Source organism: Bufo bufo, chromosome 1 (assembly GCF_905171765.1).
Source record: "Bufo bufo chromosome 1, aBufBuf1.1, whole genome shotgun sequence".
NCBI lineage: Eukaryota > Metazoa > Chordata > Amphibia > Anura > Bufonidae > Bufo > Bufo bufo.
Window position 1 is genome coordinate 54,505,116 of NC_053389.1, and position 72,089 is coordinate 54,577,204.

The 72,089-nt window shown below is 43.7% G+C and overlaps 3 protein-coding genes across 10 annotated transcripts in view; all 3 read right to left on the bottom strand.

Annotated features, from left to right (window-relative positions):
- Positions 1-12,287: 12,287 nt before the first annotated feature.
- Positions 12,288-18,359, bottom strand: LOC120995156 (zinc finger protein 778-like). The gene is made up of 2 exons (XM_040424180.1): positions 17,904-18,359; positions 12,288-14,524 (listed from the first exon to the last, which is right to left on the bottom strand). The coding sequence occupies exon 2, from the start codon at positions 14,486-14,488 to the stop codon at positions 13,178-13,180; it is 1,311 nt and encodes a 436-aa protein (XP_040280114.1). The 5' UTR covers positions 14,489-14,524; positions 17,904-18,359; the 3' UTR covers positions 12,288-13,177.
- Positions 18,360-28,345: 9,986 nt separating this feature from the next.
- On the bottom strand, positions 28,346-30,194 carry LOC120987449 (zinc finger BED domain-containing protein 4-like). Its single transcript, XM_040415900.1, is given in 3 exon segments — positions 28,346-28,633; positions 28,635-28,763; positions 28,854-30,194. Coding segments are annotated over 3 exon segments (1,758 nt in total).
- Positions 30,195-54,715: 24,521 nt separating this feature from the next.
- The window catches only part of SBK2 (SH3 domain binding kinase family member 2), a 108,369-nt gene continuing 90,995 nt past the window's right edge, over positions 54,716-72,089 (bottom strand). For all 8 annotated transcript variants that reach the window (XM_040424204.1, XM_040424196.1, XM_040424219.1 and 5 more), the window contains 3 exons: positions 66,259-66,434; positions 65,269-65,471; positions 54,716-55,383 (listed from right to left, as the gene is read on the bottom strand). In XM_040424204.1, the coding sequence (XP_040280138.1) occupies positions 54,838-55,383; positions 65,269-65,471; positions 66,259-66,424 (915 nt within the window). In that variant the 5' untranslated portion in view covers positions 66,425-66,434 and the 3' untranslated portion in view covers positions 54,716-54,837. The remainder of the gene's footprint in view (positions 55,384-65,268; positions 65,472-66,258; positions 66,435-72,089) is intronic.

Below are 72,089 nucleotides of genomic sequence, written 5' to 3' on the forward strand. Positions count from 1 at the left end.
ATATATCAGGGGTCAGTACAGAGATCTCTCCCATCATCTATTTATCCCCAGGACTGTGACGAGGGGACATCCTCTGCGTCTGTGTCTGTACACAAACATAGAAGAGGGTTCTTTACGGTAAGAGCAGTGAGACTATGGAACTCTCTGCCTGAGGAGGTGGTGATGATGAGTTCAATAAAGGAATTCAAGAGGGGTCTGGATGTATTTCTGGAGTGTAATAATATTACAGGCTATAGCTACTAGAGAGGGGTCGTTGATCCAGGGAGTTATTCTGATTGCCTGATTGGAGTCGGGAAGGAATGTTCTTTAACCTCATGAGTGTTTTTGTCTTCCTCTGTATCAACTTTGCAGGATAACAGGCTGATCTGCATGGAGACATGTCTTTTTTTCAAAGTACTAGCTTTGCTTCTTTGAAATAACATTTGGAGTGCTGCCTTCTTGCTTTTTTGTGGCTATGACATCTATTTTTAATGTATCAATCTTACTTCTTACCATTATGCCACTGTGAAGTTTGTATAAATCCTGTACATAGCTTGCTGCCCTGCTGCTTCTGACAGAAATCCTACAGAGCACTATTCCTATTTGCTGTCTCCCTCCAATGGGTGGGTGGGGGTTGTACATGGCAGGGAAACACACACTCCTTGCATGAGTGTCAGCACAACAGAGAGGAGATTCTTTATGAGCTGTAGAAGAGAAAATCAATCCACAAAGGAGAGCTAGTGAAGAAATCAGCATCCTGAAAACACAAAGACCCCACATCCAGGCTGTGTTACTGGGAGGCACACATCCACGCGAGAAAAATCTGAAACTACCAGCAGGCTGCAAATTAAATATCAGAAATTTAGAAAATTAATTCAGGGAATGGGGACTACAGTCTGAAATGTAGCATGACTTTTTTGTAACACCATATGTAAAAACATATTATTTCTCGTCAATCAATTCCATAGACTGTAAAGGGCTTGTCCAGGCTTTTAATATTGATGACCTATTCTCAGGTCATGTCTATGACAAAGCAGCAGCGAGCAGAGAAGGGAGACGGCACGTGTGCACTGTGCGCACAGTCTACTCATACAGCAGATCGGCAGTGATGAGCGGCAGGGGCAATATTCAAATTCGCAATATTTCGGCAAATATTCGCGATCTCCAGTCATTATTTTCTTGATTGCGAAAATCAGCAATCGGAAAATTCACGATACGAAAATTCGCGATCAACACTACTCCTGGTCCTATAGGCAACTTTCCTATTGGTTGCTAGGGATGTTGCTGTGCCGATATTTGCGATAAATTCTCAATAAATTCACGATTAGAATATTCGTGAATATGAATATATAGCACTATTTTCTAAATATTATCAAATTCTCGAAGTGGCGATATTCGCGATTCGAATATTCGCGCTCAACACTACTGATCGGCAGGGTACCAGGTGTCGGACCTCCGTTGGTCTGATACGTCAATAGTAAAAGCCTGGAGAACCCCTTAAAATTTTGTATTTGTTATAGATACACACCAAACACCTAAAGGGGCTTTGTCTTTAAGAGGTTTTCAGGAAGTTCAATATTGATGACCTGAAAGATGGTATGTATATAGCTGAAACGTCGCACCTTTTTGTACATTTTAGGATCAATTTAATAAAAGAAGCCATTGAGGAAGATGCGGACATTGAATTTTTTTTTAGGTCTCTTTCACACTTGCGTTGTCCGGATCCGGCGTGTACTCCACTTGCCGGAATTACACGCCGGATCCGGAAAAACGCAAGTGTACTGAAAGCATTTGAAGACGGATCCGTCTTCAAAATGCTTTCAGTGTTACTATGGCAGCCAGGACGCTATTAAAGTCCTGGCTGCCATAGTAGGAGCGGGGGAGCGGTATACTTACAGTCCGTGCGGCTCCCGGGGCGCTCCAGAATGACGTCAGAGCGCCCCATGCGCATGGATGACTTGATCCATGCGATCACGTGATCCATGCGCTTGGGGCGCCCTGACGTCACTCTGGAGCGCCCCGGGAGCCGCACGGACGGTAAGTATGCTGCTCCCCGCTACACTTTACCATGGCTGCCAGGACTTTAGCGTCCTGGCAGCCATGGTAACCATTCAGAAAAAGCTAAAAGTCGGGTCCGGCAATGCGCCGAAACGACGTTTAGCTTAAGGCCGGATCCGGATCAATGCCTTTCAATGGGCATTAATTCCGGATCCGGTCTTGTGTTAAGTCTTCAGGATTTTTGGCCGGAGCAAAAAGCGCAGCATGCTGCAGTATTTTCTCCGGCCAAAAAACGTTCCGTTCCGGAACTGAAGACATCCTGATGCATCCTGAACGGATTTCACTCCATTCAGAATGCATTAGGATAAAACTGATCAGGATTCTTCCGGCATAGAGCCACGACGATGGAACTCTATGCCGGAAGAAAAGAACGCAGGTGTGAAAGAGCCCTTCGTTTGCTGAGCGCTGGATGTGGATCCATTGGCAGGACGGGCTGCTGCATTCCTGATGGGTGAATGTGAGGAACATTGGTGCTGCTGTTGAATAATCTGACACTATCCTCAGGATAGGTCATCAATATCTGATCGTTGGGGGTCCAACACCCAGCTCTCCTCTCGATCAGCTGCTTTTCTCAGTCATCATGTCCATTGGTCGCATAGCATCTGTGCAGCTGTCCCATTAACTGTTTTAGCCCCAGAGGATTTTCAGCTTTTGCATTTTTGTTTTTCACTCCCTGCCTTCTGGAAGCTATTTTTCAGTTCACATATGAGGGCTTGTTTTTTGCGGGACAAGTTGTACTTTCTAATGTCACCATTTAATATTGTATATGATGTAGTGGGAAGAAAAAAAAATCCAAAACGAGTGGAATTGGAAAAAAGCAATAAAAAATTCCACCAGTTTTTGGGGTTTTGTTTTTACAGTGTTCCCTATATGGTAAAACTGACCTGTTACCTTCATTCTATGGGTCAGTATGATTACAATGATACCACATTTGTAAGGTTTTTCTTGTGGTATTTATACTGAAAAAAAACAAAAAGAAAAACATTTCATTGCCATATTCTGACCCGTATAACTTTTTTTTACAGAGCTATTTGAGGGCTCATTTTTTTGTGAGGCAATCTGTAGTTTTTATTGCGACCGGTTCATGTGTACGAATTTCGACCACAAGTAGTATTGCAGATAAGGAGTCCAGATTTTTATTTTCTTGCCGTCTCCTGTTCCCTCGCGGTCAGTGCTCAGATCTGCACTGAAATACATTGTCAGGACTGCTGTACATTCGCACACGAGTCCTCCCCATTATGTTAGAACAGCATAGCAGTCCGGACTGTGCCGCTTTGAGTGTTGACAGCGGGGGAACCATGGGCAGTAGGAAAATAAAAAAAATAGTGATCTGGATTCCCTTTAACTTCCAAAAGAAAGCATATCTAAAAGATTATTGGGTCCCAAAATGTATGGCTGTTATATTTGTACATTTTTAGTCAAAATTATTTCAACACGTAATATACTTCCTCATTTATTATTTTTTACAAATTTTTTATTATTACGACGTGAATGTTTGTCTGGTTTCTAACATTGTAATGATTCTGTTTATGCAATAGCTAATAATAAAACAAAGGAAAAGAAGTCCTGTCACCAAAATGCAAATTGGGTAGGTCTCTAGAGCAGGGGTAGGCTACCTCCGGCACTCCAGCTGTGGTGAAACTACAACTCCCAGCATGCATGCTTGCTCTTCTCAGAACACTCACAGAAATGAATCGAGCATGTTGGGAATTGTAGTTTCACAACAGCTGGAGTGCCAAACGTTGCGGACCCCTGCTCTAGAGCAATCTTACATTCTACTGCAGAAGTCTTCAATCCCATCTATATATGGTATCTTCACACTACCATAGTTGATTAATATTCCTTAGCGGCTCCACTGTTGTCCAACCCTCTTAGAATATAGGATACTGTAACTGACATACATAGGGTATACATACATAGGGTAAAGCGATCCAGCAGAGTAACAGTCACTGGATTCAGCCTCGCCGGATATAGCCGTGCTCTGCCGGAGGCCATTGACTATAATGGGAACCGACTGGATTCCGCCATGAGCGCCAGGTTTCGGACACCTGGCACTCATGCCGGAAAGTAGACGGATCCCATTAGCAACAATGGCAGCGCAATACGGTGAACTCCGGCAGGCTGTTCCGTCAGATAGTTTTACACTTGCGGTAAAGCTAACTTAAGGCCTCTTTCAGATATCAGTTAATCATGGACATGTGAGGTCCACCACGGACCGCAAACGAATCCATTGACATTAAAGGGGTATTCTGGTTATAACAAGTTATCCCAATATCCACAGCATGACAGCCCCCCGGTAGTGGATTTTAAGTGGGACCGTCTGCAAGTTTGATGTGAACCGGCACCAGCCTCTTCCCCTAATTAAATTTTCCCGTTTGTTCTCCTCTCTCCACATTAAAAGCACATACAGGCTCGGGTGAGCTGAACATATATGTGTATAGGGAAGTCGGCTGACACCTTTTGGCCATTTTCACTCTGCAGTGTTTTGATCAGTAATTGTAGGGCAAAAACAGAAGTGGATCATCTACAGCGATAGTGGTCCCTCAAGTTACAATATCAATTGGTTCTGGGATGACCGTTGTATGTTGAAACCATTGTAAGTTGCGTAATCGGTCCCAAAGCCCCAAAAAATGTCACCCGAGATAAGAGAAAAGGAAGATTTAAGAAAAATAAGCAGATAACTAAGACATATAAAACAAGTCCTTACATATAACAGTCTAACGAGCAACTAAACCGCTATATTACCAGAGAAGTGGCCTTTGTTGGTAGGATCTGAGTCTGAGACATTGTATGTTGAGTCTAGTTTCAACTTACGAAGGCCCACAAAAGATCATTGTATGTTTAAAATATTATCCTGAGGGACCACTGTACAGAGAAAACATATCAAGTTAAGATTTGCTCGCCTTTTTTGAAGCCGGTTTTGCCTTACAAATACTGACGTATAAAAGTAACTTTAAGCTAAGATCATGCGGCAAAATCAGCGGCAGAAAAATCAATAGCAGATAGCGGATCATTTTTGGTGGCAGATTTGTAATTTGTTGAAGGTTTTAGAAGAGTTTTTGGTTTTCCATTGACTTCGATGAAATCCTCAATCAAATCTGCTTGTAACATTTTACTTCAAGCATTTTTTCAAACCAGCTACTGAAAACACCGTGCGCACAACGTGAAATTTTTAACATTAAAGTCAATGGGAAAACTGTTGGCGAGTTTTCCGCTGCTGAATCAGTGGCAGATTTTAGCTGTGTGAACATAGCTTTGGGTTATACCCTCTTTGGGAGCGGCCACACATCTTTTGCTTACACATTAAATGAAGAAATGGCAAAAACAAAAGTATTAAAAAGGGTATTCTGGTTACAAGAAATTATCCCTGTCTATTGGATAAGGGATAAATGCTAGATCAATGGAAGTCTGACCACTGGGACCTCCACAGAACAAGAGTAAGGAGGTTCCATGCCCCCCCGTATAACTGGAACAATGTTGAGCATGCACACCACTGCTCCATTTAAACCCTATATGACTAGCATTACAGATACATTGCTCAGATATCTTCAGCAGTCTCCAGCATTGAGTGGAGCAGTGGTGCACATGTTTGACCATTGTTCCAATTAAGTGGAGAACATGGCACCTTTGTTCTCATGAATGGGGGGGGGGGGGGGGGATCCCAGTGGCTGGAGTCCCACCAATCAAAGCTATCCCTTATAAAGCGGACTACCTCATTGATTTTTCACACACATGAACCAACTGTTAAGACTTAAAAGGGGTTCTCCAGGCTATAGAGATTCATGACTTATTAGGATAAGTCAACAGTATCAGATAGATGGGGGTCCAACACCCCGACCGATCAACTCTTTTGGGCTGCTGCAGCATCGGAAGCTAACAGTGTATGGAGCAGGAGGCTCTGTACACCATGTAATTTCCAGTGCCAGTATACTCACTTGATTGGGTGCTGAGCTGCAGTACCCTGGCAAGACCACTATACCACCTAGAGCTGTCTGCCTCCAGCTCTGACCACTGTCTAGTTTCCGGCTGTCTGCCTCCAGCTCTGACCACTGTCTAGTTTCCGGCTGTCTGCCTCCAGCTCTGACCACTGTCTAGTTTCCGGCTGTCTGCCTCCAGCTCTGACCACTGTCTAGTTTCCGGCTGTCTGCCTCCAGCTCTGACCACTGTCTAGTTTCCGGCTGTCTGCCTCCAGCTCTGACCACTGTCTAGTTTCCGGCTGTCTGCCTCCAGCTCTGACCACTGTCTAGTTTCCGGCGTTGCAGCTGACAAACAGCTGATCGGTAGGGGTGCTGCGTGTCAGACCATCACCCATCTGACATTGATAACCTATCCTCAGAAGTCATCAATTTCTGTAGCCTGGAGAACCCCTTTAAGGGTATTTTTTTGGGTGCTGGAAATTCTGTTTCAAATGACAAATAAAAAAAAATGACCCTAACACCTGGGATGCAACCACTTGCTATATTGAGGCTATAGTCATATACAATGCTTAAAACAGGAAAGTGCACCTGGAAAAAAACAAAAAACAAACATAGCATAAGGCATACAAATCATGGAATGAAATGAGCATTAAATACAAAATGACTTTTTAAAATATAGGATTATAGAGAATAATGATCCGACAACACAAAACTTGTCAAAACCAGGTCAGCTAACAAAGGGTTGTCTGGGATTCATGGTGTTTAACACTATCCCTGCCACAGACATCTCTCTTGTATTGAAGCAGAAGGTACATTCTGGCTGATGGACGTGCATAGTCTGGGCAGGGGGCAGGATAATGTTCGGTTTCGCCTCCGGTTTGTTATATACAATCTGTCATTTAATTTACACCTAAAACAAGATTTTTGGTCACATCAGTTCTGACAATTATAAAATACAGTAAGTGCCACATGTTCTGTACATATTGGAAGTTTTTGTATTGGTTCATCTGTATTGAGGCTGAATGTGGGTTCAACGGGCATCTGTCAGCAGATTTGTACCTGTGACACTGACCTGTTACATGTGCGCTTGGCAGCTGAAGACATCTGTGTTGGTCCCATGTTCATATGTGCCCGCATTGCTGATAAAGATTGTTTTATTATGTGCAAATGAGCCTCTAGGAGCAACGGGGGCGTGACCATTACACGTAGAGGCTCCGCTCTCTACTGCTGTGCCCTCTGCACTTTGACAGGGTCAGGTGTGATGATGTTTTCACTGCCTGGTCCTGTCAAAGTGCAGGGGATTCAGAAGTTGCAGAGAGAGCAGAGCCTCTAGGTGTAATGGTAACGCCCCCGTTGCTCCTAGAGGTTCATTTGCATATATTAAAACATCATTTTTCTCAGCAATGCGGGCAGATATGGACATAGGACAAGCGCACATGTAACAGGTCAGCCAGTGTCATAGAGACAAATCTGCTGACAGATGCCCTTTAATGACCTGAACTGACATCATAGATATACTGTCATTATTGAGTGGAGCCCCTGGGAGCTGTACTCGGAATGGAAGTTTAGCCCCTCAAATATTTTTACATTTGTAAAATTATATAAAAGGTGCTACTAAGCGTAAAGTGCCGGGTGTCTACCTTCTTTTTTTTTTTTTAAACCAGAAGTGCAAAATGTCCAGAAACCCCACTGCCCTGCTAGTGCCACCACAACACAGTGCCCTTTGATTTCAATGGAAACCTATGGAATTTAGGGATGCGGGGTCTTTGAGAGAGACCCCTTTGTAGCCGCTCTCAGCTCCAGCTAATTGATGGAATCTGTGCAATTAAATGTACAAATTTCAGAATTAAAAATGGTCATAAAAGCGTTATACAGGCTCGTTCCAGAACCAAGTGCTTAAAGGGGTTATTCCATCTTAAACAATGGGGGCATATCGCTAGGATATGCCCCCATTGTCTGATAGGTGCAGGTCCCACCTCTGGGACCCGCACCTACATGGAGAGCGGAGCCGGGGAGAGTTGTGGCTGGAGGACCCCGGGTTTCTATGGGGCCGTCGGGAAATAGCCGAGCCAGCGCTCCATAGAAATGAATGGATGGCGGCTGCGCATGCGCAGGGAGCCCTCCTCCACTTTCTCCGCTCCGTTCTCCTTGTAGGACCTGCACCTATCAGACAATGGGGGCATATCCTAGCGATATGCCCCCATTGTCTAAGATGGGAATACCCCTTTAAGTCCTATTTACATGGGGACGATAATCAGAATGATGGCTTGTACGAACGTTCGCTCCCAGTCACTGCCCCATGTAAACATGTCAGGCATTGATCACATCATGGAAGAAAAAAAAAAAGAAAAAAAAAAAAAAAACGCATGGCGGCAGCACATTTCCTCGCTGCTGCCAACAATGATGCACAATGTAATCAAACATACAGGAGACATATTTAAATGGAGGCAAATGATCAGCAGTCAACGCTCTATATTGTAGATCGGTGCCAATTATGGGCAGAATTGTTCGGTTTCTCCTCGTTACGGAAGGTCCAAACAAAAACAGATACACTCGATTTTCCAGAGCAAAATGGCATGCGGAAAATCTGCGGTCACCTCAAAATCGCATATAAATCTGCCAGCATTACCTTATAGTGGCCCCCAGTCTGTTATTAATGAGGTGTTTGATCCGATAATCTGATGCTCCATACATTTAATCGCCATCAGAGCTATCTCGCCGGTCAGTCTGAAGTCAAGGGGCAGCGGCCTCCTTGCTTCAAGTCTAGATAAGCACGCTCCCTAACCGCCAGTTTTACTTTACGCCAGTTTGATAAATGACCCCAAAAATTTTCATCTAAATTCCACACATTTTCAAAAAAAATTTTTTTTGAAATGTGGTTATCCATTTGAAGCAGTTTTGGTGCACATTTTGACGTGACTTTTAGGCCTCCAATTGATTTCCACATGGAAGCCGTACCAAAAACGAACGTTGCTTTTTTTTGTGATGTAGATGTACAATCCAGGCACAAAAAATAAAAATAAAACATAAACTCAACACTCCATACAAACTACAGTAGATTTAGTGTGGAAGCAAAAATCATGAAAAACAAGGAAAATCCACTGTGAGAAAATAGCCTAAGGGCTCATGCAGACAGCAAAACTCTGTGTGCTGAGCCATATAGGCTTCTCTCCATGTATACAGAGAATACACTATATAGGTAAACGTATTCGGCCATACGTCTTAATCACTGAACTTGGGTATTTAATTTGGTCCCAAAGCCACAGGTGTATAAAATCCACTCGCTAGCCATGAAATGAAGACCACGTAAAGTTACAGAGCTGGGTCACCAAGTGCAGAAAAGTCTGGAGCAGTGGAAACGGCTTCTGTGGAGTAATGAATCACACTTCTCTATCTAGTCTGATGGACAAGTTTGGGTTTGATGAACGTCAGGAGAACATTACCTGCCTGACTGCATTGTGCCAACTGTACAGTCTGGTGGAGGAGGGATAATGCTATGGGGGTGTTTTTCAAGGGTTGGCATAGACCTCAAGTTTCAGTGAAGGGAAATCTTAAAGAGGACCTTTCACCTGGAAGAACATTGTGAACTAAGTATCCTAACATTTACAGCGGCGCCCAGGGATCTCACTGCACTTACTATTATCCCTGGGCGCCGCTCCGTTCTCCCGTTATGTCCTCCGGTATGTTCGGGGACTTGGTTATAGTAGGCGGAGTCTGCCATTGTTCTGCTGGGCGTCTCCTCCTCCTAGGCTGTAGCGCTGGCCGATTGGCCAGCGCTACAGTCTAGGAGGAGACGCCCAGCAGAACAATGGCAGACTCTGCCTACTATAACTTACTGAGCGAAGATACCGGAGGACATAACGGGAGAACGGAGCGGCGCCCAGGGATAATAGTAAGTGCAGTGAGATCCCTGGGCGCCGCTGTAAATGTTAGGATACTTAGTTCACAATGTTCTTTCAGGTGAAAGGTCCTCTTTAATACTTTAGCAGACCAAGACATAGCGGACAATGGTATGCTTCCAACTTCATGGGAACAGTTTGGGAGAGGCCCTTTTCTGTTCCAGCATGACTGTGCCCCAGTGCCCAAAGCAAGGTCCATAAAGGCATGGTTGGGGGGGAGTTTTGTGTAGAAGAACTTTACTGGCCATACAGAGCCCTGACCTCAACCACATCCATAAACATTGGGTGGAACTAAAATGGAGATGGTGAGCTAGGCCCTTTTGCCCAACATGTCTAACCTCACAATTGTTCTTAGGGATGAATGGGCAAAAATTTCCCAAATATTGTAGAAAGTCCATATTAATGCCTATAGATTTAGAATGGGATGCAGATGTAATGTGTAGGAGTCCCAATATGTCTGTCCATATAGTGCATCTTCTTATATACAGCATCTGGTGGAGCATGGTTTTCACTGTCACATTCAGACGGGATCTTGCATCTCTACGGCAGTCTTACTATGGCTCAGTTCAAATGGAACCATTAGGGTTAACGCAAACGAGGCCGAGTACAGCGCCCGGACCTCCCAATGAAATGAATGGAGCAGCTGCATACATGTGCGACCAGCCACTCCGGTCATTTTAGGGGACCTGCAAGCCGTATGGGGCCCCCGTTCTCGTGATTGGTGTGGGTCCCACAGGAGGACCCCAACCAATCTAACAGTCTTAACTTTTACCAACCAGAATACCCTTTTAAGTGTAGTGGTTTTCCCCACAGACTTCAATGGGGCCGTTAAAGCAAAAAGATCTGCACCAAAATCTGCAATAGTGCAAATTCATGTGCGTTTTTTAAAATCACTTTTTATGTGGATTTTCTACATACAAATCCCCCCTATGTGCAGGTACCCCAATGCAGCCTTGTGCATGACTCCTAAGGGTAGGTTCAGCCCTCTGCCCTAAATTCCTACAGTGACCAAATATGTGGGATCGTGGCAAAACCCTGTCAAGAACCACCATTGCCGTTTATCTTTCTACACACCACGGTATTTTGGATCCATTTCATATTTTGACTTTTCTTGGCAAATCCTCCTAAATGGGAGTTGATGCCACTATAAAAAATGTACAGAAATGGCAAACAAAAATTTTGGTTATATGAATTCCTCCAGTATGGATATATGATACAGAGTATTACAAGAACTACATACGTTATTCATTTTCTAAGCAAAAGTATCTATCACCTAGGGTAAATGATTAATATAAATCCTCCATGGGTTAAAAGGAACGTGTCAGTAGCATCTACCTAAAGCACCACGGCCACCTTATAGTCTGGATTAATAGCTTTCTAAATGTGTCCCTTTATGTATAATCAGTACGTGCATTATGTAAAAGATGAACTTTGCCTCCAGTGACTACACAAAGCCAATACAGAGCGTGTGGTTGGCGCACTCATGACTGCGCATGCGCTGCTCTGAGGCCAATGAAAATACACCTAGCCCCACTGTGCATGCCCATGAACTAGAAGACAACGGTGGCTTTTGATCACGCATCCTTGCCTCAGGCATGTCACAAGCCAGAATGGGCGGTTTTAGAGAACGGCCACCGTGACTATTCAGCCAACCGGCTCCAGCTCCATGACTACAAGAAGTTAATTTGCATACATCAACTGCGGCAATCAAAGTTCACCTTGTACACAATGCAGTTACTTATTGTACACATGGGGACTAAAGAGGAGCAAATTTCTTGAAATTGGTTAGAATCGGACCTGAAACCAATCAGTTGACAGTTCTGATTAAGCTCAGCCTGATTCTGCCAGTAGCATATGCTGGTCTCAAAAATTAAGCCACGCACGTGTCAGTACGTACGGCCGGTACAGTAAAACTGCGAATGGCTCGTCAAATCAGTTATGGCTCCTTTGATCGCCCGCACTGCACGATACGGATGTTGAAATAAACTAAATAAAAGAAGCGATAATTCAAAAAAAAAAGTCATTGGTGTGCTGTCTTCAACTATATTAGATACCAGAATACAGATCCTTGGGTGGAGAGGGATCAACTTGGTGATGTTTCCCCCCCCCCCCCCCCCCCCCCCCAAAAAAAAAGAAGCCATTAGGACTAGTGCTGTGGCCACTATTTAATTATACAGATAAGGACAAGAGATGAGCAAATTTTTTGAAATTCGTTTCAGGTACGATTTTAACAAATCGGTTAATAGATTTGATTCAGTTCAGCTACAAATAAACTCAATTTGCATCGAAAGGACCCTGAAAAGAGTGACAAACGCACTACACTGGAGTAGCGTGGCGGTGCACGTGTCCTAGGATTGGCGTCCCATGTAAATAATAGTAAGTAAAGGACGGGCACTCACTTTCGTAGTCTTGCAAATATTTTCTTTATTGCCACCGTTTAACAAAGGCACAGTCTGTGCCGAAACGCGTCACAAATATAAACATGTGGCAATAAAGAAAATATTTGCAAGACTACAAAAGTGAGTGCCGGTCCTTTACTACTATTATAAAAACTCACTACACTGTCAGATTTTATTTTTAAAATTAAAACATGGTCCACAAATGATGCCTTCTTCTTCTGACCTGTGAAATGGTAGATGCCATTTCGAGAGATTAGTCTGGATCAAATCGCAAAAGATTCGCATTCGTCTGGAATCCGAATTTTTGCTAAATTCGAAACCAATTCAACTGTTTCACACGTGGATACATGGCTCTCTAAATAGGGTAGTGGTGGAACTTTAGATGGGTCAATGGCAGGTTCCCTTTAGGTTAGGTTCACGCGAGGGATTTTGTACATGGGTTGCCGTGGGTTTTCTTTTTGAATGACGCGGATCCGCTCTCACTTTAGCTCCACTGAATGGAGCCAAACCACAAGCAGGCTCCAACTGTAGCTTTGCGAGGAACCCGTGCCAATAATGGACCTGTACATTGTTGGCATGGTCTGGAAAACCACATGTGAAAAATCCTCGTCCGCATGAAAACAAAATGGGAGGCAATTTTGTGAAATCCAACGCCCAAAAAACTCCATCTGAACATACCCTTCATGACCGGTTGACAACGCTCAAACATTAATACGATCTTTGGAAAAACATGATCTCTGTACACGATCAGTAATCTTCGTCACTATACTTTCCCTTTGTATACACCTTATTTGACAAAATTATTGCGGTCCAACTTCTGTGAAACACGTGAAAGTCCGTTTCCCGCATCTCCATTATCCTTTAACGTGTTTTGCAAGGATACGACGCTGAAAAATGCTTGGTTCAGGAAAGTGCATTGCGAACTTTAGATTAGTGATTTTTTTTCTCCTGTATGACTCTGCAGGTGACGCGTGAGCTCACCGATGTCTCGAAATCTGCGTTGACATATTTGGCAGTGACAAGGTTTCCCGCCAAAATGAGTGTACTTGTGTCGGGTGAGATGTGAAGTTCTTTTAAAGGCTTTACCACAGACCTTGCAGACGTGAGGCTTCTGTTGGGAGTGAGCAATGCTGTGCCGCTGCAGATAGGAAAGATACTCAAATATTCTAAAGCACACTGGACATTTATAGACCTTCCGCGGGGCTAAAGACTTGGAGACCTCAGTGGGTGTACCATCTGTAGGTTCTTCTACAACCACCGTGTACGGCACTCCTTGACTGTCAATAAGCAGAAATCGTTTGCGCGTAGAGCTTCCTTCGCTTTTGTTCTTTTCTTTGTTTGTGATCCCTCCTTTTATTTCATCAGGTGGTGGACTTTTACATTTATCCTTCAGAATACCATTTGTTGCAGTCTTACACGAAACATCACTATAGGTCTGTGCACCACTTATGGTAGGCATTTGCCTACGTGGCAGTTCATCCACCACCTTCTGGCATATTCTCCCTACATTACACACCGAGGTTACATTACTTATCTTTATCCTTTTACACGGGTCACTGGTGTCACTACGGTATGGAATGTTTTTTACTAGGAACGTCTTATTGGAATCATTAAAAGGAACTCCTTTTTGAAGATCGCCCTCACGACATTGAGCATCTCCAATACTTTGGAACATTGGTTCTTCTTTGAGAACATTTGTCTTGATACTTTTAGTCTTGGCGCAATGGTTTGAAACTAGATTTTTTACTTCACTGCATTTGATCCTTCCATCTTGTCTCAAAAGTGCTGAGCTCCTTTCTTGTCTTTGTGGAATAAAAGTGTGACCACTGTCGCGCACCAGAATAGGGAGTCTTTTATGATGTACCTCATAGGGCAACTTCCTCACATTCTGAGACTCCACTCCAGAGGTTTTAAGTGCTAAGCTCTTAGACATTAAGTCAGTCCTAACTACAGATGGTTTATAGACCATTTCCCTTTGCCGAACACAAGTTTTTATTTCACCATGCTCAACGGATTTGAACACTTTTGCACAACTGGTTTTACCATGGGCATGTATAGCTTTATCTTCTACTGTAATATATTCTTCACTAAACACAAGATTGGTTGGCTTCTTAAGTCTTTCGGTAGATATGAACTGGTCACGATTTACTTGGAGCCTTTTTGGTGCAAATATGCCTTTTTGAGGATTCATCATTTTGAAGCTGGTTGCCGCCATTTTCCACACTTCAGGATCCATTCAGTGTTGTAAGTTAGATAACAGATTATAGGAAACCTACAGTAGAACATAATACGGTTAGTATACAAAACCTTCTCAAACTTTCAGCCACACCTTTTTTGTAAGTACAACCCCAGACGTACCGTGGATATGCAGTCTAAGGCTACTTTCACACTTGCGGCAGAGGATTCCGGAACTGCCTGCCGGATCCGGCAATACGGATGCAAACTGATAGCATTTGTCAGACGAATCCGGATCCGTCTGACAAATGCATTGAAACACCGTATCAGTCTCTCTGGTGTCATCCGGGAAAACCAATCCGGTATTAATTTTTTTTTGTTGCATTTTTAAAGGTCTGCGCATGTGCAGACGGGAAAGCCGGATCCGTTTTGCTGGAACACAATGCCGGATCTGGCACTAATACACTTCAATGTAAATTAATGCCTGGATCCGGCAAGTGATCAGTATTTTTGGCCCGAGATAAAACTGCAGCATGCTGCGGTATTTTCTCCGTCCAAAAAAAGTAAGACTGAACTGATGCATCCTGAATGGAATGCTCTCCTTTCAGAATGCATTAGAATAAAAATGATCAGTTTTTTTTCCCGGTATAGAGCTCCTGTGACAGAACTCAATACCGGAAAACAAAAACGCTAGTGTGAAAGTACCCTAAGACCCGCTTATACGGTATATTGAGATTCCTATCTCTCATTGCCACAGTCCTGATTAATACCTATGGAGGTTGGCAATTCCAGGATGGACAGAGTTGCAGTAACGAGGATCACAAGGTAGACCATGAGCCTCCTAGGACGCCCCCTGTGGAATAACAGGAGTTATGTAAGTATTGCTTCCACAGCCAGGGGGAAATAAGGCTACATCCAATGCTACATCACTTTGAGGGTGCGTCATTTTAACGTTTCCACAGTAATATCATCCAATATATCCACTGATTTTCTCCCTATGGACCTCGTAATTGGATTATTCAATCCCCTCACACAGCCTTATGGTCTCCTATCCCATCACAGACCTCTAAAGCCTAATTACATAACTCCTGGTATTCCACAGGGGGGCGTCCTAGGAGGCTTCTGGTCTACCTTGTGATCCTCGTTTCTGCAACCGTGTCCATCCTGGAGTTTCCAATAGATATTAATCAGGACTGAGGCAATGAGGGATAGGAATCTCAGTATACCGTATATAAACGCATCTTAGACTGCATATCCACGGTACGTCTGAGGCTTCCGCAAAGTACACCACCTCCTTTTTCAACATAAAAAGGACCCTGAACCACCAATACAGGCGTCCACTATTTAGCTATACGTACTTATCTGATATATAGGTTTTTAGTATGTAAGGCATCTCACATTGTCCCCTGATGAGCCATCGCCTAATGGGGAAACGCGTTGGCACTTTGGAGTAGGATACTCAGAAATTCTGCAGATCTACCACATATTGTGGTTTATATAATATCTATATATAGTCAATGCGTTTGGTTTGACGACTGACTGGTGGCGCCTCTTTATGTTGTGGGGGGCCCCCCTACTCTAGGGCCCCCTATCCCTGTTTTATTATTTCTTGTTGACATCAAGAACTATACGCAGTTTACTCCCTTCGGAGATCAGCGATTTGTCACATCTGAATCCTGAAATCTATCAGTAACAAAAACCACGACAACGCCGGATCCATCACACGACGGACACCAATGACGCGAGACCATTCCGCGGCGACCATGTTCACATCACCACTTGTGATGTCCGTATAGTATCTAGGCCGGGAAAGCTCCCAACGTACACACTACACATGTCCATAGGTTTACATGAGCCGGACTGAGGCCAAAAAAGCGTCCGCCTGTCCGGTATATGCACTGGCACCGTCCATGTGGCTGGCGCAGAACTGATCAGTTTTATCCCCATGCATTCTGAATGGAGAGCGATCCGTTCAGGATGCATCAGGATGTCTTCAGTTCAGTCTTTTTGACTGTTCAGGACGGAGATAATACCGCAGCATGCTACGGTTTTATGATCTCCATACAAAATTACGGAACATTTGCCGGCATTTTTTCTTATTGACATGCATTAATGCCGGATCCGGCCACGAGTGTTCCGTATAAACGGATCAGGCATGTCAATGCATTTGTCAGACGGATCAGGATCCAGCGACGGAACTGCCTGCCGGAATCCTCTGCCGCAAATGTGAAAGTAGCCTAAATATAGTATATATCCCAGTACTGTCCTTTTTACGGACAATAAGCATTTCTAACAGCAGGCAGGACGCACCGATCTGCAAAATGCAGAATGCACTCGGACGGTATCTGTGTTTTGCACACCACAAAAAACGGATACGAACGTGCTCATGAGGTCTTACACGCATAATTTCTATCTTCCACTGGAACCCTAAGGGTCCTTTCACACGTCCGCAATTTCGTTCCGCATTTTGCAGAACGGAATTGCTGTCCCATTCATTTCTATGGGGCTGCCCGGACACAGAATTGCGAACCCACACTTCCGGGTCCGCAATTCCGTTCCTGAAAAAAAAAATAGAACATGTCCTATGCTTGTCCGCAGTTGCAGACAAGAACGGGCATATTCTATTAGAGGCGGCAATGTGCGGTCCGTAAAATGCGGAACGCACATTGCCGCTGTCAGTGTTTTGCGGATCCGCAAAACACGTTGCGGACGTGTGAGTGGACCCTAAAGGTGACGAATACCACTACATAGCATTCGGTTAAAGGGTTATACCCATCTCAGACTTTGGGACCCGCACCCACCCTCCATTCACCGCTATGGCCGTTCTAAAAATAGCCAAGTGACCGCCAAGAATACCCTTTTAAATTCTACACCATGACATAGACTTTAGGCCTCACGCACACGGCGGCATTTTTTTTCATCCGTCTGCTTATCCATCGTTTTTGCGGATCCGTACTATTCTGGTCCATCCGGCGGCCGAGAATAATCACCGCTTCTGACAGGAGGGAGAAAAACGTGGAGTGCACGCGGAAGGCATCCGTATATATGCCGACCACCGAAATAGGGGGCACGGTCGCGAAGGAATTAAATGTCGCGCTGGAACCGCGAGGGCGGCTCCTGTGCAGACGTGAACTCAGTCGCGAAGCAGAAGGGGCTATAAGAGGCAAAGCAGTTGACAATGGCAACCCAATTGCTGCTTTCGATTTTCTACAGGGCTTATGAAAGGCGGGAAAGGTTGCTATGGGCAACTACGCCACTTCTTAATTCCCTTCCTCTGGCGCATCCACCACCATCGCCAGTTCCCTGGCTCCGCCCCTTTTTGATGCCGCTCTCCTCATATTTGAGCCTGGCAAGAGCGGATGCCTTTGATAACTACGGCGCGCCGCCAGGGCCACACTTCTGCCGCGCGCTTTGCTTTCGCTCAGGGCACAATGCGGGATTCCCCTTTCCTCTCACCACTCGCCCGCTTTCCTTACGTTTATGCCCGGGCCGCGGAGTGCCAGCTGCAGTTCCGGCGGCGGCGGCGGCTCCCGGTCCTGCTCGCTCCACAGTCCGGGGAGGGCTCTGCTCGGAGCAGCGGCGCACACAGCCGTTCAGCTTCCGTTAGAGAACATGGAGGGCGCTCCGTCTCCTGCCCGCGCCTCCAGACGTTCAGCCAACCAGGTAGAGCTCCCTGGGAGCCGCTCAGCCATCTTTCGCCTCTTTCCCATCCCTCCCCCCCTTATTGGACCTCATTCCAGCGGCTTTACGACCATCCCTTTAAGAGCAGACGTTAAAGGGGATGTCATCACTTTGCACGTCCAGTGACTCCGCCTCTTAAAGAGACAGGACGCCTTCCTGTATTGTATGGAAGGAGAGGGTCTCGCCATGAAATCCCCCCCCCCCAAGAAGAATTCAATAGTAAAGCCAGGTTCACACCTGCAGATTTTCCGTGCAGATTTGCGCAGGTAAAATCAGTAGCAGAATACGGTAGTGATGAGAAAGTTTGATAAGAAATCTTACTGGTTTATTGCAGATTTTCTCCATTGGATGCCTTTTTTTTTGGGCGAAACCCCCACCCGGTCAGACCTGCAGAGGAAAGTATATGTACCTGCTACCCGCCACTGCGCCCCGAGACCTTCACTCTGCGGACTCAACATCCGTTTGACACTCCTGCTCCTGCAGCCAGCCACTGGCTCCAGTGGTGAACTGCCCCCCCTTGTGTCACATGACCAATTGACCTGACGCAAGAGGAGCAGGTCACCGCTGAGGCCAGCGATTGGCTACAGCAGCGTCAAAGCAGATGTCGTCAGCGGGGGAAACCAGACGAGGGAGCCCGGACCCAGTGGCGGGGAACATTTCTCTTTGTAGGTCTGGCCAGGAGGGAGGGAGTCCTATTTACCTGCTTGCCGGCTCCCATGTGTCCACCCTACAGTTCACGGCTTGTTTACTTCCTCCGTGGCAGGGTCACCTGCTCTGCTGCAGCCACTACTGGCTTCAGTGGTCACTTATCCATTGTGATGTAGAGATAATCCACGGCACACCAATGTCTTTTGTTTTGCAAATTTATTATTGGTACAAAAAAATTCACAAGTTTGTCAATATATGACTGATCGCGCCATCATAGTAATATCAGCATAATATATCTTTGTAGGCCGTGATGTATCCCAACGTTTCGGTCCTGTCAAAGACCTTTCTCAAGGGATCTGTAAATAAATATAACGTTTTCAATAGCGTCTATATATGGCGACCATAATATACTGTTGACATGTGGTGAAAGGAAAACAATATAAGAATAGGATGAATCGTACATGTACGTCTATATGCGTGCCCGCTATGCCTGCACACACATACATATACATGTACATACACATGCATAAACATACATATAAGTCTCAGGTTCTGGCTGTAGTAAAAAGAGAGAGTAAGGGGTAGGTAAAGTAAGAGGGATGCAAGACAGATAAGGCAAAAGCTGTCTCTAAGAGAGGAGGGGATAGTGATCAGGACTGGGCTAAAAGCATGAACCATAACTAATCAATGGGGCATAAGATTAAATCAAGATTATATGTGTTGGATAGATTAGGTAAGTGTAATCAGCATAAAAAGAAGAAATCTCTGTTGCAGCAGAAGGAATATAAATATCGCATATGGACTCACCATGGCCGGGTAGCAAACGGTTTGAAGCAGGCGCTGTGTGTCTCACGTTTGTCTGTGTTTTAAACTCTGAGGCCGGAAGTCATGTGGGCTCTTTGCCCTGTGTCCGGGTTCAGCCGGTCACATGATCGTCAGTGACGTCATGTGAACCGCGTGACCGCGGGCCGCAGTTTGCGCATGCGCACTGGGTGCTGGGACAGAAATAGAAGATAGCTTGGTGCTGGCAATATATAACATGTTGTCTCTTGGAAAACGGGAATAATAGACTAGGGATCAGTCTGCTATTAGGTTGAAAGGAGGAAGAAGAGTTGTAAAGAAAGATATTGAAGATATTTTGAGGAGTATATATAGTTGGTTCTATGCTGACGTTTTAATTAAGAAGAATGGGGGAAATTGTCTCGGGTAAAGAAAAAGGGGTCACATACATATATAGGAAAAATGGTTTGAAGGATAATTAGACGATTGCTTCCATTTTCGTCGTGCTAGAACGTACAAGATGAAAACGTAAATAAACAAAAAACAAAAAACAAGAAAACAAAATAACAAAAGGCGAATAGTCACATTATATGGTTCTAGATTTAGTGGATACGTGTCTAGGCATATAGGTATCTAACATACTATAATCTTATACTATATTATGGTCTATGATGAGAGGGAGGGGTGGGGGAGAGGGATGGAGGAGGGGAAAAGGGGAGAGGGAAGAAAAAGGGGGGGGGGGGAAAGGGAAAGGTTAATAGGAAAAAGGGTTGAGGAAAAATACGGGGGAAAGGAAGGGGGGGGGGGGAAGGGGTTTTTTCTCACCAACTTGTATATGAACTATGATTATAATCCAACTAGGGAGCCTGAAATAAAGGAGAAGTATATGCATATTAATATCAAAGAAATAACATTATGATACCATATCAGTCCACAATACCGAAAACCAAGAATGAATATTTAAAGATTCAATATTTAAAGATCACAGTAAAAGTCACATTCCCGGTTGAGGCCTCTCGGGGATAAAGTGTCCAGTCGGTGTATCCAGAAACTTTCTCTTTGTTTCAATGTTTTAATCCTGTTGCCGCCTCTCCGTGGGGTATTGACTTGTTCCAAAACCTGATAGCGTAAGGATGAGATCTGATGATTGTGTTCTTTGAAATGTGCTGGATTGGTAACAAAAACTGTTCTGTCCTGATGGTGGATTTATGTTTAGAAATGCGATTCCTTATCTGCTGCGTGGTTTCACCCACGTAACAAAGTCCGCACGGGCATTTAATTAAATAAACGACAAATGAGGAATCACAAGTGTAGTATCCTTTGATAGGGAATCTTTTGCCGGTGTGTGGATGTGTGATAAAGTTTCCTTTGATCACACTCGAGCACTGCGCACAGTGTAGGCACGGGAAAGTGCCATATTTCGGATTCTGTAAAAAACGCTGTTTTGGTGTTTTATTTAATGGTCCAATGTCTGCACGGATGAGGTGGTCCCTAATGTTTTGTGATCTTTTGTAACAAGTGATGGGGGGAGACTGAAATTCTGGGATCTCGGGGTATGCTTGTGATAGTATAGGCCATTGTTTTCTGATTGTTTGTTGGATTTTGGGAGCAAGGGGGTGGTATGTGAGGATGCATGGTATCCGTGGTAGGGGAGTGGTGGTCTGTGGAGTGGTTTGTTTGCATATTGCCGATACGTTGGTAATTAATTGGTCGGGGTAGCCTCTTTGTCTGAATTTAGATTTCATATCTAATTGTCTCTGTTGTAAAGTTGATGGATCTGTTACTATTCTTTCTAACCTTGTGAATTGAGATTTGGGGAGTGATGCTTTGGTGGCTCTAGGGTGGTTACTAGTATAATGGAGTAGGCTATTCCTGTCTGTTGGTTTATTGTAGAGGTCAAATTGAATGTGGCCGGATGGATCCTTCAGGACTAGGGTATCCAAAAAACTAATTTTCTCGGTATTGGTCATGATGGTAAAACCAAGTTCTGGGTAAATGTTGTCAAGGTAGTGATGAAAGTGCAAGGCACTTGACATGGGACCTCTCCACAAACAGAAAATATCATCGATAAATCGAAGCCATATTTTCGCATGTTGTTGAAAAAGATGGTGTGTGTAAACAAACTGTTCCTCAAAGTGGATCATGAAAGCGTTTGCGTAGGGCGGGGCTACGTTAGCCCCCATCGCGGTACCCCCGTTTTTGAACGTAGTATTGATCCCCAAAGAGGAAGTAGTTTTCCTGTAACACTAAAGTTAATAGAGATAGGCAAAATTCCTGTTGTGTGGGGGATAAAGTAGAGGCAGTGGCAAGTAAGTGTGCTGTGGCTTTGATGCCCTTGTCATGTTCAATAGACGTATAAAGGCTGTTGACATCCATGGTCAACAAGATGGTGTCTGGTTCTGGTTGGATCTGTTTAATTTTGGAGATGAAGTCATTGGTGTCTAATAAAAATGATTTTGACGTCTTGATGAGTGGGGTAAGTATACGGTCTAGGTAGATGGAGAGGGGGGACAGGATAGATTCTGTAGAGGCAACGATTGGTCTTCCAGGGGGGTTCTCAAGGTTCTTGTGTATTTTGGGCAAGATGTAGAAAACTGGGATTATTGGATGTTGTTTGGTTAAGTAAGTTGTTGTTTTGCTGTCAATTATGCCTAGTTCTTGGTAATGAGATAAGGTGGACTGAATTTTCTTGGCTAACATTAATGTTGGATTAGATGGTAATGGCAAATAGGTAGTAGAATCACTCAATTGTTTTTGCGCTTCATTAATGTACATCGACTTGTTCATGACCACTATTGCGCCACCTTTATCAGCAGGTTTAATAATGATGTCCTGATTTGTTTGTAATTCCGTGATAGCCCTTTGTTCTTCTATGGGGAGATTATTAGTGTGTTTAAATTTACCAGTCTGATGGGCCTTAATGATCTGTAGAATGGATTGGTGTGTGAAAGAGATATAGGTTTCTGCTGGGTGGTAGGTTCTAGGAGGCATGAATGTGCTTTTTGATCTCAGATCTAGGTTAATGTTAGCCAAGAAAATTCAGTCCACCTTATCTCATTACCAAGAACTAGGCATAATTGACAGCAAAACAACAACTTACTTAACCAAACAACATCCAATAATCCCAGTTTTCTACATCTTGCCCAAAATACACAAGAACCTTGAGAACCCCCCTGGAAGACCAATCGTTGCCTCTACAGAATCTATCCTGTCCCCCCTCTCCATCTACCTAGACCGTATACTTACCCCACTCATCAAGACGTCAAAATCATTTTTATTAGACACCAATGACTTCATCTCCAAAATTAAACAGATCCAACCAGAACCAGACACCATCTTGTTGACCATGGATGTCAACAGCCTTTATACGTCTATTGAACATGACAAGGGCATCAAAGCCACAGCACACTTACTTGCCACTGCCTCTACTTTATCCCCCACACAACAGGAATTTTGCCTATCTCTATTAACTTTAGTGTTACAGGAAAACTACTTCCTCTTTGGGGATCAATACTACGTTCAAAAACGGGGGTACCGCGATGGGGGCTAACGTAGCCCCGCCCTACGCAAACGCTTTCATGATCCACTTTGAGGAACAGTTTGTTTACACACACCATCTTTTTCAACAACATGCGAAAATATGGCTTCGATTTATCGATGATATTTTCTGTTTGTGGAGAGGTCCCATGTCAAGTGCCTTGCACTTTCATCACTACCTTGACAACATTTACCCAGAACTTGGTTTTACCATCATGACCAATACCGAGAAAATTAGTTTTTTGGATACCCTAGTCCTGAAGGATCCATCCGGCCACATTCAATTTGACCTCTACAATAAACCAACAGACAGGAATAGCCTACTCCATTATACTAGTAACCACCCTAGAGCCACCAAAGCATCACTCCCCAAATCTCAATTCACAAGGTTAGAAAGAATAGTAACAGATCCATCAACTTTACAACAGAGACAATTAGATATGAAATCTAAATTCAGACAAAGAGGCTACCCCGACCAATTAATTACCAACGTATCGGCAATATGCAAACAAACCACTCCACAGACCACCACTCCCCTACCACGGATACCATGCATCCTCACATACCACCCCCTTGCTCCCAAAATCCAACAAACAATCAGAAAACAATGGCCTATACTATCACAAGCATACCCCGAGATCCCAGAATTTCAGTCTCCCCCCATCACTTGTTACAAAAGATCACAAAACATTAGGGACCACCTCATCCGTGCAGACATTGGACCATTAAATAAAACACCAAAACAGCGTTTTTTACAGAATCCGAAATATGGCACTTTCCCGTGCCTACACTGTGCGCAGTGCTCGAGTGTGATCAAAGGAAACTTTATCACACATCCACACACCGGCAAAAGATTCCCTATCAAAGGATACTACACTTGTGATTCCTCATTTGTCGTTTATTTAATTAAATGCCCGTGCGGACTTTGTTACGTGGGTGAAACCACGCAGCAGATAAGGAATCGCATTTCTAAACATAAATCCACCATCAGGACAGAACAGTTTTTGTTACCAATCCCAGCACATTTCAAAGAACACAATCATCAGATCTCATCCTTACGCTATCAGGTTTTGGAACAAGTCAATACCCCACGGAGAGGCGGCAACAGGATTAAAACATTGAAACAAAGAGAAAGTTTCTGGATACACCGACTGGACACTTTATCCCCGAGAGGCCTCAACCGGGAATGTGACTTTTACTGTGATCTTTAAATATTGAATCTTTAAATATTCATTCTTGGTTTTCGGTATTGTGGACTGATATGGTATCATAATGTTATTTCTTTGATATTAATATGCATATACTTCTCCTTTATTTCAGGCTCCCTAGTTGGATTATAATCATAGTTCATATACAAGTTGGTGAGAAAAAACCCCTTCCCCCCCCCCCTTCCTTTCCCCCGTATTTTTCCTCAACCCTTTTTCCTATTAACCTTTCCCTTTCCCCCCCCCCCTTTTTCTTCCCTCTCCCCTTTTCCCCTCCTCCATCCCTCTCCCCCACCCCTCCCTCTCATCATAGACCATAATATAGTATAAGATTATAGTATGTTAGATACCTATATGCCTAGACACGTATCCACTAAATCTAGAACCATATAATGTGACTATTCGCCTTTTGTTATTTTGTTTTCTTGTTTTTTGTTTTTTGTTTATTTACGTTTTCATCTTGTACGTTCTAGCACGACGAAAATGGAAGCAATCGTCTAATTATCCTTCAAACCATTTTTCCTATATATGTATGTGACCCCTTTTTCTTTACCCGAGACAATTTCCCCCATTCTTCTTAATTAAAACGTCAGCATAGAACCAACTATATATACTCCTCAAAATATCTTCAATATCTTTCTTTACAACTCTTCTTCCTCCTTTCAACCTAATAGCAGACTGATCCCTAGTCTATTATTCCCGTTTTCCAAGAGACAACATGTTATATATTGCCAGCACCAAGCTATCTTCTATTTCTGTCCCAGCACCCAGTGCGCATGCGCAAACTGCGGCCCGCGGTCACGCGGTTCACATGACGTCACTGACGATCATGTGACCGGCTGAACCCGGACACAGGGCAAAGAGCCCACATGACTTCCGGCCTCAGAGTTTAAAACACAGACAAACGTGAGACACACAGCGCCTGCTTCAAACCGTTTGCTACCCGGCCATGGTGAGTCCATATGCGATATTTATATTCCTTCTGCTGCAACAGAGATTTCTTCTTTTTATGCTGATTACACTTACCTAATCTATCCAACACATATAATCTTGATTTAATCTTATGCCCCATTGATTAGTTATGGTTCATGCTTTTAGCCCAGTCCTGATCACTATCCCCTCCTCTCTTAGAGACAGCTTTTGCCTTATCTGTCTTGCATCCCTCTTACTTTACCTACCCCTTACTCTCTCTTTTTACTACAGCCAGAACCTGAGACTTATATGTATGTTTATGCATGTGTATGTACATGTATATGTATGTGTGTGCAGGCATAGCGGGCACGCATATAGACGTACATGTACGATTCATCCTATTCTTATATTGTTTTCCTTTCACCACATGTCAACAGTATATTATGGTCGCCATATATAGACGCTATTGAAAACGTTATATTTATTTACAGATCCCTTGAGAAAGGTCTTTGACAGGACCGAAACGTTGGGATACATCACGGCCTACAAAGATATATTATGCTGATATTACTATGATGGCGCGATCAGTCATATATTGACAAACTTGTGAATTTTTTTGTACCAATAATAAATTTGCAAAACAAAAGACATTGGTGTGCCGTGGATTATCTATACATCATTTACGACTCAAGTCCTCTGCGAGCACCCACCACTATATTAAGGTGTGCGGACTCCACAATTTCCCTCAACTTATCCATTGTGGACATGTCACCACCAAAACCTGTCATCTCATACATTGGGGACATATTGCTAGTGCCCCCAATGTCTGATAGGTTCAGGTCCCACCTCTCGCGTCTATGTCTGTAACGGAGCCCACAAAGTGAAGAAGACTGCTCTGTACCTGCGCAGCCGCCCTCCATTCATTTCTTTGTGACTACTCGTCTATTTCCGTCAGCCCCATAGAAGTGCCTCTTTCCATTCATTTCTTTGGCACTTCCGAAAAATAGCCGAGCGCATTGCTTGGCTATGTTCAGCACTCCCATAGATATAAATGGAGAGCGGCCGCACATGCGCAGTGCGGGCTCCGGTCTAAAGATATTCACCTGTCAGACATTTGGGGGCTTATCCCAGCGATATGCCCCCATTGTATGAGATGGGCCAATACTTTTAGGCTACATTCACACGACTGTAAATGTTTAGCGCACATGACAGAAATGCCTATTCTCGCCTGCGATTGCGGTTAAGAATTGGACATGCTCTATCTTTTTTGCAGGGCTGCGGAATGGAACACCGTGTACTGTCCGCATCTTTTGCTGCCCCATTGGAATGAATGGGTCTGTACCCGTTCCGCAATTGCGGACCCAGAAGTATGGTAGTGCGAATGGATCCCAATTTTCAGTTTTGGACTTAATATATTTGCTAATGTACGCAGATTCCATATATACCCCTCTTACCTCTGGCTGTGCTGTAATTTCAGTAAAAATCGTACTTTTATAATATGCAAATTACTTCACTACCAGCAAGTTGCGCGGTTACTTGCTGGTAGCCGCCGCATCCTCGGTCTGAAAAAACGCCCCCTCCTCCACTTGATTGACAGGGCCACCGAGCGCTCTCATCCTCCAGCTGGCCCGGCCTGCAGCTCAAATCCCGCGCCTGCGCCGTATCAGTCCTCATTCGGCGCAGGCGCTCTGAGAGAAGGACGCTCGCTTGGCTGCTCCTTTCTCAGTGCGCCTGCGCCGATAACGTCAGCCCTACACCCAGAAGAGAAGAAGCCGGCATCGCTGGTAAGGAGGCGGAGAGTCTAGTGACGTCGCTGGGTGCTTGATTTAGGTAAGTATTTGCCTAATAATCATGCAGCCACTACAACCACCAACGAAATGGGGTGCCATTATTTAAAAAAAAGGATATTTAGAGACACTATACCACCAACGCTTATAAATAATATACCCATAATTAATAAATATATATATATATAGAGAGAGAGAGCACATATAAATAAATATAGATATATATATATATCAAACACAGCCATAAATAAATGTGTGTATATATATATACCGTATTATTCGCCCTATAAGACGCACCTAGTTTTTTGAGGAGGAAAATAAGAAAAAAAATATTTTGAACCAATAGGTGTGCTTTTGGTGGGTTTTGAACTAATTGTGGTCTGTGGATGGCGCACTGTTATGGGGGATCTGTGGGTGGCGAACTGTTATGGGGGATCTGTGGGTGACACTTATGGGGGATCTGTGGGTGGCTCTTATTGGGATCTCTGGATGACACAGTTATGGGGGGATCTTTGGATGACACATATATAGTAGGGATCGACCGATATTGATTTTTTAGGACCGATACCGATAATCTGTGAACTTTCAGGCCGATAGCCGATAATTTATACCGATATTCAGTTTTTGTTTTTTTTTTAGAAAAAAAAAAATCCTACACAAATCTGCTGTTAAATTAACATGTTTATTGTTAACATTTAGATTTTTTTGTAAATCTTTCTTTTTCATTGGTGATACGAGTCAAATACAACAAATTGTACCACTTCTTTTTCTTTAAATATCAGTCAAAAGGTAACAACTAACAAGAAAGAACAACAATGTTCAAATGTGGACATCACCTGATTCACCTCCCACCACCACAGGTTGACATGTTTCAAACTGTAGCGTTCTTAGGCTACCTTCACACTTGCGGCAGAGAAATCCGGTAGGCAGTTCCGTCGCCAGTTTTTTTGGCCGGAGATAAAACCGTAGCATGCTGCGGTTTTATCTCTGTCCTGATCAGTCAAAAAGACTGAACTGAAGAGTCAAGACATCCTGATGCATCCTGAACGGATTGCTCTCCAGTCAGAATGCATTAGGATAAAACTGATCAGTTCTTTTCTGGTATAGAGCCCCTGTGATGGAACTCTATGCCGGAAAAGAAAAACGAAAGTGTGAAAGTAGCCTAAGTTGTAACCTCCTGGACATTCGAAACATGTCAACCTGTTATGGTGGGAGGTGATGTCCACAAGATGAAACCTGTGATATGAAATTAAAAATAAATACAATGCAAGTGCAACGGTAAATTTTTCCAGTGCTGGAATTTATCCTTTCACATTTATGTGCCGAGAGCCCGCCTTGGTACACAATGAGAGAATATTTAGAATTTCTTCAATACTTCCAGTTGAGAAGGAGTACATTGTAGTGCAGAAAGCACAACATTTCTGCATGCTCTCCTGTTAAACGGCTTCTGTTCCTTTCGTAGATTGCTGAGACTTCACTAAAAACACGCTCACTAGGTACAGAGGAGGGTGGAGAGCAAAGGTATCTTCTGGCATAAGAAGCAAGGGTTTTAAAGCGTGCCTCATTTTCTTTCCACCACTCAAGTGGATTGTCCTTTCTATTGATCACTGGTTCTTTCAAATAAAGATGAAGCCTCATCATCAAGGCAGATTTTTGGTATAGTTAGAGAATCCTCTACATGAGGCCCCAATAAAACGCTGAACATGGCATCAATTTGGCCATGTTTAAGCCTTTTTTCCATTTGTTTCCTTTTTGGGAATTTGTATGTTTCTGTGGCATCATCAACCTGCTCTTCCAGACTAGTAGTACTAGTAGTAGGCTCTTCCAGACTAGTAACATCAGGCTCTTCCAGATGTGACCTTTCTAGAACCTGCACCTCCTTTTGCATATCTTCTGTCAGCCATTCTTTTGCCTTGCTCAATACATTATCAGAAGAGAAAGCATGATGTTTGAATCGAGGATCTAAAAGACATGCCAACACTACGTTTATATTCTCTTCATACTTCAAAAAACGTTTGTTGAGGCTTTCCTTCATGACCTCCCTAAGCGTTTTAATGCCTCGTGTAGTGGGCCCTTCATTCTCTTGAAGAAGCATCTTCAGAACTCTCACACATGGAATGACGGATGACACACTTGAGTCGTTATGGCTAACCTCTAGGGTCACTTCCTCTATTGGGAGGAGGGTCTGAATCAGATTTGCTACAATCTCCCACTGATCAGCATTAGGGCAAGAATATCCTCCATGTTCACCGGCATAGATGCTAAGAGCTCGCTTCTGTTCCAGCATTCTTTGTAGCATATGGAGTGTGGAGTTCCACCGTGTTGGAACAGCCTGAATCAGGCTGTTTTGGGGCAGGCCAAGGTCTGACTGAATGCACCTCAGTCGGTGCTTGGCAATGAATGAATGGTGGAAATGACTTGCGCACTTCTTTAGCATTGCAATTATGTCGATCACAGCTCTCTGGCTTGACACACCATCATTTACAAGTTGCAGGGTGTGTGCCATGCAGCTGAGATCTGACACTTCAGCAAGCTTCATTCCTTTCACCATGTTTGCTCCGCTGTCTCGAAGCACAAGCAGCACTCGATCTTTGGTTATCCCCCAGTCATCAAGCATGCCTAGAAACATTTCTTTAATGTACTCGCCAGTGTGGGATCCTTGCATCACCTTTGTGTTCAACACCAACTGCCTTTTTGTCCATCCATTATCAATGAAGTGACACGTAAGACTCATTAGTGATTCTGTTGATCCAGACCAGCAGTCGGTAGTGAATGAGAGTGAATTGCCAGCGTCCTCTGGTTGTAACATTGTTTTCACTTTCTGAACCACCTTGTGATGAATCTTTGGCAGCATTTCCGTTCTGTAAAACTTTTCATTTTTCAGTGTGTACCTTGGCTCAACTATGGACATCAAGCGCTTAAAGCCAGAGTCAGACACCATTGTAAATGGCTGGTTATCAGTAACCATCATCTCTGTGATTGCTCTGTCCAGAAGTTGGGATCTTTCATCGGAATTTTGCCACTTTGTGTGTTTCTGAAATAGGTCTTTTATTTTTGGCTGGAGTAAAGTTGGTGTTTGAGATGATTCCCTTTCTTTTTCTGCGTTATTAAATAATTCAACATGATTAATTCTTAGATGGGTCCAAAGATTTGATGTATTCTTTGTTTTTGCACTTGCAGATCCCATGCTCACATTGATTTTGCATGTGTTGCACATTGCCCGTCCTGGGGAGGGTTGACTAAAATAGTCCCAGACTATACTTTTATTTTTTCTTTGTGCATCCACCTGCATTGAAAGAAGAGGGTAACATGACTACTAGTGCTATTAGCCTTTTAGGAACAGTACAGATTAAGGAACAGCGCGCAAGAAATATGTGGAATTGAGGGGGGAGTAAAATATATATAGAACAATAAAAGCTTGTGAGGTGGAGTGTACGATGTAGTATATGAGCTGTGGTGTGTGTATATATATATATTATATATATATATATAACACTGTAGTCTGTAACTGTATATGTATAATATAATGAGGTATACTATATTAAATATATATATACCTCACATATACAGTGTGTTAAACCTCATACTACATCATACACTTCTTAGGCTTCATGGCATGCACACATAGCTGTTTTGGTCCGCATCCAAGCCGCATTTTTGGCAGCTCAGATGCATACCCATTAACTTCAATGGGGCCGCAAAAGATGCAGACAGCACTCCGTGTTCTGTCCGCATCCGTTGCTACGTTCCATGGCCCCGCGAAAAAAATATATAACCTGTCCTATTGTCTGCGCTTTGCGGACAAGAATAGGCAGTTATATTAAAGGCTGAGTGTCCGTGCCGTTCCGCAAATTGCAGAACGTGCACAGACGCCATCCGTGTTTTGCGGACCGCAAAACACACCAAGGTCGTGTACATGAGGCCTTATACATACCTCATATTACACATATACAGTGTATAATACCTCGCTCAAGTCATAACTACATCATACTCTCCTTAAAGTCCTTATATACCTGATAATAGTATACATAATATGTGTGTGTTATATATATATATATACCTCATAGTCATACTATTATACATATACCGTGTGTATTATATACCTCATATTCATACTACATCATACACACATTATAGTATGTAATTGTAATGTGTGTATGATGTAGTATGAGGTATATAATACATATATAACACACTGTATATGTATAATAGCATGAGGTATATATAACACAACTATGTATAGGTATACTATTATCAGGTATATAAAGACTCTAAGGAGTGTATGATGTAGTATGAGCGAGGTATATGATATAATATAACACACTGTATGTGTGTAATATAATGAGGTATAGGAGTCCTTATATATACTAGGGATCGACCGATATTGATTTTTTAGGGCCGATACCGATAATTTGTCAACTTTCAGGCCGATAGCCGATAATTTATACCGATATTCTGGGTATTTTTATTTTTGAGGAAAAAAAAAAATTTCCTACACAAATCTGCTGAAAATTAATGTTTATTGTTAACGTGTATTATTATTTTATTTTTTTTGTAAATCTTTTTCATTTATACTTAATATTTTTGTGTTTTTTTTTTTTTTTACTAACTTTTAGCCCCCTTAGGGACTAGAACCCTTGTCCCATTCACCCTGATAGATCTCTATCAGAGTGAATAGGATCTCGCACTCTCCCTGCTGCCCTGTGCTCTGTGCACACAGCAGCATGGAGCTGACTATGGCAGCCAGGGCTTCAATAGCGTCCTGGCTGCCATGGTAACCGATCGGAGCCCCAGGCTTACACTGCTGGGGCTCCGATCGGAGGAGCAGGGGAGAGGGGATCCTGTGGCCACTGCCACCAATGATTAGAACTGGGGGGGGGGGGGGGCACTGCGCCACCAATGACTAATACTAGGGGGCTTGAGGGGGGGGGCGCACTGCGCCACCAATGTTTTTACTATTGGGGTGGGGGGCGCACTGCTTGAGGGGGGGGGGGGGGGGCGCACTGCGCCACCAATGAAGATACCTCTCTTTCACATACAGGAGGCGGGAGCTGGCTGCAGAATCACATAGCCGGCTCCCGACCTCTATGAGCGGTAGCTGCGATCCGCGGCACCTAAGAGGTTAACTACCGCGGACCGCAGCTGCCGTTTATAGAGGTCGGGAGCCGGCTATGTGATTCTGCAGCCAGCTCCCGCCTCCTGTATTTGAATTAATGAAAGACTCATCTTCATTGGTGGCGCAGCGGCCACAGCCCCTCCCCTCCTCTTGTCTTCCGTCCTGTCATTGGCGGCAGCGGCCGCAGCATCACAGGGGGAGGAGACACTGCTTCCTTCTCCCCTGTGCTGCGGAGGGAACACAGAACGCGCTGAGAGCAGCGCGTTCTGTGTTCCCAATACGTTATCGGTATATCGGTAAAATAGATGCCGATACCGATAACGTTCAAAATCCTCAATATCGGCCGATAATATCGGCCAAACCGATAATCGGTCGATCCCTAATATATACCTCATTATATTACACACATACAGTGTTATATATCATATACCTCGCTCATACTATTATCATACACTCCTTAGAGTCCTTATATACCTGATAATAGTATACCATCATATACTGTGTTATATACCTCATATAACACATATACAGTGTGTTATATGTATTATATATACCTCATACTACATCATACACACATTACAATACAATTACATACTATATAATGTGGCACTGTGTATGATGTAGCACGGTCGAGGTATAGAATACATGATATAACACACTGTATAATAGTATATGAGCCTGAGGTATATAAGGTGATTCAGATCGTAGGTAAACTATGACGGCGCACGTATTTATTTTACCATGGCACAACTGTATATGGAGTCTAGACTAGACTGTAATGGTGGCAGCCGCAGGCACTCTGGTTCTCGCCTCTGCCCAACACTGTGACCGCCTCCAATGACGTCAGCGTCTGCTACGGAGTTCCGTTCGGCACGTTGAAGGCAGACACGCCCACAAGCGTAGGCTCTCCTGTACTCCCGCGATAGTTGGCACTGGCAGCCGAAAGACATGGCCGGACTGACTTCGGACGGGCACATGCAGCGGGTGGCGGGCGGCGTAAGCATTATCGGTGGTATCGGCAGTTTAGATGCCGATACCGATAACTTGCAAAAACATGAATATCGGCCGATAATATCGGCCAAACCGATAATCGGTCGATCCCTAATATATAGCATCTTATGCTATGTGTCATCCGCAGATCCTCTCCATAACAGTGTCCCTGTAGTGAATGACCCTCAATACAAGGGGTGGGGGTCGCATCTGCTTTTATAATGACAACGGGCCTGTGCAGTGACTATTCTACTACACGGGCCCCGCTCACTGTATAATCGTATCTGTATTCTGTAATAGTTAATTGTGTATATAATGTAATCGCATAATCAGCGCTACTTACAACTACAAGTGCTCGGTAGGTAGCAGAGAGGAGGGAGGAGGCAGGCCGGGAGGACGGGCGCTGGCAGTGTAAGTCACTACGTCATGCGCCCACGCCGCCTGCTTCATTCATAAAGTGGGCGGCGCAGGCGCGTGTGTCACGAGGGTGTCAAGAGCCACGCCTGACTCCGTTATACCCGGGGTCAGGAAGTCGCAGCGGGTGGCTGCGCGCTCTATGTCTAAAGACAGTGCTGTTTATTAATGGTAGCTTTCTGGGTTTGCCTTGCAACCCTTTTTGGCTCACTCAGGGATCCGTAGCTTCTTCTCCTCAGCTGTTTCTTGTCCAGCACTCCCAACCTCTTTATATTCCCCTCTCCCACTTCTCTGGTTGCCAGATATAGAGCTTCCTGCCTGGACTTCTATACTGACCCACTGGAGCTGTGTAGCTGAGATTCCTGGTTGTTGTTCCAGGACGTTACCCTCCGGATCCCTGTTGGACTTTTGTTGTCTGCTGTTGTCGCCCACCTGGGATTATATGTTTGTCTGTGTTGTCTGTCCGCTCCTTGGTGTTTTCCTTTTAGTGTCAGTGGTGCGGACTAGTGATCCCACCGCCCCGTTCACTACATAGGGCTCATCTTAGGGAAAGCCAGGGTTTAGGCACGTGATCGGTGTACGGGTGAGGAACCCGTCTAGGGACGTCAGGGCAGTCAGGGGTCACCACCTTTCGCATATGCGTTTTTTGGTTCCAGACCAGATTTTGGTGTTCCAGAGCAGATCCCTTACTCCAGATCTGATCTTACATGCATCTTAAAAGGGTTATAAAAGGAATCACAGTAAGTTGGGATGTCACCACTGAGGAAGGGGAAAGGAGATCCCCGAAACGCGTTTGGTGCATTTCAAAGACATCCCCAACAAGTGACCCCCACTGGAAGTTCGTCTACTAATATCCGGAGATATACAAAGAAATTGGAGCGCTACAAAGACAAAGACCCGGAATTTCAGCCATTCAAACTGGTCAGTACAAGTATAAGTTCACCTCTCGCGATATTACACCCTGATCGTATAACCGGATCTGAGATTTGTGGATAACGTTCGAGAGAGACCAGAGACGAACGAACCAGGTGGGACGCTAAACACTGAGAACCACGGGAATAAATACCGCGAGTAAAAATCAAAAGGATTGAATATTGGGACTGCAGGATAATCGACATTCACCTGTGAGTAAAAACTTGGTGTCCGATCGGATACTTTATCGAATATTTATATCGGACAATTCCAAATATTTGAAAAGGTGCCTTGCATGGATTTTGCATGTTATATTGCCTACAAGAAAGGAATTCCAATACTATTATAAGGAATAGACTGACACTTGGCTTGCGATATTTTTTGCACATTCAGGACGTATGGTCCCCTTCTTTTTGGACTTTTTTTGAGTTTTTATTGAAGTTTTAGATTTTAGGTATTTTTAGGGACTGATATTGTCTCCGCTGCAGCGATTGTTATTTTAATATTGTATTGTAATGTTGTATTTTAATATATATTTTGCCAATTAAATATTGTGTAACAACACTATTACTATTGCTCTATTTCCATGCGAAGGAGTGCCAGTCTCATACTACATAATCTATATTTATTTATATGTGCTCTCTCTCTCTATATATATATATATTTATTAATTATGGGTATATTATTTATAAGCGAATAATGGCACCCCATTTCGTTGGTGGTTGTAGTGGCTGCATGCTTATTAGGCCTCATGGACACGGCTGTGACTTTTTTTGCGGTCCGCAAAAAACGTAAGCCGCCCGTGTTGCCTTCCGCAATTTACGGAACGGGCGCCGGCAATATAAATGCCTATTCTTGTCTGCAAAGCGCGGACAAGAATAGGACATGTTATATTTTTTTAACGGGGCCGCGGAACGGAGCCAGGGATCTTTTGCGGCCCCATTGAAGTGAATGGGTCCGCATCCAAGCCGCCAAAATGGCGGCTCGGAAGCGGACCCAAACAACGGTCGTGTGTATGAGGCCTTAGGCAAATACTTGCCTAAATCAAGCATCCAGCGACGTCACCGGACTCTCTGCCTCCTTACCAGCGATGCCGGCTTCTTCTATTCCGGGTGTAGGGCTGACGTCATCGGCGCAGGCGCACTGAGGAAGGAGCAGCCAAGCGAGCGTCCTTCTCTCAGAGCGCCTGCGCCGAATGAGGACCGGTACAGCGCAGGCGCGGGATTTGAGCTGCAGGCAGGGCCAGGTGGAGGATGAGAGCGCTCGCTGGCCCTGTCAATCAAGTGGAGGAGAGGTGTTTTTTTTCAGAGCAGCAAGTAACCGCCCAACTTGCTGGTAGTGAAGTAATTTGCATATTATAAAAGTAAGATTTTTACTGAAATTACAGCACAGAGAGAGGTAAGAGGGGTATATATGGAATCTACGTACATTAGCAAATATATTAAGTCCAAAACTTAAAATTGCTGTTTGGGGGGTGACAGAAGCCCTTTAAAGGGGTTGTCTGGGAATAAGTGATTTTTCACAGGTGCTAGAGAAATCTACATTAACCTGCACATGAACATAGTTTTCATACATTTCTATGGACCGTGCACACATTTGTATTTTTTGCGGATCCGTGTGGCAGTTCCGCAACTGGTAGAACACGTCCTATTCTTGTCCGCAATAGTCCTTTAACCACCTCAGGACCGCCGTACGCAGGATTGCGTCTTTGCGGCGGTCCTGTTGTTCTGGGTGGACGCGCCGGTGCGTCCTCTCGCGAGACGCGAGATTTCGTGCATTGCCGGCCCGCGCATGCGCATCGCGGGCCGGCAAAAGTTAAAGAAGTATTTCGTCACCAGCCTGCCAGCAACGATCATTGGCTGGCAGGCTGGCGATTTTCAAAAAATCGAATCAGAAGCCAGATAACAGATCATATTAGTAAATATGATCTGTTATATGGCTTGTCTGCTCCTGTGCTGGTCCTTTTCGTCGGTTGGATCCAGCACAGGAGCAGACTTCACAGTGAGTAGCACCAACACCACACTTTAGCCCCAGATCACCCCCCTGCACCCCAATTAACCCTTTGATCACCCCTTTGATCGCCCCTGTCAATCACTATTGAAAGGAAAAAAAGTGATCAGTGTAAACTGTCACTTTTTTTTTTTCACTAGTATTGGCTGTTAGGTTTTAGGGATAGTTTAGGCCCCTTGGTTAGGTAGTTAGCGTCAGTTAGCGCCCAGCCCACCGCACCGCAGTCACTTTTATTCGCTGATTAGCGTATCGCTAATCAGCATTTGTACTTTTATAGTATCTGTAAGTGATCAAAACTGATCACGGTCAGATCTATAATAGTATTAGTGTCACTTTAGTTCGCCCTCCACCCAAAACGCAGTGTTTGCCCGATCAGGCCTGATCGGTCGCCCACACGTGCGTTCACCCACGCCCGCCCCACCGCAGTGACAAAAAAAATTTTGTTTTTTGATCACTGCACATTCACTTTACAAGCACTGCGGCGATAAAAAAATCAGTTTTGATATTTTTTATCAACCGCAGCAGCCTCCGGTACTTCGCTAGCCTCCCCTTTGTAAGACAGGTTTGCTTTTTTTCTTGGGTAGTCTCAGGGAATACCCCTAAATTTAGTAGTCCAAATGTCAAACAGGGGGTATTCTTCTGAAGAGGCCTACAGGATTCTGACCCAGTCGGATGAGGAGTGGGAACCCTCATCTGATGAATCTAGCGGGTCAGAATATGAACCTGTGGAAAGCAGTGGCTCTCTGACCCAAAGTTCGGACGAGGAGGTGGAGGTCCCTGGCAGCACCAGGCGTACCCGGCCCCGTGTCGCTAGACCACAGGTTACGCAGGATCCGTTTCAAGAGCAGCAGAGTGGGGCTGTCGCTGCCGGATCACGTGGTGAGGCATACACCAGCAGCGCAGCCCTTCCTGGACCTAGTACCAGCACTGCCGTACAACATGGTGACGTGGCGAGCACCAGAAGGGCAGTTGAAGCTGGTACGGTGGCACGTGCACTAGTTACCCCGTCGCAGCCACCGCGCAGACAGGCCCGTAGAGCCCCTAGAATCCCTGAGGTGCTGGCAAACCCTGATTGGCAGTCACCAACTTCAGCCGCACCTGTAGTTCCCCCTTTCACCGCCCAGTCTGGAGTTCGGGTTGAGACGGCTCAAATCGGTTCGGCCCTGGGATTTTTTGAGCTGTTCTTGACTGCGGAGCTCTTGGACTTAGTCGTGGCAGAAACAAATCGGTATGCCACACAATTTATATCCGCCAACCCGGGAAGCTCTTATGCCCAGTCTTTCCGGTGGAAACCAGTCCAAGTTTCCGAAATTAAAATTTTTTTGGGCCTTCTCCTCAACATGGGTCTAACTAAAAAGCATGAATTGCGGTCATATTGGTCCACGAACCCAATTCATCACATGCCCATGTTCTCTGCTGCTATGTCCAGGACACGATTTGAGACCATCCTACGTTTTCTGCATTTTAGCGACAACACCACCTCCCGTCCCAGAGGCCACCCAGCTTTTGACCGGCTCCACAAAATTCGGCCCCTCATAGACCATTTCAACCAGAAATTTGCAGATTTGTATACCCCTGAGCAAAACATCTGCGTAGACGAGTCCCTAATACATTTTACCGGGCGCCTTGGCTTCAAACAATACATCCCAAGCAAGCGTGCCCGGTATGGGGTCAAATTGTATAAGCTCTGTGAAAGGGCCACAGGCTATACCCACAAATTTCGGATCTATGAGGGAAAAGATCAGACCCTGGAGCCGGTCGGTTGCCCTGACTACCTGGGGAGCAGTGGGAAGACAGTCTGGGACTTGGTGTCACCCTTATTCGGCAAGGGGTACCATCTTTATGTGGACAATTTCTACACAAGTGTGGCCCTCTTTAGGCATTTGTTTCTAGAACGGATTTGCGCCTGTGGCACCGCGCGAACTAGTCGCGTGGGCTTCCCCCAACGGCTTGTAACCACCCGTCTTGCAAGGGGGGAGAGGGCTGCCTTGTGTAACGAAGAACTGCTCGCGGTGAAATGGAGAGACAAGCGTGACGTTTACATGCTCTCCTCCATTCACGCAGACACGACAATCCAAATTGAAAGGGCAACCCGTGTCATTGAAAAGCCCCTCTCAGTCCACGACTATAATGCGCTCATGGGAGGGGTGGACTTCAATGACCAGATGTTGGCTCCCTATTTAGTTTCCCGCAGAACCAGACGCTGGTATAAGAAGGTGTCTGTATATTTAATTCAATTGGCGCTGTACAATAGTTTTGTTCTCTACAGTAAGGCTGGGAGAACACGATCTTTCCTCAAATTCCAGGAAGAGATCATCGAGAACCTCCTTTACCCAGGAGGTTCCGTGGCCCCATCCACCAGTGTAGTTAGCCGTCTACACGAGCGACATTTCCCCAGTGTCGTTGCTGGTACCTCAACCCAACCGCCACCCCGAAAAAAATGTCGTGTCTGTAGCAGGAGTGGAATAAGGCGTGACACCCGCTATTTCTGTCCTGACTGTCCTGACCACCCTGCCCTATGCTTTGGTGAGTGTTTCCGGAAGTACCACACACAGGTACACCTAGCATAGGGATTGCATCTCACAGGACAGGCACACAGGGCTATTAGGGCCCTTTTACTCACAGCTGCTGCAAACCTCTCCTTTCACCTGGGATAAAGTGCATAACGTACTTCGCCACATCTTTGGGCAATTTGCGCTTTGCACATTGTCCCATGGGGAAGGAGAGGTTTGTTCTATAAAGGTAAAAAAAACTAAACAAAAAAAAAATTACCGGTAAGTAAAAAAGTTAAACGTTCAGTTAAAAAAGTTAAAAAAAAGTTTCTATGTTCTGTTCAACAGTTAATAAATTTATTGCGTTGCGGCCTGGTTTTTTCTTTTTTGTTTTGTTTTTTTTACCTTTCAGGTGGACCAACCGATCGACTAGCTGCAGCACTGATGTGCATTCTGACAGAAGCATTGCGCTGCTGTCAGATTACACGCAAGTCGGTGTATGCGGCGCTGCAAGACGAGATTTCTCCTCTGCAGTAAAAGATATGTTTGCCGAGGCATATGAGCTGAGGAGGTGGCGGTGTTCATATACTTTGGCAAACACTTTGTATATATAAAAAAAAAAATCCCGGCAATGATTTATTCATCCACATCGATTGATGTGAATGGAGAAATCTGGTTTGCCAGGGCATACGAGCTGAAGTGGGTATGGATGTTGGGCGGAGCTCCTATGTCCTGGCAGACGCCTTTCCCCTCCTTTTTTTTTTTTTCGCAGAGATTTTTTCATCCACATTGATCGATGCGAATGAAGAAATCTGTGCCGTTCATTTTTTTCTTTCAGCCCAGAGGCTGAACGGAAAAAAAAAATCTCATTACCCGTATGCTCAATATAAGGAGAATAGCAGAAACTCCTAATGCTGGGCATACATGTAATGATTGTGGAGACCCTCAAATGCCAGGGCAGTACAAACACCCCACAAATAACACCATTTTGGAAAGAAGACACCCCAAGGTATTCGCTGAGGGGCATATTGAGTCCATGAAAGATTGAAATTTTTGTCCCAAGTTAGCGGAAAGGGAGACTTTGTGAGAACAAAATCAAAAAAATCAATTTCCGCTAACTTGTGCCAAAATTATTTTTTTTCTATGAACTCGCCATGCCCCTCATTGAATACCTTGGGGTGTCTTCTTTCCAAAATGGGGTCACATGTGGGGTATTTATACTGCCCTGGCATTTTAGGGGCCCCAAAGCGTGAGAAGAAGTCTGGTATCCAAATGTCTAAAAATGCCCTCCTAAAAGGAATTTGGGCCCCTTTGCCCACCTAGGCTGCAAAAAAGTGTCACACATGTGGTATCTCCGTATTCAGCAGAAGTTGGGGAATATGTTTTGGGGTGTCATTTTACATATACCCATGCTGGGTGAGATAAATATCTTGGTCAAATGCCAACTTTGTATAAAAAAAATGGGAAAAGTTGTCTTTTGCCAAGATATTTATCTCACCCAGCATGGGTATATGTAAAATGACACCCCAAAACACATTCCCCACCTTCTCCTGAGTACGGAGATACCAGATGTGTGACACTTTTTTGCAGCCTAGGTGGGCAAAGGGGCCCACATTCCAAAGAGCACCTTTCAGATTTCACAGGTCATTTACCTACTTACCAGACATTAGGGCCCCTGGAAAATGCCAGGGCAGTATAACTACCCCACAAGTGACCCCATTTTGGAAAGAAGACACCCCAAGGTATTCCGTGAGGGGCATGGCAAGTTCCTAGAATTTTTTATTTTTTGTCACAAGTTAGTGGAAAATGATGATTTTTTTTTTTTTTTTTTTTTTTTCTTACAAAGTCTCATATTCCACTAACTTGTGACAAAAAATAAAAACTTCCATGAACTCACTATGCCCATCAGCGAATACCTTGGGGTCTCTTCTTTCCAAAATGGGGTCACTTGTGGGGTAGTTATAATGCCCTGGCATTCTAGGGGCCCAAATGTGTGGTAAGGAGTTTGAAATCAAATTCAGTAAAAATTGACCTGTGAAATCCGAAAGGTGCTCTTTGGAATATGGGCCCCTTTGCCCACCTAGGCTGCAAAAAAGTGTCACACATCTGGTATCCCCGTACTCAGGAGAAGTTGAGGAATGTGTTTTGGGGTGTCTTTTTACATATACCCATGCTGGGTGAGATAAATATCTTGGTCAAATGACAACTTTGTATAAAAAAATGGGAAAAGTTGTCTTTTGCCAAGATATTTCTCTCACCCAGCATGGGTATATATAAAATGACACCCCAAAACACATTCCCCACCTTCTCCTGAGTACGGAGATACCAGATGTGTGACACTTTTTTGCAGCCTAGGTGGGCAAAGGGGCCCATATTCCAAAGAGCACCTTTCGGATTTCACTCGTCATTTTTTACTGAATTTGATTTCAAACTCCTTACCACACATTTGGGCCCCTAGAATGCCAGGGCAGTATAACTACCCCACAAGTGACCCCATTTTGGAAAGAAGACACCCCAAGGTATTCCGTGAGGGGCATGGCGAGTTCCTAGAATTTTTTATTTTTTGTCACAAGTTAGTGGAAAATGATGATTTTTTTTTTTTTTCATACAAAGTCTCATATTCCACTAACTTGTGACAAAAAATAAAAACTTCCATGAACTCACTATGCCCATCAGCGAATACCTTGGGGTCTCTTCTTTCCAAAATGGGGTCACTTGTGGGGTAGTTATACTGCCCTGGCATTCTAGGGGCCCAAATGTGTGGTAAGGAGTTTGAAATCAAATTCAGTAAAAAATGACGAGTGAAATCCGAAAGGTGCTCTTTGGAATATGGGCCCCTTTGCCCACCTAGGCTGCAAAAAAGTGTCACACATCTGGTATCTCCGTACTCAGGAGAAGGTGGGGAATGTGTTTTGGGGTGTCATTTTATATATACCCATGCTGGGTGAGAGAAATATCTTGGCAAAAGACAACTTTTCCCATTGTTTTATACAAAGTTGTCATTTGACCAAGATATTTATCTCACCCAGCATGGGTATATGTAAAAAGACACCCCAAAACACATTCCTCAACTTCTCCTGAGTACGGGGATACCAGATGTGTGACACTTTTTTGCAGCCTAGGTGGGCAAAGGGGCCCATATTCCAAAGAGCACCTTTCGGATTTCACAGGTCAATTTTTACTGAATTTGATTTCAAACTCCTTACCACACATTTGGGCCCCTAGAATGCCAGGGCAGTATAACTACCCCACAAGTGACCCCATTTTGGAAAGAAGAGACCCCAAGGTATTCGCTGATGGGCATAGTGAGTTCATGGAAGTTTTTATTTTTTGTCACAAGTTAGTGGAATATGAGACTTTGTATGAAAAAAAAAAAAAAATCATCATTTTCCACTAACTTGTGACAAAAAATAAAAAATTCTAGGAACTCGCCATGCCCCTCACGGAATACCTTGGGGTCTCTTCTTTCCAAAATGGGGTCACTTGTGGGGTAGTTATACTGCCCTGGCATTCTAGGGGCCCGAATGTGTGGTAAGGAGTTTGAAATCAAATTCAGTAAAAAATGACGAGTGAAATCCGAAAGGTGCTCTTTGGAATATGGGCCCCTTTGCCCACCTAGGCTGCAAAAAAGTGTCACACATCTGGTATCTCCGTACTCAGGAGAAGGTGGGGAATGTGTTTTGGGGTGTCATTTTATATATACCCATGCTGGGTGAGAGAAATATCTTGGCAAAAGACAACTTTTCCCATTTTTTTATACAAAGTTGTCATTTGACCAAGATATTTATCTCACCCAGCATGGGTATATGTAAAAAGACACCCCAAAACACATTCCTCAACTTCTCCTGAGTACGGGGATACCAGATGTGTGACACTTTTTTGCAGCCTAGGTGGGCAAAGGGGCCCATATTCCAAAGAGCACCTTTCGGATTTCACAGGTCATTTTTTACTGAATTTGATTTCAAACTCCTTACCACACATTTGGGCCCCTAGAATGCCAGGGCAGTATAACTACCCCACAAGTGACCCCATTTTGGAAAGAAGAGACCCCAAGGTATTCGCTGATGGGCATAGTGAGTTCATAGAACTTTTTATTTTTTGTCACAAGTTAGTGGAATATGAGACTTTGTAAGAAAAAAAAAAAAGAAAAAAAAATCATCATTTTCCGCTAACTTGTGACAAAAAATAAAAAGTTCTATGAACTCACTATGCCCATCAGCGAATACCTTAGGGTGTGTACTTTCAGAAATGGGGTCATTTGTGGGGTGTTTGTACTGTCTGGGCATTGTAGAACCTCAGGAAACATGACAGGTGCTCAGAAAGTCAGAGCTGCTTCAAAAAGCGGAAATTCACATTTTTGTACCATAGTTTGTAAACGCTATAACTTTTACCCAAACCATTTTTTTTCTACCCAAACATTTTTTTTTTATCAAAGACATGTAGAACTATAAATTTAGAGCAAAATTTCTATATGGATGTCGTTTTTTTTGCAAAATTTTACAACTGAAAGTGAAAAATGTCATTTTTTTGCAAAAAAATCGTTAAATTTCGATTAATAACAAAAAAAGTAAAAATGTCAGCAGCAATGAAATACCACCAAATGAAAGCTCTATTAGTGAGAAGAAAAGGAGGTAAAATTCATTTGGGTGGTAAGTTGCATGACCGAGCAATAAACGGTGAAAGTAGTGTAGGTCAGAAGTGTAAAAAGTGGCCTGGTCTTTCAGGGTGTTTAAGCACTGGGGGCTGAGGTGGTTAATGGAAGTGAGAAAAATGCAGAATGCACACAGATGGTATCTATATTTGGTGGATCCGTGGTTTCTGAGACACAGAGCTCACAAGTATTTTTTGTTATTTGTTAACCACCTCAGCCCCCAGAGCTTAAACACCCTTAATGACCAGGCCACTTTTTACACTTCTGCACTACACTACTTTCACCGTTTATTGCTCGGTCATGCAACTAACCACCCAAATGAATTTTACCTCCTTTTCTTCTCACTAATAGAGCTTTCATTTGGTGGTATTTCATTGCTGCTGACATTTTTACTTTTTTTGTTATTAATCGAAATTTACCGATTTTTTTTTTTTTTTGCAAAAAAATGACATTTTTCACTTTCAGTTGTAAAATTTTGCAAAAAAAACGACATCCATATATAAATTTTTCTCTAAATTTATTGTTCTACATGTCTTTGATAAAAAAAAAAATGTTTGGGTAAAAAAAAAAATGGTTTGGGTAAAAGCTATAGCGTTTACAAACTATTGTACAAAAATGTGAATTTCCGCTTTTTGAAGCAGCTCTGACTTTCTGAGCACCTGTCATGTTTCCTGAGGTTCTACAATGGCCAGACAGTACAAACACCCCACAAATGACCCCATTTCGGAAAGTAGACACCCTAAGGTATTCGCTGATGGGCATAGTGAGTTCATGGAAGTTTTTATTTTTTGTCACAAGTTAGTGGAAAATGATGATTTTTTTTTCTTTTTTTTTTTTTCTTACAAAGTCTCATATTCCACTAACTTGTGACAAAAAAAAAAAACTTCTATGAACTCACTATGCCCATCAGCGAATACCTTGGGGTGTCTTCTTTCCAAAATGGGGTCACTTGTGGGGTAGTTATACTGCCCTGGCATTCTAGGGGCCCAAATGTGTGGTAAGGAGTTTGAAATCAAATTCTGTAAAAAATGACCAGTGAAATCCGAAAGGTGCTCTTTGGAATGTGGGCCCCTTTGCCCACCTAGGCTGCAAAAAAGTGTCACACATGTGGTATCTCCGTACTCAGGAGAAGTTGGGCAATGTGTTTTGGGGTGTCATTTTACATATACCCATGCTGGGTGAGAGAAATATCTTGGCAAAAGACAACTTTTCCCATTTTTTTTATACAAAGTTGGCATTTGACCAAGATATTTATCTCACCCAGCATGGGTATATGTAAAATGACCCTCCAAAACACATTGCCCAACTTCTTCTGAGTACGGAGATACCACATGTGTGACACTTTTTTGCAGCCTAGGTGGGCAAAGGGGCCCACATTCCAAAGAGCACCTTTCGGATTTCACCGGCCATTTTTTACAGATTTTGATTTCAAACTACTTACCACACATTTGGGCCCCTAGAATGCCAGGGCAGTATAACTACCCCACAAGTGACCCCATTTTGGAAAGAAGACACCCCAAGGTATTCCGTGAGGGGCATGGCGAGTTCCTAGAATTTTTTTATTTTTTGTCACAAGTTAGTGGAAAATGAGACTTTGTAAGGAAAAAATAGATAAAAAAAAATCATCATTTTCCGCTAACTTGTGACAAAAAATATAAAATTCTAGGAACTCGCCATGCCCCTCACGGAATACCTTGGGGTGTCTTCTTTCCAAAATGGGGTCACTTGTGGGGTAGTTATACTGCCCTGGCATTCTAGGGGCCCTAATGTGTGGTAATTAGGTAAATGACCTGTGAAATCGGAAAGGTGCTCTTTGGAATGTGGGCCCCTTTGCCCACCTAGGCTGCAAAAAAGTGTCACACATGTGGTATCGCCGTATTCAGGAGAAGTTGGGCAATGTGTTTTGGGGTGTCTTTTTACATATACTCATGCTGGGTGAGAGAAATATCTCGGCAAAAGACAACTTTTCCCATTTTTTATACAAAGTTGGCATTTGACCAAGATATTTATCTCACCCAGCATGGGTATATGTAAAATGACACCCCAAAACACATTGCCCAACTTCTCCTGAGTACGGCGAAACCAGATGTGTGACACTTTTTTGCAGCCTAGATGCGCAAAGGGGCCCACATTCCTTTTATGAGGGCATTTTTAGACATTTGGATCCCAGACTGCCAGGGCAGTATAAAATGCCAGGGCAGTATAAATACCTCACATGTGACCCCATTTTGGAAAGAAGACACCCCAAGGTATTCAATGAGGGGCATGGCGAGTTCATATAAATTTTTTTTTTTTGGCACAAGTTAGCGGAAATTTATATATATTTTTTTTTCCTCACAAAGTCTCCCTTTCTGCTAACTTGGGACAAAAATTTCAATATTTCATGGACTCAATATGCCCCTCACGGAATACCTTGGGGTGTTTTCTTTCCGAAATGGGGTCACATGTGGGGTATTTATACTGCCCTGGCATTCTAGGGGCCCTAAAGCGTGAGAAGAAGTCTGGAATATAAATGTCAAAAAATTTTTACGCATTTGGATTCCGTGAGGGGTATGGTGAGTTCATGTGAGATTTTATTTTTTGACACAAGTTAGTGGAATGTGAGACTTTGTAAGAAAAAAAAAAAAATTTCCGCTAAGGCTACTTTCACACTAGCGTTCATGGCTCCACTTGTGAGCTCCGTTTGAAGGCTCTCACAAGCGGCCCCGAACGGATCCGTCCAGCCCTAATGCATTCTGAGTGGACGCGGATCCGCTCAGAATGCATCAGTTTGGCAGCGTTTGTCCTCCGCTCCGCTCAGCAGGCGGACCCCTGAACGCAGCTTGCAGCGTTCGGGTGTCCGCCTGGCCGTGCGGAGGCAAACGGATCCGTCCAGACTTACAATGTAAGTCAATGGGGACGGATCCGTTTGAAGTTGACACAGTATGGCTCAATTTTCAAACGGATCCGTCCCCCATTGACTTTCAATGTAAAGTCAAAACGGATCCGTTTGCATTATCATGAACAAAAAAAAAAATGCAAATGCATGGTAATGCAAACGGATCCGTTCTGAACGGATCTAAGCGTTTGCATTATAGGAGCGGATCCGTCTGTGCAGATACCAGACGGATCCGCACCTAACGCAGGTGTGAAAGTAGCCTAACTTGGGCCAAAAAAATGTCTGAATGGAGCCTTACAGGAGGGTGATCAATGACAGGGGGGTGATCAGGGAGTCTATATGGGGTGATCACCACCCTGTCATTGATCACCCCCCTATAAGGCTCCATTCAGATGTCCGTATGTGTTTTGTGGATCCGATCCATGTATCAGTGGATCCGTAAAAATCATACGGACATCTGAATGCAGCCTTACAGGGGGGTGATCAATGACAGGGGGGTGATCAATGACAGGGGGGTGATCAGGGAGTCTATATGGGGTGATCACCACCCTGTCATTGATCACCCCCCTGTAAGGCTCCATTCAGATGTCCGTATGTGTTTTGTGGATCCGATCCATGTATCCGTGGATCCGTAAAAATCATACGGACATCTGAATGCAGCCTTACAGGGGGGTGATCAATGACAGGGGGGTGATCAATGACAGGGGGGTGATCACCCCCGTCATTGATCACCCCCCTGTAAGGCTCCATTCAGACTTCCGTATGCGTTTTGCGGATCCGATCCATGTATCAGTGGATCCGTAAAAATCATACGGACATCTGAATGGAGCCTTACAGGGGGGTGATCAATGACAGGGGGGTGATCAGGGAGTCTATATGGGGTGATCAGGGGTTCATAAGGGGTTAATAAGTGACAGGGGGGGTGTAGTGTAGTGTAGTGGTGTTTGGTGCTACTTTACTGAGCTACCTGTGTCCTCTGGTGGTCGATCCAAACAAATGGGACCACCAGAGGACCAGGTAGCAGGTATATTAGACGCTGTTATCAAAACAGCGTCTAATATACCTGTTAGGGGTTAAAAAAAATCGCTTCTCCAGCCTGCCAGCGAACGATCGCCGCTGGCAGGCTGGAGATCCACTCGCTTACCTTCCGATCCTGTGTGCGCGCGTCCACAGGAAATCTCGCGAGATGACGCGTATATGCGTGACTCTGCGCCAGGCTGCCGCCTCCGGAACGCGATCCTGCGTTAGGCGGTCCGGAGGCAGTTAAAGGGTTTCTGTCACCTGAAAAATGGGTATTAAGCTGGCTGACAATAGCGATGTGCTAATGTCAGCTGAACATAACTATATTAGTGCCATCTCACTGCCTAAAGCCTTTATTGAGAAAAAATAACTTTTATAATATGATAATTAGCCTCTAGGAGTGGGGGTGGGGGGGGCGTTGCACCTGCTCCTAGAGTCTCCGTTTGCCCACCTCTTTTCACGCCCTTCTTCTCTTGGTTGACAGGGCCAGGGCAGCGCTGCTCTTCTCCCGCCAGCCGTGTCTGCAGTGTAAATCTCGCGTCGTTCAGTATTCGGCGCAGGCGCAGTGAGGGAAGGACGCTCGGCGGCTGCTGGCTTCCTCACTGCGCCTGCGCCGAATACTGGCTTTAGGCAGTGAGATGGCACTAATATAGTTATGTTCCGCTGACATTAGCACATCGTTATTGTCAGCCAGCTTAATACCCATTTTTCAGGTGACAGAACCCCTTTAATGAGATTTTTTTTCTTGCATCTCTTCAAAAACACATTGTTCTGGAGCTCTTGGCGTTTCTTTTTCAGGCATTTTGACATCTCTATAGGGGTAAAACACCATGACAAAAACACTAGCAGTAAGACATAGTGGAGGAGATTTACTGGCATTTCCTACCCCATTATCAGCAAAAAATGGATGCACTAAATTTGTTTACAGGTCTCTTAGTAAATGTCGCGCATCTTCTGGCTTTTTGTGATATCTACGCCACCAAGGAGCTGGTGTAGCTAGTTTCTGGCATCCTATAGGACCTACAGGTGAAACTCGAAAAATTTGAATATCGTGCAAACATCCATTTATTTCAGTAATGCAACTTAAAAGGTGAAACTAACATATGAGATGGACTCATTACATGCAGAGCGAGATATTTCAAGCCTTTATTGGTTATAAGTTGGATGATTATGGCTTACAGCTTATGAAACCCCAAAGTCACAATCTCAGGTCCCCTTTGCTCAGGGGGTATGGATTAATTAGCTGACGAGAGTGTGACACTTTGAGCCTAGAATATTAATCCTTTTCACAAAATTCTAATTTTAAGTTGCATTTATGCAATTCCTTTTAATTTGCATTACTGAAATAAATGGACTTTTGCACGATATTCAAATTTTTCGAGTTTCACCTGTATGGTTTTTAGAGGGCAGATTTTACTGGGATAATTTTAAGTTGCCATGTCACATTTGAAGACCCCCTGATGCACCCCTGGAGTAGAAACTCCAAAAAAGCTAGCCCATTTTGGAAACTGCAGGATAAGGCCTCATGCACACGACTGTTGTTGTGTTCCGTGTCCGTTGTTCCGTTTTCCGTGATTTTCTGCGGACCCATTGACTTTCAATGGGTTCGTTGAAAACTCGGATAATGCACCGTTTGTCATCTGCGTCCGTGATCCATGTTTCCAGTCCGTCAAAAAAATAAGACCTGTCCTATTTTTTTCACGGACAACGGTTCGCGGACCCATTCAAGTCAATGGGTCCGTGAAAAAACACGGAGGCACACAAGATTGTCATCCGTGTCCGCGTCTGTTTTTTTCCTATCATTTGCAAGGCAAACTTGACTTAGATTTTTTTTCACTTTCCTTCATGTCTGGTGATCCTCCAAAAATCAAGGAAGACACACGGAAACAAAAACGGATCACGGAACAACGGAACCCCGTTTTGCGGACCGTGGAAAAATTATGTCGTGTGCATGAGGCCTAAGGTGGCAGTTTTTTTGGTACTATTTTAGGGTACCTATGATTTTTGGTTGCTGCATATTACACTTTTTGTGAGGTAAGGTAACAAAGTTTTGGCACCGTTTTTTGTTTTTTACAATGTTCATCTGACAGGTTAGATCATGTGCTATTTTTATAGAGCAGGTTGTTACGGACAATACCAAATATGGTTTTGGTTGTTTGTTTCAGTTTTACATAAAGCATTTTTGAAATAAATGATTTTTTTAGTGTCTCCATATTTTTTGGGAGACTGTCTTATGTAGGGGCCCATTTTTTTGGAATGAGATGACGGTTTGATTGGTACTATTTTAGGGTGCATATGACTTTTTGATCGCTTGGTATTACACTTTTTGTGATATAAGGTGATAAAAAAATGGCTTTTTTGACACCGTTTTTATGGTGTTCATCTGAGGGGTTAGGTCATGTGATATTTTTATACAGCATGTTCTTACGGATACGTAAATACCTAATATGTCTATTTTTATTTATTTATTTGTTTTACACAATAAATGCATTTTTGAAACAAAAAAAAATCACATTTTAGTGTCTCCATATTCTGAGCGTCATAGCTTTTTATTTTTTGGGCGATTGTCTTAGGTAGGGTCTTATTTTTTGCGGGATGAGAGGAAGGTTTGATTGGTACTATTTTGGGGTGTGTATGACTTTTTGATCGCTTGGTATTTCACTTTTTGTGATGTAAGGTGACAAAATGGCTTTTTTGACATTGTTTTTATTTTAATTTTTTTACTGTGTTCATCTGAGGGGTTAGGTCATGTGAAATTTTTATACAGCAGGTTGTTACGGACATGGTGATACCTAATATGTCTACTTTTGTTATTTTTTTCCACTTTTAACACAATAAAACCATTTTTGAAACCAAAAAAATCATGTTTTAGTGTCTCCATATTCTGAGAGCTATAGTTTATTTTTAAATTTTTGGGCAATTGTCTTATGTAGGGGCAAATTGTTTTGCGGGATGAGGTGATGGTTTGATTGGTACTATTTTGGGGGGCATTCGTCTTTTTGATCGCTTGGTGTTGCACTTTTTATAGAGCCGGTCGTTACGAACGCTGCAATACCCAATATGTCTGTTTTTCTTTTTTTTTCGCAATTTTATGTGTTTTATTTGGGAGATTTTTCTTTTTTACTTCAAACTTTTTATTTTTTTATTATGAAAAACACTTATTTTTTTACTTTTTATTTTTGTCCCTTTATGGGACTTCAACTTCTGGGGTCTGATCCCCTCTGCAATGCATTACAATACAACCTGTATTGTAATGCATTGGCTGTCAGCTTTTATGCCTAAGGTCTGGATCTCACAGGCTTCCATAGGAGGCAAGCCCTGATGCCTATGAAAGGCATCGGGCTTGCCTTCTCTGCCATCGGGTCCCCGCCACTGCAGCACGGGGACCCGATGGGGAAGCGGAGGGCATCCGAACCCTCTGCATGCCATGGTCAGCTTTGACCGCGGCATACAAGGGGTTAATACACTGATGCCGGCGTATGCAGCAGGGACCCGGGTGTCAGTGACTGCACCCGGCCGATCAGCATGCTCAGCCCGATCAGCCTGCCGTACATGTACGTCGCTGGTCCTTAAGTCAAGTCCAGTTGTGACGTACATGTAGGGCAAGGGTCCTTACGGGGTTAATATGTATTTTTAGAAACTTTAGCTTTTTTTATGCAAATCAGCTCTTAGCAAGCTCTGCCTCTGATGTCACCAGATGTAAGGCAGCTATCCTATAAGTCTGTGTTCCACCTTTTAAACAGGCATTGAGACATAACTTTCATAATAAATAAGCCAGCACCTCATCTGCAGACAGCTGTTTGAGGGTGATTGCCCGTTATCAGTGCAGAGCACAGAGTACTGGCTTAACTAGGTGAGAGGCCTAGGTCAGGATTCCTGCATACTATATCTCCTTATGGAGACCGCCTAATTGGGGTGAGGACTCCTTTAAGCCAAGTGTCACAGTGCGCTTCTCTGTACCTGAGTTGCCATGTAGGCTGGCTGCATGCGTCCTTGCGTACTGGCTGCAGGCCGAAATCCTGTGCAGGCTGGTTGCTAGAGGCTGCGTGCTGGCTGCGGTATCCGTGTTGAACCGCCTGTGTATGTTTTCCCTCCCTGATTGTGTTTTGTGGTTCAGTTCCGGTGCCCGGATTGTTGTATGCCCTCGCGTTCTGGCTGCGGGGTTCCATGTATGCTGGTTGCCAGGGGCAACGTCCAGTGCTTCTGCTTGAGTTCTGGTATTTCTGCTTTGCCTGGCCTGATAGGGTTAATCCTTCTGAATTGTGGGTGGGCCTGTTCCAGCAGGTGCACTCGTTTAGCACCTATTTATCCCTTTGTGTCCTGTTCCTGTGGTCAGTTCTGGTTTAGGCCTCATGCACACGACCGTTTTTCGTGATTTTCCGTTGAAAACTCGGCTAATGCACCGTTTGTCATCCGCGTCCGTGATCCATGGTTCCAGTCCGTCAAAAAAATATAACCTGTCCTATTTTTTTCACAGAAAACGGTTTGCGGACCCATTCAAGTCAATGGGACCGTGAAAAGATGCGGAGGCACACAAGATTGCCGTCCGCGTCCGTTTTTTTCCTATCATGGCAAACTTGACTTTTTTTTTACTTTCCTTCATGTCTGGTGATCCTCCAAAAATAAAGGAAGACACACGGATCACGGAACAACGGAACCCCATTTTGCGTAACGGAACACAACAACTGTCGTGTGCATGAGGCCTAAGTTGTTTTGTCAGTCAGTTCTGTTTAGTCAGTTCCGTTTAGTCAGTTCCGTTCAGTCTGTGAGTATGTCTGTCCTGGTCCTGCTTGCTGGGTGTAGTCCCTTGTCGCTGACCCAAGGGGCTTTCTGGCTACACTTCGGTGTGGTATCGCCTAGTTCTGCATTTATGTCATTTTGTTTCCTGTCTGATCCACACCTGTTCTGTGATATTGTTATGCCTTGATGTTGCTTTGCCCTGTGTCCGTTAGCTTAGCAGAGCTTATCTGCGTCTGTTTCTTTCCATGTCTAGATCTGCGTGTTTCTTATCTGCCTTCCGAAGAGGGTCCCTGGCTTCCCTGTAGGGGGAATTGCCTTCTGTTGCAGCTCTGTCTGGGGCCACCTAGCTTCTACTATGCTTGGGGTGTAGGCATCTGGTTCTGTTCTGTTCTGTCCTAGGTTCCAGGGTCTGTTGTTCCTGGTGACCCTTGTATCCCTGATAGTTACCTTTGTAGGTATCTCCGTGCCAGCCTGTTTCTGCTGCCACTGACTTGGTTCATGCCCTGGAGTAGCCCCTGCAACTACCTTGGCTCACGTCTATCCTCACCACCAGAGGCGCTAGTGAAGACCTGGTGTTGCTTAGTTATGCCCCTCTAGAGTATTGCCAGTCAGTAGCACAGTGGGTTCACTCCCGCTGATCCTTGCAGTACCTTGTGGTTTCCTGGTTCTGTCATGTGCTTTTATTACTTGTGTAATAAAGTTCTGTTGTACCTTGGTCTGTTTCGCCTGTTCCTGTTTTCCAGACCTCCCGGAGGCTTACCCAGTGTCCCCGGCACGTGACACCAGGCAATGCTTTTCTGGAATTTTGGGAATAGGGTGTGCAAATCAGTTCTTAGCAAGCTCTGCCTCTAATGCCACCAGATGTAAGGTAGCTATCCTTTAAGTCAATGTTTGACCTTTTAAACCTGACCTAGGCCTCTCACCCAGTGATGAGGGACAATCACCCTGAAACAGCAGTCTGCAGATGTGGTTCAGGCTTAGGCTATTTTAACACATGTGGCATGGAGATCCAGCAGAGAATGCTGGGAATCGGCAGGACACAAACCGCAGCATGCAGCGACTTGTGTCCGCCTGATTCTCGGCAGATTTGCCGGAATGCGGCCAGATCTCTGCCGGACCCCATTGTACCTAATGGGGCTGACAGGCATTCCAGTTGCATCCTGCAGTGCGGAATCTGGAGAATTCTGTCAGACTTTTCTTTGCCGGAATATAAGATAGCTACCTTACATCTGGTGGAAGCAGAGCTTACAAAGAGCTGATTTGCATACCCTCTTCCCAGAATTCCATAGGAGCATTGCCTGGCCTATAAAACTCCTCACACTGATTAGGCGCTTTCTTTAAGGGGATATAGTATCTCCAAATCCTTGCATTTACTTAGTTTTAGTCATCCTAGAGGACTTTAACATGTGATTACTTGTCCCATAGACTTCAGTGATTTACCATTGCAGTCTACGGGAAAAATAAGTTCATTCATTTCAAGCTCTAACAAGCCTCAAAGCTTTCATAAGGCCCAGGCTGCGATATAACTGAAAGGCTGCCACAATCTTATCATGGGGTAGCTGTTCAGTCACTGAGAAAGCAGCACTCCCAGTAATTGAGCACTCATGGTCACAGTTCACAACGGCATCTGAGGGGTTAAAAGTCAGTGTACAGTGTTGTCGCCAATCACGGACTCTGCCACCAAGTTTCTGCTGTGTAAAACACCAGGCACTTTGCTTATATGGTACTAACTCAGCTCCCGAGTGGGCACCAATAATTAAGGAATCACACATACAGTCATAAGAATTAGATGCTCCCGAATTGATATTTCATAGGCAATGCGTGTAGTTACTGAAACAGACATGTCAGGAGAGGGGATGGCTCCTCTTTAAAGAGTCACTGTACTTTCACACAATTTCATTTCATTTAATAGAGAATGGTGTAACTAACACATTTCTAAATCACCTCATTTAAAAAAAATATGCCTGCATCCACCTGAAAAAAAGCTGTAAAGTCATGCCCACTAGGGGTCTCACTTCCACCTAATTTTCAGTCCACTTCCTGTTGTCAGGCAAGATCCATCCCTGGTAACAGAGACTCAGAAGTTGGTTCACAGGAAATGGGGCATGTCAGAGCTAGCTAAGCCCCTGAACCTGATAGAAGCACTGCCTCTACACAGCTATTGAAGATTGTAGGAACCTCCAGTGTGTCTGTAAGTGCAATCTGTCCCTCCTTATCAGCTTTCTGAGAAAACAAACATAGTGGGAAGTGAGGTCACTGCATACAGTACTGGCAGATTCAACAGAAGGGAGACACCCACTGCTTCTTAGTGAAATGCATCAAGCTGTGCAGTTAAACAGGGAATAATATGGCTGAAAGAGACTTTAGGGAAAGAGACTTTTTTTTAAACTGGTATGCTTTAGGTGTAATTGCTGTAATAGGACAAGTCTGCTTGTCCCAAAGTGAGTTGTGTATCTAGTACCCAAGTCCAATAACGATTACATTAGGCAAAAATTGCTCAAAGACAAATCAACAATGCTTTTAGAAGACACCGCTTTACTGCTTGCTTAAATACATGGCATTACAATACTACAGAATAGCATAAATGTAAATTAAATATGAAATGTACAGGGAGGAGGGACTGTGTAAGTAGGCCGCTTATTTCCATGTGTCCGCCCTCCATGGATAGTCTAAATACCATAGGGCTTTGCTCACAGGACTCCTGTTACATGGATTTAAGGCCAATAACTGCTTGAGCATATCCATCGCCTCGGATGTCAATTTTTTCCAGTGCCAAGCTAAATGTTCATGGCTTCCAGTTTCCTGCCATATGATAAAGTCTTCAAAGAATGGGTCAGATGCTACAGTTTGTTCCCATGGGAAATACCCTGTCAGCAAACAGAAGAGAAGCACTCCAAAGGCCCAGGCATCAAGAGCGAAATCTATTGATACCGCGTCTCCATTCTGAGTATTGCTCAATTCCGGTGCAGTGTAGGGGATGACCCCCGAAACAAGTTTAAGCATCGTACCCTTGGGGCGAGTTAAGCCAAAGTCTGTTAGTTTGATTCTTTGACAGTCAGGGCCAAAAAGAAGCACGTTTTCAGGCTTGACATCTCTGTAGACCAGACCTTTGCTATGAATGTACTCGAGCGCGCTGACTAGTTGATTGGTGCATAATTTGGCAACCGGTTCCGGCACACCTTCCTGTAATAATAAATAAACTATGTTTAAAAAAAAAAAACAAGTAAAACATTACAGGAAATGAAAGCTAACGTGAAAATTCAGAAAAATGGCCATGGTCAGTTTCTTCACTGGCTATGTTAAAGGGAGGCTGTCACCACCTTCTTACTTAAACCGTACAGGGAAAATCCTCAGCCACATCAACTTCGGTACTGCCTCCCATTGAAAACAACGGGAGGTGGTTACAGTGCATCTCTGAAACCCGTGCCAAAAAAACTCAGTCTGAACATACCCTTGGATGCCTTGTTTAGTGCTCTCATTAAGAGAAACAAAATAAGAGTATTGCAGGTTTGATACCTTTTAATGGCTAACAAAAGTAGAAGTAATGATGTTACAAAGCGAGCTTTCGAGACATCACCAGTCCCTTCATCAGGCGTACTACAAGAATATATGAAGAAACAGCAATATAAATACAATAAGAACAGAGACATGGGGGAATGAATGGACATTTGAAAAATAACAGAACAACCGTTTAAAGATCTTGAGAATGAGTCCTTAATTATCTTACAGATAAGGGGTGTGAAAGTTTTATGGTCTCTAAATTAGTGTCATCTCAGAGACCTGGTGCCCCGACTATGTCTATAGAAGACTCTTTAGATTGTAGTGTGTGTCATAAATCCCGGGGACAAATTCAAATAAATCCCCGGGATTTATGACATGCTACAAGATCTAAAGAGTCTTCTATAGACATAGTCGGGGCACCAGGTCTCTGAGATGACACTAATTTAGAGACCATAAAACTTATCTGTAAGATAACTAAGGACTCATTCTCAAGATCTTTGATATGTTGTTCTGTTATTTTTCAAATGTCCATTCATTCCCCCATGTCTCTGTTCTTATTGTATATACCGCATTTGTCGCCCCATAAGAGGAAAAATCCCCCTGCGTCTTATGGGGGCGAATACTAATGAAGCGCTTCCATTTTGGAAGCGCTCATTAGTACCGGAGGACCGGGAAGCGGTCCAGGAGCAGGAGAGGTAAGTGGGTTTTTAATTTTATTTGCTCTGGGGCTTATACTGGGGGCATAATAAATGTCACTGGGGGGTCATAAATGGCACTGGGGCACATAACTGGCATGCGGGCTAATGGGGGGGTCATATATGGCATGGGGGTCTGATCTGGGGTCTTATTAACATTGGGGGTCTGATAAGAGGGCTGATTAAGGGGCTTATTAACATTGGGGCTGTCAGATGAGTTGTGATTAACATTGGGGGTCTGCTTGCTAGCCTGATCTGAGACCTAAGGAAAAATATTTTTCTAAAACTAAGGTGCGTCTTATGGGGCGAAAAATACGGTATATTGCTGTTTCTTCATATATTCTTGTAGTACGCCTGATGAAGGGACTGGTGATGTCTCGAAAGCTCGCTATGTAACATCATTACTTTTATTTTTGTTAGCCATTAAAAGGTATCAAACCTGCAATACTCTTATTTTGTTTCGCTTAATGAGAGCACTAAACTAGTTTTCTATTGGCTAACACAGTACCAGACTTTTTTCTTTTGGCTTAGATGCCTTGGTCACTATTTACTGTGGCATCTAAGGAGTAAACAGCCAGTATCAGAGGTTTCTCTGATGCCATCCATTGTGTGGGCCCAGTCACCGTTGCTCTGAGTAGTAGTGCAAACTCAGAGGCTCTACTTATGCTTCTAGAGCAGCGACTGTTCCTGCACCGCAACTAGGTAGGGTTGCGGCACCTGCCCAGTCGCTGCTCTTGTGCCGCCACTTGGAGAAGCAGCACAATATTGTCAGGGCTGGCTGAGGCATCTTCAGCCACGGGGACAGACCCTCACAGGTGAAGAACTCTGCTTGATGAGTTGAATCGATTAACTTATCTCTAGTCTAACCCTTCTCTGAGTTGGCGGCACTTCACACTGCACATCTGTGGCAGAAATCAGAGTGCAAGCCTGAGATCTCGTATAGAATATGTCTTGGGTTTACAATATGCAAATCGGACACTTGTGAACATACTCTAAATGACATGAAAGCATAAAAGTCAGCGGGTGACATCTAGAGGACAAACTCTAGTATTGCAAGTGCATAGAATTAAAGGAAGCGGTCCTATATTTCTTTCTGCTGTTAAAATCAGTTAGCAACACATATATTTTTTCTAATCTGTATTTATTTTCCAATTGCAGATTTTTTTTATTCTATTTCCCGAACTTGATTATGGGGGCTGCCATGTTGCCTTAACAGCATTTAGAGATATAATTTACAGCAGCCACCATGGGCCAGAGACACAATGGATAGGAGGGCAACCCATTGACTTCTAGGCATGATCTGTGACCTGTGCAGAGGTCAGGAGGGTGCAGATAAGCTGTGATGTCACCTAATGTGAATGCTGGATCCGGTGTTATCTATATAGAAGTGATATTTGCCATCGTAACTTTTCCCTGATCTGTACAGAGCAAGAATGGTGCCTATTATTAGGCTTAGTGACCAGCAAAAGCTGCAGGATTTGAGTATTTTTAAAAAAAATATAGATAGTGACATGGGAAATGAATAACACTGAGTAGGGGCTCTAAAATGCAGTTAAAATCATTAAGAGATGTGATAGAAACACAATAGCAATCAAGCCCTAAACTAGTAATTGTCGAAGGCTTGCATAGTAAAATATAAATTTTCGCAGATGACACTAAACTGTGTAAAGTAATTAACACTGAAGAGGACAGTATACTACTACAGAGGGATCTGGATAGACTGAAGGCTTGGGCAGATAAGTGGCAGATGAGGTTTAACACTGACAAATGTAAGGTTATGCACATGGGAAGGAATAATGCAAGTCACCCGTACATACTAAATGATAAAACACTCAGTAACACTGACATGGAAAAGGATCTAGGAATTTTAATAAACAGCAAACTAAGCTGCAAAAACCAGTGTCAGGCAGCTGCTGCCAAGGCCAATAAGATAATGGGTTGCATCAGAAGGGGCATAGATGCCCGTGATGAGAACATAGTCCTACCACTTTACAAATCAATAGTCAGACCACACATGGAGTACTGTGTACAGTTCTGGGCTCCTGTAAACAAGGCAGACATAGCAGAGCTGGAGAGGGTCCAGAGGAGGGCAACTAAAGTAATAACTGGAATGGGGCAACTACAGTACCCTAAAAGATTATCAAAATTAGGGCTATTCACTTTAGAAAAAAGACGACTGAGGGGTGATCTAATTACTATGTATAAATATATCAGGGGTCAGTACAGAGATCTCTCCCATCATCTATTTATCCCCAGGACTGTGACTGTGACGAGGGGACATCCTCTGCGTCTGGAGGAAAGAAGGTTTGTACACAAACATAGAAGAGGATTCTTTACGGTAAGAGCAGTGAGACTATGGAACTCTCTGCCTGAGGAGGTGGTGATGGTGAGTACAATAAAGGAATTCAGGAGGGGCCTGGATGTATTTCTGGAGTGTAATAATATTACAGGCTATAGCTACTAGAGAGGGGTCGTTGATCCAGGGAGTTATTCTGATTGCCTGATTGGAGTCGGGAAGGAATTTTTTATTCCCCATAAGTGGGGAAAATTGGCTTCTACCTCACAGTTTTTTTTTTTGCCTTCCTCTGGATCAACTTGCAGGATGACAGGCCGAACTGGATGGACAGATGTCTTTTTTCGGCCTTATGTACTATGTTACTAATTGATGTATAAGCATTCGCACAGCAGAAGTGTGGGGACTACAACCTCCAGATACAATTTTTGATTAATGTGAAATCTACTGAATTACAACCACAGAGGAGGGAACCTAGCCAGTTCCAAAACGCATCTGGTGTACACTATTGTTCACACAGAAACATCAGTCCTATTATATGCAGAGTATGTTATATAGAGACTTCAAAAATTGTATCTGGCTGGCCAGCACTTCTAACCTCTTCTTATGTCATCAGTGATTGCAAGGAAGATACATTTATTTGGAAGTAATACAAGTTGCCATCTTGCCATGGTAAGCTCCCTGCTGAACTGTGCACGAGGCACAGCTCAGCAGGGAGAGTGTCAGTAGCCATGTTGGCTACTGGCATTACAGTGATTGGCTGGCCGGAAACGCGTCATCGGGTGCTTTATAGCACCCGATGACGCATGTTCGGCTCATTTGTAGTCAGGGAGAGCTGAGCATAGGAAGGGACAGAGAGTGTAGGGAGTGTAATTGAATATTTTTTTTGTACAAAAACGTTTCAGAGACCCAAAAGTCCTTGTAAGGACTATTGTGTGTGACAGCAGCAGCAATATATGTTTGTAGTGCAACCTGCGCTAATTTGCTCAGTCTTAGGGAGACCTGTGCATAGGAAGGTACAGACAGTGTAGGGAGTGTAATAGGAAGATTTTTATACAAAAAAACTTTTCAGAGACCCAAAAGTCCTTTTAAGGACTATTGTGTGTGACAGCAGCAGCAATATATGTTTGTAGTGCAACCTGCGCTAATTTGCTCAGTCTTAGGGAGACCTGTGCATAGGAAGGTACAGACAGTGTAGGGAGTGTAATAGGAAGATTTTTATACAAAAAAACTTTTCAGAGACCCAAAAGTCCTTTTAAGGACTATTGTGTGTGACAGCAGCAATATACAGTTGCAAGAAAAAATATGTGAACCCTTTGGAATGATATAAATTTCTGCACAAATTGGTCATAAAATGTGATCTGATCTTCATCTAAGTCACAACAATCACAGTCTGCTTAAACTAATAACACACAAAGAATTAAATGTTACCATGTTTTTATTGAACACACCATGTAAACATTCACAGTGCAGGTGGAAAAAGTATGTGAACCCTTGGATTTAATAACTGGTTGAACCTCTTTTGGCAGCAATAACTTCAACCAAACGTTTCCTGTAGTTGCAGATCAGACGTGCACAACGGTCAGGAGTAATTCTTGACCATTCCTCTTTACAGAACTGTTTCAGCTCAGCAATATTCTTGGGATGTCTGGTGTGAATCGCTTTCTTGCGGTCATGCCACAGCATCTCAATCGGGTTGAGGTCAGGAGTCTGACTGGGCCACTCCAGAAGGCGCATTTTCTTCTTTTTAAGCCATTCTGTTGTTGATTTACTTCTATGCTTTGGGCCGTTGTCCTGTTGCAACACCCATCTTCTGTTGAGCTTCAGCTGGTGGACAGATGGCCTTAAGTTCTCCTGCAAAATGTCTTGATAAACTTGGGAATAAATTTTTCCTTCGATGATAGCAATCCGTCCAGGCTCTGACGCAGCAAAGCAGCCCCAAACCGTGATGCCCCCACCACCATACTTCACAGTTGGGATGAGGTTTTGATGGTGTGCTGTGCCTCTTTTTCTTCACACATAGTGTTGTGTGTTTCTTCCAAACAACTCAACTTTGGTTTCATCTGTCCACAGAATAATTTGCCAGTACTGCTGTGGAACATCCAGGTGCTCTTGTGCAAACTGTAAACGTGCAGCAATGTTTTTTTGGACAGCAGTGGCTTCCTCTGTGGTATCATCCCATGAAATACATTCTTGTTTGGTGTTTTACGTATCGTAGATTCGCTAAGAGGAATGTTAGCATATGCCAGAGACTTTTGGAAGTCTTCAGCTGACACTCTAGGATTCTTCTTCACCTCATTGAGCAGTCTGCGCTGTGCTCTTGCAGTCATCTTTACAGGACGGACACTCCTAGGGTAGCAGCAGTGCTGAACTTTCTCCATTTATAAATAATTTGTCTTACCGTGGACTGATGAACAGCAAGGCTTTTGGAGATACTTTTATAACCCTTTCCAGCTTTATGCAAGTCAACAATTCTTAATCATAGGTCTTCTGAGAGCTCTTTTGTGCGAGGCATCATTCACATCAGGCAATGCTTCTTGTGAAAAGCAAACCCAGAACATGTGTGTGTTTTTTATAGGGCAGGGCAGCTGTAACCAACACCTCCAATCTCATCTCATTGATTGGACTACAGTTGGCTGACACCTCACTCCAATTAGCTCTTGGAGATGTCATTAGTCTAGGGCAGGGGTCTGCAACCTTTAAGACATAAAGAGCCACTTGGACCCGTTTCCGAAGGAAAAAAAAAACTGGGAGCCGCAAAACCATTGTGACATTTAAAACAAATATAACACTGCATATATTGTTTCTTACCTTAATGCTATATACAGGATCGTGCAGTCAGCTGTCAATCTGAAGAAAAAAAGGACTTTTTCACTTAACAATGTAAAATATATTTTAGCAAATTAATAGCTAATTAAAATATTTAATTTACCTTTACCAGACCACCCCCAATCATGTGCCAGTAATACCAGACCCCCCAATCATGTGCCAGTAATACCAGACCCCCCTCCAATCATGTGCCAGTAATACCAAACCCCCCTCCAATCATGTGCCAGTAATACCAAACCCCCCTCCAATCATGTGCCAGTAATACCAGACCCCCTCCAATCATGTGCCAGTAATACCAGACCCCCCAATCATGTGCCAGTAATACCAGACCCCCCTCCAATCATGTGCCAGTAATACCAAACCCCCCTCCAATCATGTGTCAGTAATACCAAACCCCCCTCCAATCATGTGCCAGTAATACCAGACCCCCCTCCAATCATGTGCCAGTAATACCAGACCCCCCCAATCATGTGCCAGTAGTAATACCAGACCCCCCCCCCCAATCATGTGCCAGTAGTAATACCAGACCCCCCCCCAATCATGTGCCAGTAATTCCAGGGGCCCCCCCAAATTCCCCAATGATGTGCCAGTATAATACCATTATGTGCCAGACTGCCAGTTAAAAAAAAAAAAAATTAACACTTATACTTACCTCTTTGGAGCGATGCTATGCAGGCCTCTTCCGGCCTGTGTCCCGACTCCAGCGCTGTACGGCTCAGGTGGCGCGATGAAGTCATCGCGCCGCCTACGACGGCCTCTGATAGGCTGCCGGCCTAGTAGTGCCGGCAGCCTATCAGAGGAACAGGAAAGGGACACACCTCCCTGCCCTGCTCATCCGCACAGCCTTCTGTTTGTATCGCTGTCCTGAGGACGGCGATGCAAACAGATCACTATGGAGATGAGCGATTCGCTTCCACAATGGAAGCGCTCATCTCAGTGCCTGCCCCGCCGCCGCACACACACTGCTCATGCCGCACACACACTGCTCATGCCCATGCCAGAGCCGCGGCAAAGGTTCAAAAGAACCGCATGCGGCTCCAGAGCCGCGGGTTGCTGACCACTGGTCTAGGGGTTCACATAGTTTTTCCACCTGCACTGTGAATGTTTACAGGTGTGTTCAATAAAAACATGGTAACATTTCATTCTTAGTTTAAGCAGACTGTGATTGTCTATTGTTGTGACTTAGATGATGATCAGATCACATTTTATGACCAATTTGTGCAGAAATCCATATCATTCCAAAGGGTTCACATACTTTTTCTTGCAACTGTATATTTTTAACGCATCCTATTAACCCTAATAGATCTCTATTAGGGTGAATAGGACAAGGGTTCAAAAGATCCCAGGTTATAGCCCCCTAAGGGGGCTAATATTTAATAAGTAAAAAGTAAAAAAAAAAGTTTAAAGAAAATAAAAAAAACAACTAAATATTAAAAGTTTCAATCACCCCCTCTTTCTTAGCTCCGACCTCAAAGTGATTCGCATGCGTGGTAACCACCACTAGATGCAGGGAAGAAGAAGCACTCTGTGCTACTTTACCAGAGCCGAACAGAACCCGCTGTTAGCCGGAAGTTATGGGCGGAATGGTAAGAGGCCAACGGGCGCAATCATGTATATAAACTCACCTAAAGAATTATTAGGAACACCATACTAATACGGTGTTGGACCCCCTTTTGCCTTCAGAACTGCCTTAATTCTACTTGGCATTGATTCAACAAGGTGCTGATAACATTCTTTAGAAATGTTGGCCCATATTGATAGGATAGCATCTTGCAGTTGATGGAGATTTGAGGGATGCACATCCAGGGCACGAAGCTCCCGTTCCACCACATCCCAAAGATGCTCAATTGGGTTGAGATCTGGTGACTGTGGGGCAATTTTAGTACAGTGAACTCATTGTCATGTTCAAGAAACCAATTTGCTTTGTGACATGGTGCATTATCCTGCTGGAAGTAGCCATCAGAGGATGGATACATGTTCTCATTCTGTTTACGCCAAATTCGGACTCTACCAGAAATCGAGACTCATCAGACCAGGCAACATTTTTCCAGTCTTCAACAGTCCAATTTTGGTGAGCTCGTGCAAATTGTAGCCTCTTTTTCCTATTTGTAGTGGAGATGAGTGGTACCTGGTGGGGTCTTCTGCTGTTGTAGCCCATCCGCCTCAAGGTTGTGCGTGTTGTGGCTTCACCAATGCTTTGCTGCATACCTCGGTTGTAACGAGTGGTTATTTCAGTCAACGTTGCTCTTCTATCAGCTTGAGTCAGTCGGCGCATTCTCCTCTGGCCTAGCATCCACAAGGCATTTTTGCCCACAGGACTGCCGCATACTGGATGTTTTTCCCTTTTCACACCATTCTTTGTAAACCCTAGAAATGGTTGTGCGTGAAAATCCCAGTAACTGAGCAGATTGTGAAATACTCAGACTGGCCCGTCTGGCACCAACAACTATGCCACGCTCAAAATTGCTTAAATCACCTTTCTTTCCCATTCTGACATTCAGTTTGGAGTTCAGGAGATTGTCTTGACCAGGAGCACCCCCGTAAATGCATTGATGCATCTGCCATGTGATTGGTTGACTAGATAATTGCATTAATGAGAAATAGAACAGGTGTTCCTAATAATTCTTTAGGTGAGTGTATATACTGCGTTGCAGAACACATATTTATGTATATAGAACATCTATACATGCCTCACTAATATGATTTAAAAAGATGAATTGATAATGTTGACAGAGAAATATGCATACCTGACAATTTTTCATAATGGAGAAGAAGGAAGATTCAGGAAAAGGGATATACCAAATATATTGGACTTATACCATTTAAAAGAGGACATGCCCTCAACCTGGAGCATTTGTCACACTCTAAAGTGAATACAGACATTATAAATAATATGGACCAGAGACCAGATGCCTTATATATCCTCAGGATAGGTCATCAGTATCTGATAGGTGGGGGTCCAACACCTTGCACCCCCACAATGAGCTGTTCGAAGAGGCTTGAGTGCCTTGATGCAATTTTGTAACAAGTCTATATTTTTTTTTCAAATTCTTTTTTTTGGGCGAAACGTCTTCTCAAAGCAGAGGCTTAGGCACAACCAAAAGTTAAGATGTATAGAGTTTATTCTTGCCACTGATGCTTATGACTGCATACACACATCTTCACCAAATCATCAAAAAGACCAAAAATAAAGTCACAAAAAAGGTAAGACCTTAGAAAACAGTGATTTAACATGTACAAAAGTGAGTGTGCCTTCAAATCCTAAACATTTCCAAAAATCTGACAATCTTGGAGTGCATTACGACCGTGCGATGGCTATGCTCATTTTGCAAACCGCAAACCACAGATCCACAAAACGTGGGCACCGACCATGTGTGCTCTGCATCTCCCTGCGGACCCATTGACTTCAATCATGCGTATGGATATTAATGGATATGAATTATCTTATCTACAGTATGTATAATACACTAGACTTAATATAGCATTGATAAAATTCACGTTTTATCACTTGACCACCTTGTTCTCTATGACCACCCACCTCTGGCTGTGAAGGTCTCCACCCCTACTAAGTAACATTCTGGGTACAGCTGATACACTGTGCTGTAACTAGTATGGTGGGGCGGGTCGGCGAATGACAAAGGGATTTTCTTTTGGTGTTCTTTGAATCCTGGGTCATGTACTATCCTGACTATACTCTACAGTATATCAGCAATACTTTTTATATCAGGATACTGACATCCATTTACTTACTGTTGGCTTTATAATGGAGATAAGATCCTGATGCAAAGCAACTTCATACAAGAACCCATAGTGATCAGAAGATTCAAATGCAATGCCGAACATCCCAATGATGTTTGGGTGAGATGAAAGACAGAGAGCCACACAGTATTCATACAGAAAGTTTTGCCGCTTGGTAAAAGTCTTTGGGAGGAGTTTTAAAGCCATAGGTGTTCCTTAAAAGTAGAAAAATTCAAATAATGTCAAGATATAATATTGATAGATCACATTTTACATTGTATTAAAACAAAGCCGAACGTGTTAAAGGGGTTGTCTCCCTTCAGGAAATGGCATTTATCATGTAGAGAAAGTTAATGCCAGGCTCTTACTAATGTTTTGTGACTGTCCATATGATTAGGCCGCAGTATTACTTTGTCTATAGTTGTGCCATGGCCGTGTCTACCAATGGCTGCTAAACAATATATACCGGACAGTATCACAAGTTATCACATCAGAGCATGTATGGCCAACATGGAATTTTTTAGAGTCACTGTTTACAGACTTTTTTTCACCTAATTTTTGCAGTTGTGTATGGAGACTTTACAGAAATGCTCCATGGGAAAATAATATTCAATGAGGTATCTCCCAGAGAAAGAGAACCATCTTGCTAGTGCTACCTTTTGGAAGTAGCTCCCTATAAGTCAAAGTCTAGTGAGGGACAAACACCCCGAGACAGCTGTCTACAGATGGATATCTGACTTGATTATTTTCCCTTGTGATGTTTCAAAGCGAGTTGGACTTTGACTCATAGGGAGCCACTTCCAGAAGGTGGCGCTAATGAGGTGGTTCTCTTTCCTTTGGAGATACCTCTTTGCAAACATAATACCACAAAGTCAAGTAAACTGGCACCAGCAGGCACGAGAGTGGGAAGTGATCAGTTTAAGCCATAACACACACACAATTACGCTGAATGATTTCACTGAACACTTTTTAATATATTCACGTTATTTGTTTCTTTTTTACCTTTTTGACGATGGATTACCAGAGTCACTTGACCATATTTTCCTTTTCCCAGTTGTTTGATGAATTTGTAATGGTCATCGACCTTTATTGTAATGAGGCTCTGACCGGTAATTTCCATCATCTCCTCTAGCAAATTATCTGCTACTGAACCATTGTTTGGGTCCATGTTTCCAGACCTAAAGAAACAGAAATGTTATGTAAATACCTCTGATATTTAAAGGGATGTCCCATGAAGACAACTTATTCCTTATCCACAGGATGGTTGTCTGATTGGTAGGGCGCGACTGCAGGGGCTTCTGCCAGCCACGAGAACAGAGGTCCGTTCTCCCCTATTTCAACGACGCAGGGGTACCACATGTATGTTACTACATTCAGCTCTGTGGGGCCGCCAGAGATACTGTAGCTAAGCATTTGTACTCAACTACCTCTGGCAGTCCCATAGAGGTGAATGAAGAGGCCTTTTAATAAAAAAATAAAAACAAAAAATGCCCGTGTGGATAGCCCCATTGATTTCAGTTGGTTTTAAAAATGGCCATATGACGGGTTTGTGTGAATGTACAGGGACGAGCTATTGATTTATAGCTTTTTCAATAATTAAATGGATTCTGAATGGTAATAAAAAGGCAACCATAATAAACCACGATTAAAGGAGGACAAGAAGCTTCTTTGTTGCATAACTGGACTGAATTGGTGGAAAAACTAAAATTTCATATATCAGATTTTGGTACATGATTCGGAGGGAATTGTTTTAAACAAGATACCTTAAATTGCAACCTTCAACCCCTTTATGACCAAAAAACTTCTCACAAATTTTTGTTGGTTCTCAGCCTTGCAAGAGCCATAATTTTTTTTTTCTTTTCTGTTCACTTGATGTATATGTTATATAACGTAGGTGCACAGAGTGGCTTGGGCCTGTCCTTGGTGCACTTACCTGCTCATTTTTATATGGATTATGCAATATATATGAAGTGTATGTGGCACATGCTACACACAAATTTCTTTTAGACAACTTTTGTGCAAGCTTTTTGTCTGTGCCTACTTTATGCCTTCTTGTGTAGCAGTTTTGGCATGTTTTGGACATGACCACTTTCTAAAACAACAGCATATATTTAGACACATTTAACACCTTGTCTGATCCCCATATATACACAGTGGAAAGCGGGTTTTTAAACGAGGAGTGGGCACTATAGCCAGATCATGTCTGCTGTGTTAGATCACAAACATCTAATCCCTCAGATGCCGTGGTCAATTGTAACCATGGCAGCTAAGGGATAAATTAACGGGAGCGGGCTGCTCCCAGTGAATGAACGACTCCCCTGAGCCTCGATCAAGGGAGCTGTTTGGTTGCTATGGAATCCTGGAGCCTTGTAATGGTTCCCAGGCCTGCCAAAGCAAAGTTCCTATTGAGTCCTGCCTTTTGCAGGACTCAAAATAAACAAAACAATTTTACAATAGACTGCTATGGTAAACTATTGTAGTCTATGGTATAAGCAATCTAATGATCGCATGTTTAAGTCCCCCTAAGGGGGCTAAAAATCAAGTTAAAAAAAATATATTGTTAAAACATTAAAAAACAAGAGAATTTAAAATTCAAATCCCTCTTTCTCCGTTTTACAAATACAAATAAATAAAAAATAAAATAAAAAAGCATCATTGGTATTAGCATGTGCAAAAATGCCTGAACTATCAAAATATAAATGTATCAGTCAAGAACATAACAACAAAAATCAAAACGCCAGCTTTGCCTCCCAAAAAAAGTGAATGAAAAGTGATAAAAAAAATCATACACACTCAAAAATGGTATCAGCAATAACTGCAGCTCTGAAAAAAAGACCCGGTACACCGCTCTGTAAAAAAAATATACAGTGATCCCTCAAGATACAATGGCCTCAGGATACAATGTTTTCAACATACAATGGTCTTTTCTGATCCATCGTAAGTTGAAACTAGACTCAAAATAACTGTATTAGTTGCTAGTTAGCAGCTGTTCCTGACTGTTATATGTAAGGACTTGTTTTATTTGTCTTAGTTATCTGCTTAATTTTCTCTTATCTTAGATGACATTTTGGGGCTTTGGAACCGATTACTCAACTTACAATGGTCTTCCTGGAACCAATTAATATTAACTCGAGGGACTACTGTAAAACGTTATTGGGGTCAGAATTCATTAATTTTTTTTTAAATAAAGCACAACAAAAACTATGTAAATTTGGTATTGCTGTAATTGTACTGACCTTCTGTAATGGGGAGCCGGCGACATCCCGCTCATGAGGAAGAGCAAAGACGCAGCAGGCGCCCGCGCCTCGGGGGGGGGGGGAGGACCCAGGCGCACACGTCTCCTCAGTGCGGCAGGCATCCTCCATCTCCTAGACAACAAGCAGGTAGGGAACTGAGCGCCGAAGTTAATGAGTCGGCGCTCAGGTGTACTGAGATGCTGGTCATGGGTCATGTGACGCTGGCCGCGTCATGTGACCCATCAAGAGGACCTATTTAAGCAGGTAACCTGCTGGCCACAGGTTGCCTGTGATTGGTCTTACTAGCGTATCCTGCGTGTGCGACTTCGGTCTGTTTGACCTCGGCTTGTACTTGACTCTGACCTGGTGTTACCCCTGGTACTGGCGCGATCTCCTGGCTCTTGACCTCGGCTAGTACTCTTGTTGTTATTATACCCCTTGTGCTTGTGTTACCTCCTGAACCTTGTCCTCAGACCCTTGTTTCTATTGCTATTCTGTACCGGCCTGGGAAGCTCTTGCTTCTGTGATCTGTCTTGTTTATTGTTGTCCTTTCTTTAGCGCCCTGCATGTACGTAAGCTAGGGACTGACGCCCAGTTGTACCCCGTCGGTTAGGACGGACCGTGCAAGTAGATAGGGATAGGGGTGTGGATGGAGATAGGGCTGCACTTATCCCTACCTATTTGTCACATCTTCTTAATAAAGGTAACATCATGTTTACCACCCACTGAATGCCATAAATACAAGACCCATAAAACTACAGCGGAATTCAGTTTTTTCCAATTCCACTCCATTTAGAATGTTGTTTCCAGCTTCCCAATACATTTTATGGAATATTGATTGGTGCCATTAGAAAGTGCAACTTGTCCTGTACATAATGATCCTAATCACATGGCTATGTGAAAAGAAAAGTAAAAAATGTATGGCTTTCGAAGGCGGGGAGGAAAAAATACAAACTAAAATTGGTCTGGTCCTGAAAGGGTTAATAATCCAAACCATAAATTCGGTGAAAACTGATGCCCTCTAGACATGGTCTTAAGCCTAGGTGTAAAAATATTTTTACACAGTCTTTTGTATCCTCCATCCATATATTTGTGTTTTGTAATTAGACCATGCCTAAGGGTCCATTCACACGTCCGTAGTATATTGCGGATCCGCAATACACCCGGCCGGCACCCCCCATAGAACTGCCTATTCTTGTCCGCAATTGCGGACAAGAATAGGACATGTTCTATTTTTTTGCGGAGCTTTGGCCCGGAAGTTCGGGGCCGCGCTCCAGAAATGCGGATGCGGAGAGCACATAGTGTGCTCTCCGCATCCATTCCTGCCCCATTGAGAATGAATGGGTCCGCACCCGTTCCCGATATTGCGGAATGGATGCGGACCCATTTGCGGACATGTGAATGGACCCTAAGTCGTATTTTTTACAAACTGAAGAACCACAAGTTGACCATTTTCTCTATACCGTCATGCTCCCATTCCCTAATTTTCTAGGATATTGTCTTTTGCTTTAGTTCAAATATGTCCCAGTAATTGGGCAAAGAAATGATGCCCAGTACACAATACTCCATGTGTGGTTTGAATAATAATTTGTATATTCTTGTCATGTGCCTCATTGGCAGCAGCTGCCTGGCACTGGTTGCTAAAATTAAAGAGTACCTAAACTTTTATTTTTCATAGTTCAATAGTATAAGTGAAAATAGTGAATTCTGTATTCTAGTTTATTAAAGAGAAGTGCCTATGTCTGTACTTATTACCCTCTCCCCTGCTCCTGCACTGTTGGCGGATCAAATCTGTACACAGGAGCCCATACACAAGCCCATTAAAGTCTATGGAGAATGGAGTGGAAACAGAAGAATGAGCTGCTGAGGTAGTCAGAGGGTAGTCAGGGAGATCACAAAACACCACTGTTGCTACTAGTGATTGACTTATCTCCCCCCAGAGGTGGATTATTAGGTGAAATATTATCCAGTTCTTGGGAGAGATAAATTACTTACTAGGTGCACACACCTGGTGTCTCCCCCCTCTGTCTGCTGTAAATTTGTCCCTCCCAAGTACGGAGTTCTCTGTAAGGATTTGATCAATCAATTAAAAGACAGTGATCAGTGCATGGGCAGGGGTAAGGAAATAAGTGCAGAAACAGGCACCTCACTATAATAAAATATACTCATTGACAAAAAAAACAACATATCCAGATAGAAATGTCGGCTTGCTGCAAATTCCGGCATTCAGTTATGTCTCAGGCAGATATGTAAATTATTACAGGTGTGGTCTGACAGTGGGTCTTGCCAAAAGGGGACATAAGTGTTTCCCCCACTACCCTGTAAAAAGTCTCTGAGAGGCGACTTTTGGGTAGTGTACGTCTTGGTTAGAGATTGTTGACTGCTAGACAAGCCTCTACTACACACTCAAAGACATTTTGCCCAGTTGACTTTAAGAGGGGGCGCATCACTGGATTGAGAAAAGCAGGATGGTTGTTTCAATGAATTACCTGCCATGTAGGCCATTCTGTCCTAGCTGTTAGGAGGTGTCGGGAACAATGGTTAAGTGAGGGTACGCACATATGGTAAAACAAGCTGCCCAGACAGACCACCAGTAGAAAGGATCGATTGATCCGGTGATAAGCATGAGCAGCTACCACAGTTTTACTGTCCAGCATCCAGTCACAAGTGGCACCTTCACCCCTGTCTCTGCCTGGACCATTTTCAGGCACTTAGCTGAAGGAAAGTTGATGTCACGGCTCCCATTACGTGTCCTGTTATTGACACAGCCAACCTTCTTTAGTAGTGGTGTTGTGAATGAGAAACCTGGACTTTTACAGACTAGAACTGTATTGTCTTTAGCGATGAATCCAGGTTCCATTTGGGATCAAAGGATGGTTGGGTTTGAGTATGGGGGCCTTGTGGTGAGCGCTTCAATCCTGCCTTTGCTGTGGAGCGACATACTGCCCCAACTCTTGGTGGGATGATTTGCAGAGCCATCATCAGTCACCCCTAATAGTCATACGAGGAACACTAACAACTTAGTGATGTGTGCTGGACGTTCCTCTATAGCAGGGCCTCCAGTAGGATAATGCTCGCCGACACACAGCAAGGGATTCCCTGTAATGTCTCCACCAGATTACAACACTTCCTTGGCTGCCCGGTCACCAGATTTATCGTCAACCAAATATTTGTGGGAACTGCTGGGATGCCAGCTTCACCAACCTACGAGTGTGCAGGATCTGCAGGCCCAGCTGCAACATCTGTGTGCAAATGAGCCACAGGATACCATACAGAACCTTTATGCCTTAATGTCCAACCATATCCCAACTCAGGCCGTATCTCATCTTGCATCCAGACCAGAGACTGTATCTCATCTTGTATCCAGGCTTGAGGCCATATCTCATCTTGTGTGTAGACTAGAGGCCGTATTTCATCTTGTATCCAGGCTAGAGGCCGTATTTCATCTTCTATCCAGGCTAGAGGCCATATCTCATCTTGTATCCAGGTTAGAGGCCGTATCTCATCTTGTATCCAGGTTAGAGGCCATATTTCATCTTGTATTCAGGCTAGAGGCCGTATCTCATCTTGTATCCAGACTAGAGGCCGTATCTCATC

Excerpts from the sequence above, each read along its gene's own strand:
- LOC120995156 (XM_040424180.1), bottom strand. The coding sequence starts at position 14,488 with ATGGATCCTGAAGTGTGGAAAATGGCGGCAACCAGCTTCAAAATGATG.